Genomic DNA, 72,089 nt, shown 5'->3' on the forward strand with positions numbered 1-72,089 from the left:
AGACTTTGTGCTGATGTTTCCCCAGGCTTTGTGAAGGTCTAATCCTTCAACCTGACCATTTACACCAGTGACACATTCACACACAAACTGTATTTAGAAGCACTTTGTTGCTAGCAGCCTGTCACAAAAACAGATCATCTGTTTCCATTTCTTTGGTTACATCTTTGAAGAAATGGCAACAATGACACCGTCTGACCGGCGTGAAAGAACACCGGTTAGTAAACAGCATTCAGACTGTAAAACGACTGTGTTACAGCTGTTGTGTGTTTGTGACTTGCTAATAAGCCGTATCCAGAGCACTGAGCAGCAGACACATGATCGTGCTGCAGTGGTGCTTTTAAATGCAAACAAACAAGTATTGCAGTGTTTTGCTAAAGATACATGAACGCTAAAAAGCGAAAGGTTTTCGTGCTTTTCTGACTTTGCTGCTGGAACCGGAATCGATGCTGAGCCAAAACGATGCAGCCATGACCATAAAACAGAAGCGAGTGAAGCTGAAAGAAACTAAAATTCTCCATAAACCTGAGAGGCTGCAGGATCGGGCTCATAACACATCAGCACTCGCCTCTCTCGTCACGTTATCTGCAGTTTCATCCATTGTTCAGATAATAATCCTGCCCTCAGCAGTGTTAACAAGGCCCGTAATCCTCTAAAAGCCTTCTCTTTTGACTCTTGCTAAGTGACCTGTTATTTTTAGAGCAGTCACTGCCGGGGCATGCTGGTGTTTGCTTTAGGATAAGTAAATGTGCATCTCAGGCTGATCAACGAGGCTAATCAGTTAAGAAGAGAACGGAGAGACTGACAGCACTCCATGGAAACCGTACCTCGCTTTGTTCTCTGTTCCTCTACCAAGTGACAATTAAGTGGGGTGAGAGACCTTCAAACAGCAGGAGAGAGAGAAACACTAACAGAAAGAGAGCGATGAGTTATTTGACACACACACACACACACACACACACACACACACACACACACACACACACACACACACACACTCACACACACACACACTCTCACACACACACACACACACACACTCTCTCACACACACACACACACACACACACACACACACACACACACACACACACACACCTGACCTGTCTCCTCATCTCCCCCCACCTGTTTGATAAGTGGCTTCTTCCTCCTGCTACTGTAGCAAAGACATATTTTAGGCCCACATCCACAGTTAGAAACAGGTCCAGGTGGTGACCCGCTGAGCAAACGAAGAGTCAGGTTCACGCTGCTCTGACCTTTGACCCCTGCAGGCACATAGGTTTTACATGCTCTCCAGAGAGGTACAGGGTCTTTCTTCTTGAAACTTCTTCTGTTGGGTGTTTGTGGGGTGGGGGGGCGACTACTACTGAGGCCCAGTTAACAAAAAGTAGCCTGGGTGTACGGCTGCTGTTAGCCTCTCGGCTGTGGGGCTGTGTGATTGCACATATAAATATCTGTTTTCAAATGTTGGCTTACAGGAAATGCTGCTAGTCTGCAATAAGGTGTAAACGGCTACTTTTGGATTTTTCTGCCCAACAACTAGAGTTGAGTCTGAGAAACAGCTCTACCGTCTCAGTCAAGAGTCTGTATTTTATTTTTAGATGTAATCATATTTCCACCAATTGAGTCGTGCCCCTCTAATTGTGTAAAAATTCTATGCACTATTTCTCCTGCCAAAATCAACTTGTACTTCTTTTTCTTGCATGGGCTCGAATTATTTCATCTCACTGTAACATGTGGTTTGAATCAATCAAGCTTCTATAGCTCGTGGCAACATGTGACACGCTGACCTGTAACGTAGCGGTACACGAACATGTGAGATGTTGTTTCCCAGTGTTGGTTCAAATCTCTTCCACTATGTTTTTGGCACCTGTGAGGGAAATATACATTTATATATATGTGCATAGAGTGCATTAAAGAGGACAAATAAGTAAACAAACAGGGTTCTTATTGTCACATGTAGCTGATCTTCCAGGAATAGAAAATCTTTCCTCCCTGAGGCACAAAGCTAGACATGACGCGCTGGCATCTTTTGAAAAGACTGTAATGATATTATGCGAGGACAGGAAAAAGCAATTTACAGGCGTCAGTGATAACAGGAAACCTTCTGAGGATCACAAGTCTCCTCAATTTGCAGAAACTGGGTTGGATTAGTTCAGCCTGCTCTCAGGGGCAAACAGGGAGAAGTGAACTCCACCTCTCTGATCTTGAGGCCTGTCGGCTGACCGCCACACTCCCATAAACTAAGGCCAGACCTCTGCCACGCCTTTGATCGCTCTACACCTCGCAGAGCTGCTTCCCATATATCACTGCTTTGAAGGAGCGCTCAGTGATTTTATGATTTACTGCATTCCTCATGTGTTTGAGCAGTGTTTTCTTAGCAGCAGTTGGTAACTCTTCAAGCGCTCCTCATACACAAAAAAAAGGTACACCATTGAAATAACACCTCTAAATAAGAGCCAAATGTAAGTGCTGTTATTTGTAGTGACATGTATCACATGACTTGGTGGCACTGTCACTTGGTGTTCGCTCTCTCTGTGTAGAGTATCACTTCCTGTTCCTGCTCAAACACAGTGGTGTTTCTGAGTAGCTTATCTGCTTAGCAATTTAATTAAAAACTGTAAGATACATTCTTTTCTCATAGTATACTCTTCACGTGCTTTATCCGAAGCACACTCTCTGTGTACTCACTACCTAACTTATAGCCAAAGTATTCACTCACTGTGTCTCTACAGTTTTGGTAGCTTAGCTTAGCTCGTAGCACCATGGCTACTTCTCCTGTCCCTCCTGCACTTTCTTGCTCATTGTGTCAGATGTTTAGTTACTCCTCGGCCTCCTTTAGCAGTAATGATATCTGTAACAAATGTAGCATATTTGCAGCTCTGGAGGCCAGGATTACTGAATTGGAGACTCGGCTTCGCACCCTTCATTCACCCATAGCTAGCCAGGCCCCTGTAGCTGGTGCAGCCAAAGATAGCATAGGCCCCGCTAGCTGTTCCCCGGCAGACCCCAAGCAGCTGGGGAAAGAGGGCGGCTGGGTGACGGTGAGGAGGAAGCATAGTCCTAAACAGAAGCCCCAGGTACACCACCAACCCGTTCATGTGTCTAACCGTTTTTCCCCACTCGGCGACACACCCGCCGGGGGTCAAACTCTGGTAATTGGTGATTCTGTTCTCAGACATGTGAAGCTAGAGACACTGGCAACCATAGTCAATTGTCTTCCAGGGGCCAGAGCAGGCGACATTGAAGGAAATTTAAAACTGCTGGCTAAGGGTAAACGTAAATTCAGTAAGATCATAATTCACGTCGGCAGTAATGACACCCGGTTACGCCAGTCGGAGGTCACTAAAATCAATATTGAATCGGTGTGCAACTTTGCCAAAACAATGTCGGACTCTGTAGTTTTCTCTGGTCCCCTCCCCAATCAGACCAGGAGTGACATGTTTAGCCGCATGTTCTCCTTAAATTGCTGGCTGTCTGAGTGGTGTCCCAGAAACGATGTGGGCTTCATAGATAATTGGCAGGAGGGCCTGCAGGGGGCACAGGGGAACATAAAGTATGCCTCCCTGACGCACATGAAAGACTGTGACAGTGCGGCTCTGTGCAGGAGGGCTGCTGCAAGCTGAAGCAGGTCAGATGAATAAGTGGAGGAGAGATGGATGGATGGGTACCCCGACCTAATGCCCCCCCCCCCCCGACTCAGACACGTGTCAGAGAGCAAGCCTGGTTAGCTGACGTTTAGATGGAGCCTCGTGTTTCAGTAAAGCTATTCAGCATCTCAGGGCCCGAGACATTCAATAACTGTTTCAGATTGCTGCTAAAGGAACAATTTCAAATGATTTAATTGCTCATTTACCTGATATAATCTCAGTTGTTCTGATAAGCCCATCCATCTGGCCCAAGGAGAAAAACACCAAAAAGTGTTTGGTCAGGTCTGGTTCCAATCACTCTCAGAGCTCACTGCAGCTGCTTCCCGAAACTCTGGCTTATCGTGTGCTGCTTTTGTTTTTAAAGGCTGATTATTTCCTTTTTACTCACTGCCTCCTTTCACCAGCAGCTTAAATGTTTCAAGATGGACAATCAATTAAGACGGGAGCAGCACAGGAGTGTGTGTCTGTGCATGTGTGTGTGCGTGTGTTTGCGTGTTTCTGTGCATGTGTGTGTATACATAAAACACCACAGACAGTTTTATATGGATTTAGTTTAACAACAATAAGCACATGATTTAAAAAGACTGATACACATATAAGAAAGATGTAATATTAAAATGGACAGCAATGTCTGTCTGCTCTGGGTAGAGCTCTGGGTAGCTCCCCAACTGGGTCTAGACTGGGTCTAGAGAGTATTTTAAATTCAGGGAATTTAAAATAGAAAGTAGCTCGTCCACAGAAGGACTGGTAGCTCCCCTTACGATAAGGGTTCAGATCGCGCGAACAGGTGTGAAATGTGTGTGTTTAGTTAGTTTGTTTGTTTGCTTGTTTTAATCAATTTTAAATCATGCTTTTTATTTGTTTTTGTTTCTAATGTCTCTGTAAAGCACTTTGAATAACCTTGTTGTTGAATTGTGCTATACAAATAAATTTGCCTTGCCTTGCCTTGCCTTGAGGGAAGTCGATACTCTGGGTTTTTACATGGGGGTTACACATACTTCTTCAGTGAAGTTTATGAAAATCCCAGATATGTAAATGGAGTCAAGACAATATCCACAAAAACACCTTAAAACTATTTATTGTATGATTATCTCTTCTAAGAAAACAGGGCAGTTGCCCCCCTCATGCCCCCCTGTAGATCTGCCCCTGTGCTTTAGGCTGACCTTGTAAGAGAGTTACGTTAAATGCGCAGTGATGTTAAAATGTCCAACTTTACATAGTTAAAAAGCTTCAGTTTTGGTTTCTTTGTTTTTTTCCCCCCTTTTCATAAAAATCATCCACTTGGATAAAAGATGAAGAAGAGTAGCAATATGGTTCTTGCAGACCTCCCATCAGTCTGTGTTTCAGTGAAATTCTGCTGTGTTATTAATCTGTTACTTAGCACTAATGAGTGTTAATTTCACTGACCACTAGTGCTCATCATAGCTTTTGTCAAAGACTGTTTTCCCTGACAAAAACATGACTAAACTAAATAAAAAGTAATACATGACTATTGAAACTATGATGAAATGTACGGACACTTTCATCAATGATTGAAAATGGGAGGAAAATATTCTACAGGGAGATCCTATCCGGTCGTAAAGTGATGACGTGACGAATCCTACTTCCGGGCCTAAAGTAGTCTGCGTTTAATATGGCTTTTGTGTTGTTAACATGTTTAATGTTATGTATTTTCTTCTATTTAATCTCAAAAAGCTCCTAAAACAGTCAGTGATCACTGTTGACCTCCCTCGGCTTTTATTACCACTAATCATTTATTTAAGCTCAGTTTTTAAAACCTTAGGATGTAACTACAGCCCAGCCCATGCAGCAGTATATGAATGACTAACCTCGTATTGTGGATGGATTATCTCAGTTGTTCTCCTGGCTGAAGTTTGGTCCTTTTACAGCATCCTGCCATGCGATTACATTTGTTCCTGACCACCGAGAACACTCACGTTAACTTTTATCGAGTGGAAAAAAAGTTAGCTTGTTTATATTATGCTAACATAGCTGTGTCGCTAGCGGTCACGTAGCACATCATTATATACCAGCTAGCCCAACTTCAGTAACCCTACAAACGTCACTGCTGTTTAGTTTTCTGTTTAGTTTCTGTTTTCTGTTTAGTTTTAGTTTTTGAGAGCATCCTCACTGGATGCATCACCACCTGGTATGGCAACAGCACCGCCTACAACTGCAAAGCTCTCCAGCGAGTAGTGCGGTGCTCTGAACGGATAATTGGAGGTGAGCTTCCCTCCCTCCAAGACATCTACAGGAAGCGCTGCCTGAGGAAAGCGGGGAGGATCATCAAGGACTCCAGTCACCCCAGCCATAAACTGTTCAGACTGCTTCCATCAGGAAGGAGGTTCTGCAGCATCCGGTCCCGAACCAGCAGACTGAGAGACAGCTTCTTCCATCAGGCCATCAGACTGCTGAACACGTCATAGACACCTCAGCTTCACTACTGGAACTTTAACATTATGCACTCCATACTGTACAGTAACGCCACTGTTTTGCACATGTCTCACTCTGTATATTTTATTTTATATTAGAGATGGCACGATACCACTTTTTTATGTCCGATACCGATATCATAAATTTGGATATCTGCCGATACCGATATGAATCCGATATAGTGTTTTTTAATCAACAAAACTGTTTTTTAAATATCTTGCTGCATTTTGTATAAGTTCATACTCAAGTTTAAAACAACAACTACACTAAAGCTATTCTGTTATACCTGTATGCAAAAAAAAAAATTTCATAGTTCAGCAATACTGATCAATCTAATAAACTTAAACCTACACCATCCTCCCTATTCTGGTATTTTAAAGAGTACTTAGCGTAAATATTAAGCAACCTAACTAATAGGGTTCCAACTCCCAGCAACAACAAAAATAAATAAATAAAAAATAGGGAACCACCCCTCACGCTCCACCTCATGATGCTTAATCAACGTAATCAACCTTAATTTGATGCAGTGCGGAAAAAAAATGCACAGAAATCAATTATTTTTCAAGAAATATTAAATAGATTCAACATCTTTCTTCAACAAAATTGCAGACTGCACAGATGGTACCTTCCCAAAGGAAAAAGTACTATAGCTTGCTAGGGTATATATATTAGACTTAATAGTCACTATATACAGTAATTGACTTCTATTCATTTTGCATCAAATTAAAACTTTGGGTGTCAGATAATTATTTATTAAAAGCTCGACATTTTAAATGAGAATAAGAAAGAAAAGTATGTCTTTGTGCCCCCTTTTCCCTGTTAATGCCCTATCGGCCCCCCTGGCTAAACTTTGCTAGATCCGCCCCTGCACAGTTACGTCAGCTACGTAGAAAAAGATCCTCGAGTAGAAAGTAATATTAAATAAATTCTAACAACAGCTGATCAAGCTTAAACGTGCTGCTGTTGTTCAGCCGCTGGTTTCCTCTTTCTGGTGCAAAGTGGGTCAAAAGCAAACTAGAGACACGGACTCGCGACAGAAAAGCCGATCTGCTGATCATTAAGCAGTTTCATGATTGAAGTAGCAGCAGGAGAGGGAGAGAGGCAGTCGCTCCATATATCGCTTGTTAAGCTTAACGCAGGAATGCTTTACAAACATTCAGAGATGGACTTACACACTTGCTTTACTTCTCTCGGGATAACTTTGTCGGAGATGAAATGCCGGGTTGCTAGCGAAGCTCCACATGCTATCCAGACCACCGACAGGTCCCGCATGCCACAGCCGCTCTATCACGTGATGCATACTGCTCCGACGTGCTAACGTTCTGAGGTGAGTTACGGCGTGTCGCAAGTTTTGTGAGCTGCTTTCCTGATATTTAATGGATCGATTACATTTTTTATTTTTCTCCGATATCCGATCCAGTAATTTAGGTCAGTATCGGACCGATACCGATACGTAATATCGGATCGGTCCATCTCTATTTTATATATTTTATTTATTGTTTACTCTATTTAATTTGTAAAATATGTACACACACACACACACACACACACACACGTAGAAAAATATTTAGTATACACATCCAGAAATGCATATACTATTATATATTGTACATATATTTATTAGTTTCAGATGTAGCCATTCTTGTATTTTGCTTGTTTACATTATTGTATTTTGCACAACTCTGTTGCTTGTGAAGCTCGCACACAAGAATTTCACTCACATGTGCTGTACCAATGTACCTGCACATGTGATGTGACAATAAAAGTGATTTGATTTGATTTGATTTGTTTTCTGTCTTCATTTATGCTGGAAGTGATAACAGAGCTGTACGTTTGAATTTGTTTCCAAAACCCTGCAGTCAGGACATGCTATATTGTATTTAGCTAGAAGCTAGCGAGCTAACTCCCTGCTAACTTCTAACTCCGTTAAATGTCATAAATTCCGTTTTCATGGATGCCTGGATGTTAAACTCAATTGTTACACCTGGTAGAGCAGAACGCTGATCATTTTATTAAAGATGAAAGACTTTAGACAGTTTTTCAACTCTCAGTAATGCCACAGTGATCGTTTGATATATGGACCTGCAGCAGAGTTTAGGCCCAGACACGGCTAGTGACGTCAGACTGAACAACCGGATAGGAACTAATTAAGCTGTGTGGGACAAGTGATCCAATCAGACATAATCTCCTTGTGCAGTGAGGTTCGATTTGTCAGTCCCCGAGACACGGTGCAGCTTTTTTTGGGTGGGCTGTTTCTCATGAAATTGTGAGAAAATGTCAGTGCTTGGGAGGAAAAGAAGAGTAGACATAAAGTAAGATGCTTTCAACCTTTAAAGGTGAAAACATGATAAACCTTTACACTTTACATTTTAGCTGAATTGACTTCAGATTTAACCTACTGTGATCTTATTTAACAGACTAAAACATGAATTCCAGTGCTTAAACTATGACTAAAACTAAATCAAAATTTGCTTGAACACTGGCATTTATTTACTAATATGTGTATCTGTATGTTGCTAACCAGGCTAATTGCATTACATTTCAGCACTTTAACTATTTGAAGCAAAGTGTCAGCGGCCAAAATGCTCATGTTGAAGGGTCCAAATATCCACAGTGGTTACTTCCATCGCTGTTACCTACATGTATTAGAGACACGTATGTGAGGATGCTGTTTGTAGATTACAGCTCAGCATTCAATACCATCGTTCCCTCGAAGCTGGACAGGAAACTGCAGGATCTAGGACTGAGCAGCTCCCTCTGCAGCTGGATCCTTAGCTTCCTGTCTGACAGACGCCAAGTGGTCAGACTGGGCAGCATCACCTCATCCCCCATCACACTGAACACTGGTGCTCCACAGGGGTGTGTACTGAGCCCTCTCCTGTACTCACTCTACACCTAGGACTGCACGGCCACTAACAGCTCCAACATCATTGTGAAGTTTGCGGACGACACTACAGTGGTGGGTCTTATCACCAACGGTGATGAGACGGCTTACAGGGAGGAGGTCAGCGCCCTGACCCACTGGTGTCAAGACAACCATCTCACCCTCAACGTCGCAAAGACAAAGGAGTTGATAGTGGACTTCTGGAGGTGCAGAGAAGTACACACCCCCATCACCATCAGCGGCGCTGCTGTGGAGAGAGTGAGCAGCTTCCGCTTCCTTGGAGTACATCTGGCTGAGGATCTTACGTGGTCAGTACACACAAACAAAACAGTGAAGAAGGCGCAGCAGCGCCTCTTCTTCCTCAGGAGACTGAAAAGATTCGGCATGAGCCCCCGCATCCTCAGGACCTTCTATCACTGTGCCATTGAGAGCATCCTCACTGGATGCATCACCACCTGGTATGGCAACAGCACCGCCTACAACTGCAAAGCTCTCCAGCGAGTAGTGCGGTGCTCTGAACGGATAATTGGAGGTGAGCTTCCCTCCCTCCAGGACATCTACAGGAAGCGGTGCCTGAGGAAAGCGGGGAGGATCATCAAGGACTCCAGTCACCCCAGCCATAAACTGTTCAGACTGCTTCCATCAGGAAGGAGGTTCTGCAGCATCCGGTCCCGAACCAGCAGACTGAGAGACAGCTTCTTCCATCAGGCCATCAGACTGCTGAACACGTCATAGACACCTCAGCTTCACTACTGGAACTTTAACATTATGCACTCCACACTGTATATAAATGCCACTTGTTTTGCACATATTCAACTCTGTATATTTTATATATTTTATTATTATTATTTTATTTTTTTTTTTTTTACTATTTAATTTGTAAAAATGTGTACACACACACACACACACACACACGTAGGAAAATATTTAGTATACACATCCAGAAATGCATACACTATTATATATTGTACATATATTTATTAGTTTCAGGTTGGCCATTCTTGTATTTTGCTCGTTTGTGTTGTTGTGTTTGCACATCTCTGTTGCTTGTGGGGCTCGCACACAAGAATTTCACTCGCATGTGCTGTGCCAGTGTGCCTGCACATGTGATGTGACAATAAAAGTGATTTGATTTGATTTGATTTGTATTATAGTATTCCATATATTCCAATATGATATTGTTCATGTTTAAAAAAACCTTTTTATTTGATGCTGACTTCAGACTCGTACTGGTTTTGTTTGATATAAAATAAAGTGATATAGAAGGTTTCCAGAGGATGGAGGTCTAGGAACATTTTACTATACATGTACGTATGTAGCCTATCCTTTCCCTAACAGGAGCGCCAGTCTAACAAAACTTTCCACAAACATCGTCACATATACAGCGAATGTTAAGATCTATATGCTTTTCAAAAGGATTTATAATTTATGATTTTATTTATATTTATGATATATAAATATAATTCTTTTGATTTTTTTCCCCCCATCATCCCTGTCAATGTGATGTCACGTCTCCCTGTTTGTGTTGGTTTAACGCGTCATCTTCAAGTTACACAACTTAATGGACGCTAAAGTTGGTATCTGTGATGAAGTTTTCATCAAGTCACCATCTGAGATAATAGAATATAATTTGTCTTATTAAATAAAAAAAAACATCTTTTAATAAAATATCATCTCCCGACGATGTAACTGATTTTGTAAGCTCTCGTTTTCTCTCTACAAGAAGATTTCACACTGTTAGCTGAAGTTAGTTGATTTAATAGTTCAGTTTATTTCTATCACTGGTCTGTCATGGCTAATGCTAGCATGCTAACCAATTAAAATAAAGATGGATTTGTGAAAAAAGAGGTTAACAGGAGTCAGTGAGGTTTCTACATTATTATTCAAGTATTTTCCAGTATGTGATCCAGTCAGGTCATGATTCAGCTCATTCTCAAGTAGTGCCAAAGCCACAAGCATCACAAACAGTACAATACAACTTTATTTATACAGCACATTTAAAAACCAACGTTATACCAAAGTGCTTCGCAATAAAACAGCAGGTTAAAACATGAATAATATAAGACCATTAACAAAGTACTGAATATGCTAACAGGTCAATGGCACTAATTACACAAGAATGAAAGTATCAAATCAGACTTGCTAAGAACACACAGGTTTTAAGTAGAAGGAGATATACAGAAAGAGAAAATTAGAATTGAGTATAAAATACAGGTGTTAACTAACCGGGAAAGAAAGATTAAATAAGTGAGTTTTTAATCGTGATTTAAGTGATTGGATGGAGTCAGACGCGTGAATAGCAATGGGAAGGTTGTTCCACAGGTTAGGTGCAACCAGTGCAAACGCACTGGTCACCTCTGGTCTTAAGCCGAGATCTAGGCTGTACCAAGAGTAATTGGTCAGATGATCTGAGGGCTCTCCCAGGGGTGTATGGTCTAAGAAGTTCGGCGAGATAGCTAGGTGCTGTATTATTTATAATTTTGAAGGTAAGCAGCAGTATTTTAAATTAGATGCTGTATTTGATGGGAAGCCAGTGCAAATCAGCAAGGACAGGGTTGATAGAGGTAAACCTTCGGGTACCAGTCAAAAGGCGTGCCCCGGCATTTTGGACAAGCTGTAATCTATGGAGAAGAGCAGCGTGGAGACCAAAGTAAAGGGAATTACAGTAATGTAATCTGGAGGTCACAAAGGCATGAATAAGCTTTTCAAGATCCTTATGTGGTACGTAATGCTTAGCCTTCAAAGTAAGACGAAGTTGGTAGAAGCTATATTTGACTACAGAGGACACAAACAGGCACAAAGCTGACTTCTTAGCATTAAATGATGCAACATTTGTAAAAGCACAGTCAGACAACAGATCAGCACAACACGCTTTTTCATTAAGACCTCAGAAGTTTAACTCACAGGCAGATTTTTCCAGGTGATTAATCGATGTGGACTCATCACAACTGCTTGAGTGGGTCTGTGTGTGTCTAATATAACCACAGGTAGTGTGTCAAGACATAGATGCCAACCTTGTGTATCTGTGATGCCAGCAGTATCTGAATGACCTCACTGCCACATTTACACTGTTATTATGATTATTATGATAGCGTCCCTGTATTTCACTTCAGAGCTCATCAGGACAGGTACTGATCTAGAAAGTGTTGCAACCCAATGAGCAGGGCTGTTGTGATTGTAGCATATCCACTTTAACCTCTTAGTGATGTGTATGTAACAGTACCGTGTTAGGCAAAACAAACACATTTCATTCAGGTTTTATTTCGCAAGACTGAATCACATCTGGCACAAAGCTCCTTTTGTTAGACGCTGAAAAAAACAGACTATTGGAGATTCGAGTTTTTCACCTGACACCCACCGTAACTATCAAGTGACCACTGCCCCCCCAGACATTAATACAGCAGCTTTTCAAACTGTCACTGTGGCAGCTCGAAGGAATGATTATACTGCACTACAGGGAGTGTGCTCCAGCACTGGGTTTTTATTGGGCAGAGGCTTAGGAGGGCAGAGTGTGAAATGTGTGTATGAGTATTTGAAGTCTGTTACGGTGTCTGTCGGGTCTATTACTCAGGGAAGCTGTGCTTTGTGAGGTTACTGTTGGTGTGTGTGTGTGTTAAATTAACTTCTGTCTACTTCCATTTAGTCTCGGGGCCTAAATGTAATGGACAGCTTACAGTGTTGCTGCCGACCTCCACACTCAGCGTCCTCCGACTACTGATCTGAGCTCAGCAGGACTCTGCTTTTCAGCACAGCATGGACCCTGCTGAGGCTGAATCCTGACCATCCATGCACCCATCAATCCATCCATCTACCCATGCACCCATCAAGTCAAGTCAAGTCAACTTTATTTGTCAATTCTGCCACATGTACAGGACATACAGAGAATAGAAATTTCGTTATTCTCAAACTCCAGTGATTAAAAAATGCAAATAAAATAATTAAAAAGTAAAAATGTAAATAAATACAATACAATTTTACGTATAACAAAAAAAAAAGCTATGCAATATACAATATACAATATTCAACCCATCCATCCATCGGTCCATGCATCCATCCATCCATGCATCCATCAACCCATGCACCCATCCACGCATCCATGCATGCATCCATCCACCGGAAGCTAATTTCTGCTGCTTGTATCTTAACTAGTGTCTCATTCTCTTGGTCACTACCCCCAGCTCATGGCCATGATGAGGGGTAGGAATAAGGATCAACATGTAAACTGATTGCGTTGCATTCACATTTATGTAGATCTTTTAACCAGAATATACGTGCAGAGTGACCACATCACTGCAGACGTTGCAACAATCTCCCACTCTGTTCTACTCCTGAGAATTTTCATCACTGTATTATTATTTGCACTTCAGTATAATATTAAGTCCACCAAAGGGATTGATTGACTGATTAACTGAAGCCATTCTGCTGCAACGGCTGGTCATGAGGTGTTAATTCCTTTTCCATGGGTGACTCTTCAGATCTCAAATTTCCTTAACCTCTTCCTGGTAATTTGTGATATATCTTTAGTTAAGAGTAGGAATCTTCTTATATGCATTTTGCCTACTTCGATTACCAAAGTGTAAAAACTTTAAAGAGAGAGAGGAAAATGAAAGAAACGTAATAGGAAAAGTTATTGGAAAGGTAACATCATGCAGTTTTTTATAGTCTTCCTATTTATCTAACATAAAGCCAACAATAACCCTAAACAGGACCTCCTGTGACCTGGTGGATGTTAAGTGGTTAATTATGTTTAAGTCTATTTGTGGTATCCCTGATTTGGCTGATACGGCTCTTATCTCTGTCTGAGCTGTTTTGGTATCACCTGAAACAACAGTCGTCGACAGCTGTGCTCCTCCACGGCTTCCTGGCTGTGATCATGATGTGACTCGGTGGAACTCACGTAGATAAATATTGAGCTGGAATCCACACGTCTGTGAGCAAACCCACAAAGACAACACAACGACGGGCCATCTGACAGCGGCAGCAGCAGCGACGGGTGTTTAACACGAGCCTTTTGTAATGAGCCCCTGCAGTGTCATAACGTCCCACTCTGGAGACCACGTATGATCAGAGACGCTGCACAGGAGAGGCACTGCCCACCGCTGTAACATCATCAGACTTTTTATGAAGACATAATGTAGACATAACACATACAGTGACAAAAACAAAGCTGGGTGAGGTGACTGGGTTGGCGTCTGCATGTACATGCAGCTTAAACACATCAGCTTCTGACACAAGCGGGTTATGATCCTGAGTTCAGTTCAGTTTTATTTATATAGCATCAAGTCACAACAGCAGGCACCTCGAGACAGTAAGAACACAGTCAGAGTGCAGCAGGTGACCAAGAAGTGAAAAAGATCCACATAATATCTTAAAGCTCTTTAGTGGCTTCAGCTCACTGGGGTAGCTTTTTATCCTCTGGCTTCACATTTATCCTAGTTGGGAACTGTGAGGACTGATTCTGTTTTCAGTAGCTTTTGAAGAAGAAGTTGAGGGTCTAATCGCCAGTGTTTATAATGCCACCTGATTCCAGTAAAACTAGTGAAATAGACACTGGGCTATGATCTGATATAAGGATATTATGATATTTACTACTCTGGACTCCATGTAACAGTTTACTATCTAATAGAAAGTAGTCTATACGGGGGCACGTATTATGAACCCCAGAGTGAAAGGAATATTCCCTTCCGGTTGCATTCAAGGTTCTCCAAACATCCACAAGACCGAAATGATCAATAAACGATTTCAGAAACCTAGAAGCATTTGATGGCGCAATTCTCTGAGCTGACGACCTGTCCAGATAGGTATCTAAGACGAAATTAAAGTCTCCCCCAAGTATCAAGTTTGTAGTTGAAATATCCGGGATCAAGCTAAACCTTTTTCTAAAGAACTCCGGGTCATCCCTATTCGGGCCATAGACATTCAGCAATGTGATTGCTATAGACTGAATTTCTCCTACCACCATGATATATCTCCCCTCTTTATCTGCCAGAGTAGATTTATGTATGAATGGCACATTTTTATGAATACTTATTGCTGTACCCCTTGCCTTTGCGGAAAACCTTGAGTGATAAACCTGCCCTATCCACTTAGCTGTAGTCCTGCAATGTGCATCATTTTTAAGATGTGTCTCCTGTAAGAAAATTACATCTGATCTCAATGATTTTAGGTATGCCAACACTTTACCACGCTTTATCGGTTGTTATGGCTTTGTCATTCTCAGCTTTCAAGCTGGCTATCTCCCCTCTTAATACTGCTGTGACTTCTGAGATCTTATTTTCAATTTTGTCACAAATTTCAGCCTTAACACCGGCCAGTTCGGAGCGGAGTGCCGCACTAGCCCCCAACACTGTATTGTCTGTGCTCGTGACGCTTCCGCTGGCGTCTTTACTGTGGCCGGAGGCTTCCCTCGGGCCTTCCCCGTCCAGCGTGTCCAACTTTGGCTAAACCTTTTTGGGCATTTTCAGCTGGCCTGCAGACACCCAGCCACTTCATCAGATAGTAGTTTAAGTTACCTTCAGTTACAGCGTATAATTACGGTCTATTTGGAGTTTTAAGATCAAAATTAAGCGGAGCTACTGCTGCGTCTACCTCACTCACTCATCGCCAAACCGGAAGTCCACGTTAGAACCCGCTCAACCTGAACAGCCCCTCTGATGTACTCATTCCTAATCCTGTCCATCCTGGTAATTCCCACATCTTTAACTCTGCCACCTTGATTTTTTGCTTTTATAGAGGCATGCGGACATGTCGGCCTCTTGTCTGTTTGTCAGTGCCGCCGACTACAGACCATTTTAGCAGGTCTCATTGCCATCGTCACTCGTTCTGCTCTCTTTCGGTGACATGTGTCCCTCCCTGTCCTTCACATGTTCTGTCTCACTCGAGCAAACAGTCACATCGAAGACAAATTAATCTTGTTTCACTAAAATCTGACGGATACGTAAGAGATGCAGAGATTCTTGTGAGGGGACAGACATATGGAAGTTTGAGAAGCAAAATAACACGAAAACCGAAACACTTTTAGCCACATGCATCAAAATGACATCACACAAGCCTACGGCGTTCTTACGTGCTAAGTGACAGATAAGAGAACAGCCATGAAAGTTTACACTCTTCTTCAGATATGTAAATTGTGACTATTCAATAAGTAACAACTAAAAGAAACTCGGGTGAGTTGAAGCGAGCAGCCATATACATCCCTAAATGGTCCGAGGCTGACTGTTATTCCAGCTCCAGCCCAAGTATCCAGAAAAAAGTGGAATGCCGTTCACTAAGCTGCTGCCAATTTAAAACCACTTTTAGTATCAACACTGGTGGCAGAAGTTAATATGCTATGGTGTAGGTTAAATTAATAATAATAATAATGGATGTCATTTATATAGCGCATTTCGGGGCCCTCAAAGCGCTGTACAATTCCACTATTCATTCACTCTCACATTCATACACTGGTGTCAATTCCTCTGTAAACAACCCTCCTGAACACAGTGACAAATTAATAGCAGGCCGTTAGCGACCTGGTGCTAGGCCGCGTGTCCAGTGTGCCGGGCCCGTTGGACAACAGTAACAGTGTTAATGCTAATGTAACTGATACCACACTCAGTGCACACGTCCCTGCTGCACAGACTGGGTTTAGTTATTTGATGACTTTTAATGGGAAATAATTTACAACAAGATGCTTTTAGAAAGCTTCGCACACTTGGACATATAGCATCATGTCCCATCTCCCACACATTCATGCTTTCGTACACCTACAGCCACACCGAAAGACCCCACAACCTCGGCAGACATGCATCAGCTGCCCCCCGTGAAAGGGAGATTCCCAAAGTGCTGCTCTAAATTAAAACAGAAGAAATAAAGCAATGGCAAAGGAATGCTTCGCCATAACAGCGGGTGCTGACTCACTGTGGATGTTTCCCACAATCCAGTGAAGCATGAAGATAACAGAGGTGCTTTAAAATGACTGACAAACTAGAGCATGAAGGCACGGAGGTGAAACAGCCAAAACGCATTATGGATTGTCAAAAGATTTACAGTGTTTTCAAACTGTTAGCTATAGGTTTTTAGACTTTCATTTTAACCCCATCGGAGAAATGTATCTGTAGTGCCTGGTATTTAATGCTTCGGAGGCAGTGATGTCATGGCGTGGCATGAGAACAGTCTTAACTCAAACCTCTCTGTCTGCCAGGTCTCAGAGATAAGCTGAACACAGATCAGTGAGCCCTGCCTTCCCACACCCACGGCCAAAGTTCTTGATGCTCATTAAAGGAAGAAGCTGCTATTTTTTCAGCTGAGGCCTTACAGACAAGTTTTCTGTGAAACCTGCTTCTAGTATTAAACATGATGCCAGTGTGCAAAGAGATTGCTAGCATCCTAGTAAATACTATTATTAACTGTTAAACAATTATACCATGCCCAACTATCCTGGTTAACTAAAGTCTATCTGAATGTCTTAGGATGGATTTCCTGTTATATTGGATAAAGTTCAATTCATGGATCTTCTTTGTTGTTGTTGTATGGCCACCAGGCAACGATACTTTTAGCTGCAAAAACAAGATCCTGTAGAGGTTTATACCAAAAACAGCCCTTTCCCCCTAACTGCAGTACACTCTCCTAATGAGTTTATGGTCTCAGTCAAAAAATTCAGTTTTGTGATTTGTGGTCATTCTAAGAGTCAGAGAGTACGGTTATCAGGGTGTGGTCATTGGCTAACAGTTTCACTGGGAATTAAAACCCAGGCAACAGGATGCTGCTGCAGTTTAAAGGCCACTGGTAAAATTAAAAGCAACAGTTTTGTGAATGTTAGGCTTTAAAATTGGGAAAAGTTCCTGAAAAAAAGTTTACACCAGAGGATTCAATGTAACTGAATCAAACAGGTGAAGTTCAGTCCAAGCCACGACAGCTGAAGGAAAGGCCAAGAAGAATAAAAGCCTCAGAGTTTAGCTTCACGTTCCACCTCACACTATTTCAGGCGTCGAGTGCACGACACGCCACCGAACAGAAAATTAAATCTTATAAAAGACCAAAACACTGATCAAGAGACACGGTGACAGCAAGAACTTCAAACTCCTCTGCTGTTCGGTCTGCCAGTGACTTCAAGTACTAAGTCAGATCCATCCACAAGCTTCACAGAGATCGTTTCAAATTCTTGTGAAGGTTAAATACGTACGTATGGACTAACACGTCTGTAAACCAAGCTAGCCGTTTGATCGGTTCCCTTTACAGCCACATGGAGGTTTAAAAGCAGACTGTGCCTTCAAACTGTACGAGTGGATAAATATCTGCCCCAACCCCTCAGACAGTATTTCTTTCTATGGTATGAACAACCTTTTTCTTCCAGTGCTACTGTGCAGTTCCACCTTTGCTTTTCTCAATAATTAAAAGTGGTCAGCTTTGAAACACTGCTCCTTCTGAATTCAATGCTAAAAACATTCATTCAGCAGACTCTGTTTTTCCTTTCCATGAAATATCTGCTCTACGTTTCTCTCCATCCCGTTGGCCGCTGCCTTTTCTATGCTGTCAGAGCTGTGGGCGTCAAGGACGGCGGACGTATGAATGTCTGGCTTTGTATGCCGACATGCGTGGGCTGGGATCACCTCTGGGCTTGCCGTTTAGGTGGAGAAGGAAAAAACACTGAGCTTGTCTTAGTATAGTGTATAAAAACCTATTTTTAGCACCAAATTCCAGACAACCTTTTATTGTTTTCAAACTGAAATGGGCTCTGTGTGCTCATCTGTATGGGCTGCGAATAAAGCGAGAAGTTGTTGCAACTGCGAGGTACACGCTGCAGCTGTCTGGCTAAAAGCTCTGCTTCAAGGTAAATTTTGCAGGAGTGGAGGTGTGGGGTGCTGGAAAAAGGTCTGCGAGGGCTAATAACCAATTTGCTCCCAACTGTCAGCGTAATATATTCACGTGGTTGTATCTGCTGCAGCCAAACAGGCCTCCTTTAAGTAAGGGGCACTCCCACGCGCCTCGCCAGATAAAACACGTCAGCGGGGACAAAGAGCACCTTTTAGAAAACAAAAACTCCAAGTAGTGGAAATCTAGAGTGAAACAGAGGCAGTGTGCTGTTTGCTTTGGATGGAGTTTCACTGTTAAACTCCGCGTCTGCCGCTGGAGGCGACGGGTGGTGTAGGTGGAGGTGCACAAACACAAGCAGGCGAACACAGAAAGAGCTAAACGTGTGTTTTTCTCCTCTCTCTGCCACAAAAGAGCGCTTTCTTCACTTAAGCCTTTAGCTTTTTTTAAGCTCTCATTAAAGGTCCAGCTGCTGCTGCCAGTCCGCCGTTCTCGAGGCAATCGCTGAGCGGTCGGGTTGGACCGAGTGCAGTCAAGCACACGTTTGGCCCCATAAGACCCCAAACTCTCACAGCTGGACTTTCCCTTGTACGGGCTTGAGTGTGGGCTGCTTCGGTGTCTAGTTTGGGTTAATGTGTGACGCCTCTGTAAGGCGATCGTCTCTGTGGAGGTGCGAGGCATGAATCTTGAATATTGCATGACATTATCTTGTTTACCTTCTCCTTTTTTATTTTCTTTGACTTGTCTTTTTTCAGCTACCGTAGCCATAATAACCATCAATACCCTGACGTATTCTTTTAATTACACCATGCGGATCACCGTTGTTGCTTCTGGAAACAAAACACATGACCTCCGTGGGGTTTTTTTCTTTTTTCCTGGGAAAGACCTACCTGACTCTGATTTAGGATGTAAATATTTTTAGGAGTTGGATATAGCGGAGGACTGCAGATGGTCTGAGAATGGAATAATAGCAGGAACGCTCACGTCTCTTCTGACCTTAGGCTTAGGTGGTTTTCCCACGGGAGGGATGTTGCGCACCGCGGCAGGGATGCGTGCGATTCCTGCAAACACATGGTAGCCATTAGGCAGCAAGTGAGGCGCACATAAATCGAGGAATTGTTTTTATTTACAGCTGCGCTCGAGTACGTTGACCCTGTGCGGGTGATTAACGCTGGACTCGGTTCAGGTGTAGGATCAAGGTTAGCTTTTGGCGGATGGACACTGAATTGATGGACTCTTCCTCTCTCGCTTCCTGTCTGTCTGCCCTTTCCTCCCCGCCTGGCCTCCCCTGCTCACACTGTGGGAAAGGCACGTTTTACAGCGCAGCCACCGAGCACAACAAAATGAAACAGCACTTGTTAAGATATTTTACTGAACATAAAAGTGGTGTCGGTGGAGTTTAGCTAGGCGGCGGTTTTTGGCTTCACTAGATTATGGGGATCTTTGCAGAATGCAGAGGGACATGCATGTGTTTATATGTGGGACTGAGCGTGAATACGTGTGGATGCACAGTAGCGTCTGTGGTGCGTAAACCCCTGCGGTTCCTAAATCATTCTACCTCACATCCCCATAAACATCCTGCTGCAACTCCCTCGACGATTTGATTATGAGCGCGACCTCTTCAAACAAAGCCCACACAGGAGGCCGGCTTCATCTTGTAGGGCACACTTAAAGAGCCCCCCGTCGTTCGCGTGCTGCGCCATCATTGGTCGCTTAGGTAGCGTACAAAGGATCGTAAAGTAAAACTCCCGTAGACGCGTAAAAGTCGAGAACACAAAAGTTCCTTTGTAGAATATGCCTGATTATTGCTTCTGTAGCGCTATGTGGCACTTTGGAGCAAAGTGATAGCTTAAACCCTGCCTCAGTTTTCCATCTCCTGCTTTCTTTTAAGCTGGGACAATAAGAGAGTGCGACGCACTGCCATCGAGGGAGGAAATAAATAAAACCAATGAACACAGAGTTCAGCTAACTGAACTTCTCTGACTGAGCCAATGGGAAGCATCCTCACCCTCGTGAAGGATAATACTATCCCATCTTCACAAGGCCTGTGTTAATGCAGACTTCTTAGACTAACATCCGTGATGATAACGGCCGGGGTAATGACTATAATGACAGAGAAATTGTTTCCCCCTGCGCCCCACCCGGCATCACTGGAACACCAGCTAAAAACACAGCAGAATAGATATCACAGCCAGCTCGGGCTGTTTATTTCCACACAGACATCACGTTTAAAAAAAACAAACGGAGGCGTGCCCGTGTTTCTGTACAAGCGATCAGGTTTTACATGTTTTTAAAGTCCAAACATGAATCTGCACTGCAGTAGAGTCCGTTATAAAGCTGCTGTAGTCAGTATTTGTATGTTAAGAAAACTGCGTGTAATGTGGAAGGCGTGGGCTGCAGTGACAAACTCACAGTAAACTCATACATATGCAATAATCCTTTCTGTCATCGTTGTATTTTTACTCAGTTGTATATAGTATTTGTATTTGTATTCTATTTTTATCTTATTGTATATTTATTTTATTTTATTCTACTGTATATAGTATTTTATTTTATTCTATTCTGTACAGTTGTGTACTGTATTTATTCTTATTGTATTCTAATTTTTGCCTCATAACTTTTGCACTGTCCACTTCCTGCTGTGACAAAACAAATTTCCCACGTGTGGGACTAATAAAGGTTATCTTATCTTATCTTATCTTATCTTAAGCTGTCTCTGGAGATTAAACAGACTTATCAACAGTTTTTGGTATTCAGTGTTGTTGTTCTGGGCTGCAGCTTTGTTCACTCTCATCGGACTTTTCTCAGCCATCATTAAATAAAGTTGTGCTCATCAAATGCTATCTCAGTGCAGACCTTTATCCAGCCGGTCTGCTTATCTTCTATCTGAAGCAAGTAAGGAAATATACATCTGCTGCATCTGTTAGAAGATGACAGTGGTGGCTCGAGGTGCTTCATATTATAAGGTAAAGATGCAACCACATTAGAGAGAAACTGCCCCAATAATCAGACAAAAGCTTGCATGTCATTACTTATAAGGAGAGTAAAAATTGGCAGCCTGAGCCTAAGGCAGACCTTCCCAAAGTGTGTGTGTGTGTGGGGGGGGGGCGCAGAGCTATTGTGGTTATTTATTGCAGTTTACTTGTATTTACTTAATTGTTTACTAAATGTTTGAGGTGTGAAATAAACCGCAACGGAGCAAAATATGGGCGCGTGTGGTTGGAGGGTGTGTTTGTGGGGGGGCAACATTTTTCTTGTAAAACAAGGGGGGCCAGCAAAAAAAGTTTGGGAACCACTGGCCTAAGGGAAGGTTGAGGGTCACCCAATTCAGACTTAACTATGAGCTTTATCAGGAAAGTATCTCCCAAATCCAAACTGAATTCTTACTCTTTACTGGGAATGGATGTTGTAATACCATTCCCAACTTGTTCAGCCAAACTACTTACTTTGACTGCACCCTGCTGTCCCTGGAGGTCGCCACAAATCTAATGCCGCCACAGCGGATGAATCTGCCTGTTTGATCTGGCACTTCTACACCGGATGCCCTTCCTGAGAAAACCCTCCCATTTTTTTCCGGGCTTGGGACTGGCACAACGAGGGCACTAGCTTTGGCCTCCTAAGGCTGTGTTTGTGTCTCCTCCTCAACTCAAGCCAATTAAATCTTAATGATGAAAAAGACTAAAACTACGGAGCCCCGCAAGGGACATGGGAGAAAAAAATTACGATGAACTTTTGCGAGATCTCGCAAAAGTCCGTCTTAATGTTTTTTCCTCCCATGTCCCTTGCGGGGCTCCGTATAAAACTAACGCTGACACTACGAAAAACTAAAATTAAACATTTTCAAACAGCTAAACTGAAACGAGCAAACTCACGAGAAATGATTAAAGATTAAACTACAACTCTGGGAGCAGCTGACCGTACGAGTAAATCAACTTGTGTAGAAAAGAAACATTAATTTGGAGCAGTCTGAAACCTTAGCAGTGCTTTGTATAACAATCTACCCCATAAACATCCAACATGGCTGAAAATAAGGAAAAAAGCTTTGATGGAGCAGAGTTGACATGATCGCGCTGTGTCCGGGTACTTGAGTTTCAGGCAATAGTACAAAGACATGCTCTTAGTGGGGTTAGCTGCTGATTCAATGGAGTGGCGCCCACACCCTCCCTGGGATAAGCCCCGCCCCCCTGAGTTGGATGGATGGGTTCCATTAAATGCTCGATTAGCCATCATAGCGAAACATCAGGTGGATGACAGCGATTGATTGCACGTCTTTTGAAAATCAGAACTTTTTGGGGGGGGAAACAATGTTTGACTGAGATTTTTATTTCAAGCAGAATCCTTTCATGTATCTTTAAAATACCTTGAACGGGTTTTGTGTTGAGTCTTTTCTTTGAAAAGTAGCAAATGGCCAATAACTCCTGATTTTTGTGAATACTGGTAGGAGGGTTGGCAGGGTGTGCTTTATTTTATTGCTGTGTTAGCAGAAACTCAGCAGGATTAAAGAAATGAAACAACATTCATCATCCTTACGATGCTTTCATTCTTTGATCACGATCCTGAAATCCTGGGAGGATGTGAGCCATCGTTAACATGACAGCACTGAAATTTCAACATTATCGAACTTTTGTTGCAGTAAGTGAGGGACGGCCACAACAAGCAGGAATGGATATTCACATGAACTTTATTTGGACTGTGAACACACCGCTGCCTGTTTTCCTCTAAATTGAGCTTTTGACATTGTGGCTCTGGGTGACAGCGTTCCTAATGATGGAAGCCGGGAGCTCCCGCTCGATCCAAACAGGCTCATGTTCGTTTCTATCCTTCGTGTCTCTGCTCGAGGTGAACTTCAGAGATTGGAGACTTTTTGTTGGAGGTTAGATAAGTTTCAGAAACAGTGGCTCCTGCTGTTTGTGTAAAGTCTGGACAACATGAAGAACACTTTGTGTGTGAGTTTGCTTAGTACTACTGTATGTTTGCTGCACACACAAAGCAGTGTGACATATTAATCCAGTCTGTATTGTGAGTACAAACGGCCTGGGGGGGTATAAACCCTTCAAAGAAACAACCTCAGTCAGCGAGTCCAGAGTTTCATAGAAATGCACTCCAGAGCCGCCTCCCCCGAGGCTCCTTTTGGTGCAGCAGAGCATACCACACTAGAAGAGGCATTTAAAGGTTCCTCCAAAGTGCGAAATAACAACTGGGGGTCTCCCATAATAGTTAAGGCAAACAAAATCCTCTGACCTGCACAAATGTGAAATGCAGGCCAAGCCACCAAGAATGTCAACATGGCAGCTGCAAAGCATCAGAAACATGCACCGGTCAAAACCACACACACACAAAGTCTCGATAAAGACTTGAGGGAAGCGGTGGGAGTTGATAAAAACTGAAACGGGCACAATGGGAGCGACAGAAAAGCACCGAATGCACTTTTCTCTAAACACACACCAGCTTGTATACTAGCTGTTTATAGGAACAATGCCTTCATCCACACATATTGTGTGTTTCTACCACAGTGAGGCTTGTTGTTCGTTTTGTTGTGTATGGCCTAATCTTGCCTATTTATAATGGCAGTGATGCAGTGGTCCCCCCTCCCCACAGGAATGTTAATCTCCCCAAAGAGCTTTGGTCAAGAGTCCAACGGCCCATGCAGCGAACGCCGCACAGCTCCACAGTCTATCCAAGAACATCCCTGTGCAAACTTCTTCTGTAAGAAAGATGCAATTAATCTAAAACCACAGGAAAGGAAAAGATGCGTCGTCCAGTCACATTTTTCAAAGGCAGCCTCACAGTGCAACCACACAAACCAATGAAAGCGCCAGAGATTCCTGTGAAACGAAGCAAAATGTGAGGAAGGAAAGAAGAAGAGGCTCATCAGCAACTTTCAGCGTGTCAGCGCACAGAACGGCTGCCACAGCAGCAGATGGCGGAGAGCGTCCTGGCTCTAGGTCTATATGAACGATAGAAACAGTGTTAGGGTCAGAGAAAGGTCAAGCTTCGTGACCCCGGAGGGAAAAAAGTAGCATCAAGATGCTATCTCTATCAGTATGGCTCCACAATAACAGATATGGAAATATTCTCTTTGGATTGACATGTGTGGAGACGCTCGACGTTCTTACAGCCCCGTCCACTAGTTCCTGCTCAGTCAGCTCGGCTTGATTTGACTTGGTTTTTGGGTTTTCTGTTGCATGTTTAGAAAAAGGAAAAGTACGAGCTGTCATCGAGCAGAAACGGGAGCTGGAAGCATGTAAATATAATAATAACCACTGCAGCCAAACAGAGAGCCTGACGAGCCCAGCTGTAAGTAAGCTGTTAAGACTCGACTGTACGCTGTGTTCGTGTTTTCCTCCGAAACAATAAGCAGCCTTTCAACGCCTCTCTCTGTCTCTGCTAGCAAAGTTGACCCAGACAACAAAGTAAAGCTAGTTTTCGGCTACGAGCCCGACACAAAGTCAGAGGTCCCTTTACTACGGTTCGGAGCCGCGGACCTGTTTTATATACGCGCCGAATAGTTTTCTACACAAGATCGCTGCAAAAAGTGCAGCCTTACCTAATGTCCACCTACTGTTACTCATTTATATTAAGGTTTAAACATCTAGCTGGTGTTGGTGTGGAGAGTAACCTTCAGTAATAGTAATAAATCACACAGCAATAGGACATTCATGTGGTTGTAAAAAGCATGGTACTATATTAAGTAATCCAAAGTACTCAGAATAGTTACTCTCATTGAGTAATGTAAGGTCAGCTAGTGCACATTTTGAAGATAGAAATGACTGAAGCTTTCAGGTAAATTAAGACCAATTAAGCCAAGTGGCTTAATAGTGGATAGCATTCATACAGCGCTTTACAATTCACACACTGGGCAGCTACAGTCGTAGCCACAGCTGCCCTGACAGAAGCGAGGCTGCCATATCGCGCCATCGGCCCCTCTGGCCATCACCAGTAGGCGGTAGGTAAAGTGTCTTGCCCAAGGACACAATGACCAGGACGGAGAGCCCGGGGATCGAACCGGCGACCTTACAGATGCACTTCCCAACCCCCTGAGCCACGGCTTAAACCTGGTTTCTTTTTTAAAGGCTACCAGGAGCAATCGCTGTGGTAATAAAAAAGACTTTGATTCCTACAATACTCAACCGTGACCTGTTACTTCATTTCCAGTTGTGAATTTTATTTATTTTCTCATTTGATGTTTCTGAAAATCTTTTTCTCTAAAAGTTTAAAGCTTTTCAGTGCATACCACACACACACACACACACACACACACACACACACACACACACACACACACACACACACACACACACACCTTCACCTAGACTAAATCAAAGATTTTTGGCCAGTCTACTTAACAAAATGTTATTATTTGATCGCTAACTCCATACAAATCAAGTCTCAGCCAGCTGTAGCTGCAGCCTCTGTGTTAGGCCTAACCTCTGTTAGAACTGGACCTCTTCACCATGTGTGTGCTGTTGGGGCCTTTCTACGTCAGCACACGTACGGGTGATGGAGCCTGGCTTGTTTTTGGAGTCATCGTCTAGTAGTCATTAGAGAAACCGCAGTTTTTGGCACTTCTGAGCCGACTTAACATTTCAGCCCCAGAGATTTCTCCTTTGTTAGCATATTCTTGTTAGCATTTAGCTCAGAGCACTAAAAGAGCACATATTCTGTATATTCTTAGATGTATAAGATAAAATAACCAGCACATTAATTATGGCGATGAAAATAAATGCAGTAAGAGGTTTCTGTGTTACTGTCTCGTTTAGTTTTCTCTGTGAAGGGTAGAGTCCACTCCACAGCAAACACTCCACAGTGAGCTTAAGTGTTAAAAATGTGCAGTAGATAAGCTGGCAACACCTGTCTCCAGTTGACTCGTGGACTTGTTGCACTTTTAAATTCCAACTGGTACTAATTTCATCATCTTAGTACTTGCAATTCGGAAATTGCTACCAATTAATCTTGGGAAAGTTTGGCTTCAGAAAAGGAGGCAAGTTAAGGGTTTTGTCTGAAAATAACAGGGCGTCACCACGTCCGTGTCTGCTGTCCAGAAAAATCCCTTTCTTTAAGATTCACTGTAAACAAAGGGAGGGATGTATTTTGCACGTTCCAACATGATGAACGTCTTTTTCACAGCGCTCCCCGTCATTTAGTTCGAGTTCAGATTCTTCTTATATCTGGCTTGTGTCACACACCACGTGGTTTGTGAGGCCGCTCATTCATTCTCATTCTTATCACCTCGACTGCAGGCTGGCCTGCATCTCACACCAGCAACAGGTCATTTGAAAGGTACAGTAGCAATGTTACAGCCTGCAGCAGCAGTTAATGAGCCATGAGCCTGTGGAATAAAGTACAGTGGCTCTACCATTGCCACTACTTCCCAATCTGATAAATATGTTCCAGCGTTTCTTTGGAAGGAATTTAGTTTGGTATGGATCTGCGTAGGTCAGGGGTCACTGCGCTGGAAATCCAGTTCACAAAGCTAGAACTGGGCAATGGCCAATTTTACAAGCCCAGCAGATGCTTTGCTAACTGTCACTCTGACTTATGAGGATGCTGAGCTGCTTGGTAGAAAACATCAAAAAGGGCAAGCATGGCAGTCATGCATCAGCTTGTACCACACCTGGCTTCCTAACACTGTTGGGTGTATTTCAATGATATATCTGAGTCATGGCCTAGCAGAGTTTATCTTTAATTTGCCAACTATCCGTTTATCATCATGCATACAGCTGCAGGTACAGCTGCATGTTCCTGTTATGGTCTATGCTCCTCAGCATGCCTGGCTCTGCTCTCAGTGGGGAGTCGGCAACAGCGCAGCTGGGAGAGCTGATCTCATTTGTGGGTTGATGGGAGGGCTGCTGAGCTGGGCATTCTTCTGTGGCAGCAGTGGAGGAGATGCACAGCTTTCAGTGAGTGAAAGAAATAAACCAACAGACCAAGAGAACTCCAGGGAAAGAAAACAGCCTCCTACAACCAGTCTCACAAAAGTTGCTCATCAGGACACAGAAACTGTTCGAGGCTCTCTGAACATGAATAACCAAACGCGAAAAACAAACCCAGTGTCATGAACCGAAAGGTTTGCGAGGAAAGTGGAGCCAAAAACGCAGACAAACACGGGCGAGGAATGCTTTACAGCGATATTTATTTGGAACAGTGACCTAAAGTGATGAGGGAGGCCCAATAAGGCTAGTTGCAGGAATGGGGAAGAGGTCGGAGAGAATTTTCTGTAACAGAGGGAGAGGGAGCTATAGTCTGAAGAGAAAACTGGAGCTTGATAACTAGAAACTGGAGAATTGTTTGCCTTACTGTGCCAGTCCGGGTTAGTATCACTGAGGGGAGGGGAGAGAGGTCCGTGGAAAGTGTCTGGAGGGTCTCAAGCTCAAGCGTGGAGTTCGGAGGGCAGGCGGGTGAGCAGGCAGGGAGACAGAGACTGTCCAAGTAAGGTGAAGCCAGGGTTGGAACTCCACGGAATGAAGGGAAGACAGAAATTACTCCAAGAGATAAATCACACGAGGAAAACCACGAAGGGCAAACGTCATTTACCACCGAGAAGAGTAGAACAAACTGGCGAGGAGAAGCAGTCGAGTCAGCTTAAGTAGGTCTCCCGCTGATTGCTCGCAGAAGAGGCTCAGGTGAAGCACTGCAGTCTCCGCCCCAAAGGGATGGCTCAGCAGCCACAGAAGGAAAACCCCTCCGGGTACTCCCACGGACCATGACAGCCAGTGTGTCCTTTCCCCCCTCTTTCGTCTGAATCACAGAGTGTGGACAATTAGAGTTCAGCAAATGTTTCCAAATACATTTGAAAGCACGGTACAAATAAAAACGACTGTTTTTAAACCGACTTTGGACACCGTGTCACTCACAGGAGAGCTGCTGAGATCGCAGCCGTCTATATTTAACTGTTGGGCATGTTGGCCCACTTTGGATACGTATAATAGCAGGAAGAGAACTGAAGCAGGAAATGAAGAGCAGCGTAAATCATGGCATGAATAAAAGCTCTCTCTTGGCTCAGAGAGCACAAGAATATCCACAATGCTTCGACTACTTGCTGTCTGTGTGCGTTTGATTGGAGTCGCTCGATGTCATCTGCTTCTCAGACTGAAATCTGACATCAGCCTACGATATAAAATCCTTACTTTGAGTTAATCGATTTTCTATTCCAGGCTGGCTTAAAAGATGAGACTAAAGGTTTTACAGTTACAGCGTGTAAAACAAAGTAAAATAAGTAACTGGGACAATATCAGAAATAAATAAGCATGTTTCATGCCTCAGAGCCTTGACTTTAGCTCAGTGTGATTTATTTTAACGTGAGCACATATTAAAATAAATATACTTTAAAATGTGTCCAAACTGACACATTTTAAAGTATATTTTTGGGCGGTTTTAATAGTTCAGAGACAGGTTGTTGTTCTAACTCATCCATCTAGATAAGTTATGGCCATCTTTTCTATACAGTTTATCCACAGTTATATTTACACTGTGATTTTGGCGCAGGGCCTGAGAGCAGAGGAGTCTACTTCGTATTCTGACGATTTAGGTTATAACGTTTATTAAGTAAAGTTTAAAAATAACTTTACTCTGTGCGTGTGACTGTCTGTCTATGAAAAGCGTTTAATAAATCAACTTTACTACTTACTAAAAAGATAACAACACACTGAAAAGCGTCACGCACGTCGACATGAGTACACTTGGGAAGCAGAGTAGAAAGCGAAGTGCACTTCCAGTAAACTGAGTATCAAAGCGAAACAGACAAACGGGGGAGGGTAGGGGGCATGCAGGGAGGGAGGGAGCTGGCATGGGGCTCACTGAGCTCAGCAAACTTGCTTCTTGTTCCTTCGCTCTTCAGCGGAAGTCTGCCTCCAGCACGCTCGCAGTTTAGCGTCTGAAATGCACTTGACTGGACTCTGCGGGTCTTCATCATCCTGTGAAGTCATGGCTCTGCGTCTGCATTTACCGACTGTGCGTCACTGAACGGATCCAGCGGGCTTTTTCTTGGAGAGACTTTGGACCTAAATGACTTTCATTTGTCTTTGACTTACATTGGATTTAATGATGGAGCATTTATTTTACCTGCTTACCTTCTTACTAGCCCGTGTGTGTTCGGGTCTGGGATACGCGGAGTCTACAGTTCCAGCGGGTCAGAGAGCGGCGAGCAGGCACAGGTAAGGTCCACCGCGCGCAGAGATCACCAACCTGTGACTCGTTCAGTTTAAAACGTTTGTTTACCTAAAAATAGTTTCAAATTAAACTCTTTGGTTAAAAAAGTTTGCTTTGTTATTTTTTCTTCTCCAAAGAAAGGTTCGAGACCTGTGAATTTCCCCACTGGTCCGTTCATGGATGAACTCATGGATGCAACAATCTATTAGTCAACAACTGTTTAAAGTTTGCTTGTATCTGTTTAAACCATTCAAGCATCAGATGAATGGGCCGTTTATAAGCAGCTCACACGTGGTCTGAATTCTCATTTTCACATGAAATGTGTTATTGGTGATAAAGTCTCTTACGCAGCAGAATAAAGCGTGAGTAAGTGAGTGAGTGGGTGGGTGGAGTGTGATGATTCAGGGGCCCCGGAGCTGGACAGAGCTTATAGGAATTACAGACATTTACTGTTCCAGATCCCCAAGTGAACATTTTTCAGGAGGCCCTGAATCTCTCACAGGCTTCAAGTGTCAGAGGAGGATTTATCATTCTGCTTTGGAGCTTGTTAAGTTTCCAACAATGGCGGCAGCTAGTTAGTTTTAATATTACTCTTATTATTCTTTCTGGGTCACAAAATAAACGTTTAACATATTTTCAGGCGAGAATGTAGCTGTGTAAACCTCAAATATCTGCTCAGTTTATCAGGACACCGCATATTTTCAAAAGGGCTCCGACGTTTTCGGAGACGTCTGTTACCCGTCTGTTCTATCCTGTAAACATGCTTTGTAATTCCGTTAGTTTTTTTTTAACCTTTCATGTTGGCTTCATTTTTCAGAACTGCTGGTTCAGCTGGATTTGCACCATTCCCGTTTTGATCCTAAGACAGCTGCTTAGTAGTCACTGATGGCGTCCCAGCTCAGACCCGGCCAATGATATTGTTAGTGGGCGTATAATTTTTATTATCCTGTATCCACCCCGTAGGTTGTTATTAGCATGTAATTGATCGCCTCCTTCAGGGGCCCGTGTGTGGACGACCCCCTCAGACAATGCGAGTGACTTGTACGGCTGTAAATGGATGAATAAAGAACTGATCTGATGATGTAGGTAGTCGCACATGTGTGTGAATAAAAAGGTTCACTGCACTCACATGTGGTGTGGGTCTGCCTCGAGGCCTGCATGTGTTTGTAGTTAGTGTGTATGTGTCGGCAGGATAGGCCAAGCTTCTGGGAGCTGAGCTCCTGCGACAGAGGTTTCTATCAGGTTTCTGTGCTGCTGATGCTGTCTGTGACGAAAAGCAGCTGTTCACGTGTGCATTCAAGTTGAGCTGTAACCACAGACAGGAGGACACAAGATGGAGATGGAGAACGAGTTGATTGGTCGAGTGGAAGCAAGAGATAGGAAGCTAAAAGAAAAAAAATCAGACGGAGACAAGTAGGCATAAAACGTTCTCTGTCTCTGCAGGAGTAGAAAAAGTGGTATAAAAGGCTATCTGGAGTGAGACCAAGCAAGCGGGCATGGCAAAAGAGAGTGAAAGAGTGACAACAAGGCAGGGAGGGGAGACAAGACAAGAAAAAAGACAGACTGACAGGGGCAGAGGGGGGGCTTTGCTTCTTAAAAGGCTTCCTTTTGCTGCAACCAGCAGGCTATGAAGGAGTCACCATGGTTGGCCTGTGATGGACACACACATACGCACACACAAAGTGACGTATCAGGAAGAAGAATGTATTGGCCCATGACGGTGCAGTTTGCCCCTCTGACATCTGTTTGAACTCAAGTGATCTGTTTTGACAGATGTGTGAAGTATTCCAAAAGCGGCAAAGGCTTTGGTATGAACTGGAGACATCCAGCAGAGGTTTGATTGCGGGATCAGGAGGACCCAGAGCTTTCTGACACATCTCCTGCCAAAATCTCCAAGCTGCAGATATTGACTGAGGAAGAGCGGAGGAGATGTTGGAGATGGATGCAGGTGGACTGCAGACCTGTTTTGGCTCGTTGGTAGTTTGATGGACGAGGCATTAGATCACCACTGGAGGGTAGCAAGGAGCAGAACATGCTTACTGTCACCGTCTGTTAGTTATCACACTTAGGTTCCCTTATACATGGGTCACAAAGGGAGACAAATGCACTGTACACTTATTCAGACACTGGAGTAATCTGGAGCAAAATGAAATGAATGTGTAACTTTGTTGTACCTCCCTGTGCAGCAAATGGCTTTGGAATAAGTCGGTCGCCTCTCTCCGTACTCAAAAGTCTAAACTTTTTATTTTGGTGTCCTCAAACATGACACTGAGAACAAAAGTCTTGAATGCGGAGCCCTGATGGTTTTTGGTACTTACTCCTGTGGCTGAACTGAAACGTCAGTCGTAAACACCGAGATTTGCTGTCAGTCCTTCATAACTGAATGACAAAGGCTTCTTTGTTCTGGGCCTAAGGTTTAAGGATCCACTGAAAAATGAATCAAATGTGAAATTTCCAAAAGCTTCTTGACCAAAAGTTACCGGCAGAACCACAAGACTCTGTTTCACTTTCTAACCTTCTCATTGTGGTTTTCTGTTTAGAACTCTCTTCTTCTGTTTAAGGAATTATTAAGGAAACAAGAGCAGATTCGGATTGTTCAGCAATGTGGGAGCTGCTGTCCACAACTTAGCTTGTCTTAATTGCGTCTGAGCAAGCATCCGTTCATTAAGCATCGCAGAAGTTTAAAGGCAGCGTTCGGTGGTTCTAGTCCTCTTTATTTAACATCAATGCATGCAAAACCTAACTGACCACATCTGCATAAATCTACAGGGAACTAATCCTTAGATTCAACTAAGCATTAGCCCAAAATATCATGTTCACAACTGTTGTTCACCCACATGTGATCCAACACTTTGTGCTCTTCGTTTATAAATTATAAACACCTCATAAAGTGCTCCCTCAGCCGATCTTAATGCACGGTGAGACTAAACAATGAGGGGGTTGAATTTCTCACACACTCAAGTGCTTAAGTTTGGCTGTGTGGATGGTAATGCCTGCCAGCTGATACAGGCTGAATGATCTCAGCATTCGTGGTAGCTTTTTTTTCTTTTAGGACCACCGTGGAGTTCAAATTTGTGGTTTTGAGTGAAATGTCTCAACAACTTTTGGATGAGTTGCGATGAAATTCCAAGCAGAAATTGATGTCGCTCTCAGGGTAAAAAGTAAACAGTGTTGTTAAAGAGATGTTTGCATATGAATGTGCAGAATCAGGGGGCATGGGTGCAGGAAGCTTTCACGTTTCTGTCGTAGTCCAAGAATTGTCGACCTGTAACATTTGAGTGAGTTTGTCTGTATGCGGGCAAACGGTCTGTGTGGCTGAAATCCAATCTCAAAATCACCAACTGTAGGCCTACTCAGATATTATTGCTTTGTATCACTTTATCAAAGCTGATAAGCATCCATAGTGTGAATGGACAATGATCTGTACACAGACTAAGAACCGGGCTGATGTGTTGGTTATCTTTATTTAAACCTGGTGGCTGACACCCACAACACAAGACAACACTGACTGTTGTCAGATACTGAACCCCAAATTGCTCTGAAGTGTTGTGAATGTGCATAAATCTCGGTGGTTACGTGAACGTAACATGTTGTTTGAATGCTCAAGTAGATTTTTAGGCCGTTTACCAATATGAAGCACTTTGGGGCAACCGTTGACAGTTTAAATTGAAGACTGTGTTAAATATCATCTCATGTAAGCAGCAGCTAAGAAGCTCCAATGAGCTTTCTAGTTTTAGCATGTTACTATGGTAACATCTGCTAATTTGCACTAAGCATGGCTATTACTTTAACTGTTGTTGCAACAGAATTGAAGAACATAATTATTTGATTTGTCTGACTGGCACAGAAGTGATTAGCATGTCCTCTATTTGTCTTTTTGGCACGTGTTTGATCAGCTCCAGCTCATCTCTGTCAGTGTAATATTTCCCTAACAATCACCCATCTATATGACACATCTACCCACAAAATTACTCAGAAGTGAGGGGCGTAAACTTCATTGTAAATTTAATAGGACTGCACAGTTAGAACATGTTTAACGCTGCACTATGCAGCCGGTGGATCAGGCTGTTTGTCTCCTATTGAACCAAAACTTGGAACGTGCTCAAATTCACTTTATCCGTATTTTCTGCTTCCTGTTAATTAGGTCAGTATAAAAAACATCTCCTTAAATATGCTAATGCCATGTGGGAACAGGGATGCTCTCCAGGCACAGCCTTTGTAACCTAATTACCATAGTTTCAGTGCGCATCACATATGAGGAAGCCGTCCTTTGTTTACATAAACCTACAGAAAGTTATAAAGACTGGGATTTCTTCCCATCACATCCCCCCACACAGCTCAACAGCTGAGACTATGAGCCTCGACTCGGGTCACGGATGCCATGACAGGACATTTGTACTACAAACAGCTTGGAGAGCTTTACCTTGCTATTCTGGGCAACTGTGATTTTAAGGCTTTGAGCACTTATGCTCTAAATGCGCACGCTTCCATAAATGGCTAAAATTCAAGTGGGTCACCAAAAATCCCCCGCAGACCTCCGAATGCTGATGTGTCTTAGCAATAATATTAAAGCAAATGGCAGAATCCTAGACATTCTCAGTATATCTTGGTGACCGTCAGGCTAAACAATCAGAGAGAAGTTTACATAGTCACGCACGTCCTGGTGTGCGTGCCAGTAAAACGTGTGCAGAGCCTGGAAATATGCGTGCGCCTGCCTTTTCTGTACGTTAGCCTCTCCAAATGGGATCGCTCAAGCATGAGTGAGTGCACTCGAGTCATCCGTGGCGATCCGTGTGCCTTTCACTGTGTGTACAAGGACTTCATAGGGATGCTCGACCTCCGGTTCACAGTTCAAATGCTAGCCTACCCCTTTCAACCCACTCATTCAGGTTGCTGTCGAGGCCTCTCCTTGAAGATAAGTGAAAGATTCCTCAACAATAGACGCCGCCAAAGGATTTCTTTGTTTAAGCATTAAACCTCAGCCCACTCCTTTCTTTCTTTCACTCCCTCTTCCGCCCACTCATTCGATGCGAATATTCTACTTTACCCGCACGTTCTCTGTGCAGGTCCCATGCAGTGATGCTGCTGAATATAATGAACCTGGAATGCGTGGGTAGAGATGTCAGATCACAACTTCCTGCTTGGCTGTGAAGTTTCTGTCTGCTGTTTTACAGGGAGCTGAAATTTATTGGGCATTAAAGCAAGGTTCAGGCAGGTGTAAGACTTTCACTCACGCTGAGTTATAGCTCTGTATATAAAGACAAGACGCATACGTTCAAAGATTCCCTGCTCTGTGTCTGCCAGAGAGCTAATGAAGGCATAGTTTGCATGTTTGTGACTGTGGGAGACTGACGACGTGGATGTGAGGATGTGAAGCCAGCATTCAAGGCCAGTCGTTTGGTTACTTTCTTGCATTGCAAAGGCGCGGCTTTCCCGTTTCGTTGACTTAAAGCTGCTATAATCATTAACCTTCTGGTAACAATGACTCACATTACTGTTTACAAGAGAACACTTGTTCATAGCTACAAACTCTAAGCAATTTCCTGGTTCATCCTTAGAAATCAGCAACATCTTAAGGCGGCAAGGCAGCAGGTATGTCTTATCATGTTAAAGTAACTTTATACTCACCTTCACTTTACTCACCTTTACTCTACTTTTTAGCCCCTTTCAGTATTTTGTTTTGGTTTTGTGGTCTGTAGCTTTAGTGTTTTAAGTGAAATTGAATTCAGCTTTCCACAAAAGTCAAAGTTAATTTGTGATTTAACAGCTGGTAGCTTTGAACCCAGGCCCGACTTTACTGTGCCACCACATGAGTTATGAGCTAATCCCCGATAAATGGGTGTTTAAAAAAAGTTGCTAGAGAAAATCTTGGACATTTTTTTAAGTTTTTGAAATGAAGTAAAAAACCTGTCCTGCCTTTCTCATGCAGATGCTGATTTTCTGCAGTACGACCGGCAGGTCGACAGGTGATGGAAATTACTGTAGATGCTGTGAGTTTCTCAATCCCAGAACATTTCCAGTGTGCCATCGCTAATCTCTTTATTACAACTGTCAATAAAAACTAATCGGCTCATCACATGACCTCCTGCCTCGAAAAAGAAAAAGCCAGACAATACTGTTTGTGCAATGAACACCTCCAAAGAGCTGCATTTGTACGTCCTCTTATCTGACAGAAGTCTCTGTTACTGCTGATGGTTCAAAGCTGTGAGAACAAAGTTACACTTGTAAATGTGACAGTGTCTGAGGGAAGGAGCGGCTCAGGAAATACTGATACAAATGTGTGGATTTAAAGGGTTTTTAGCGCTATGATAAAAAAAAGGTTACACAATGCAATTTAATAAATGGATGTGGATTTTTGAAATGCCTTCTCTGTGTGTCCATTTGGATTACTTCCACATGACCCCAGCCTCAGTCACACCTTCTTCTGTAATTACCTGAACCAGTTTGTCCACTTCCACTTGAACTCTTTCCACTTGCACTGGCACAAGGAAAGCGTCTACAGACTCAGCCTACATAGTGAGTTTCAACTACAGTTCAGCAGGTTTAACAATGTTTGGTTGCACAGCACAATAGATGTTTGAATATGGATTGAATATCATTGTACTTTAGCTTTACATTTCTGGCTCTATCTACTACTGTCAGACAAGCATCCTGAAAATACACAATGTAGCCATAAACATCCTGAAGCATGTGCAGGAACTGCTCTGCACATGTGCAGTATTATACTGTGGAGCTGATATAGTAAAGGAAACGTTGCTGAATGGCCCCTGATGGGAGGCAATAGTACAGACCCATACATGGAGACCTGTGCATTTCAAACACGAGCGCTTTAATTCTCAGTTGCCTGTAATAACTCAGATTTTTAGCTTTTTAGCTTTACAAACTTCTCCAAAGTCCAAATGTCTTAATGCCATTTACTCTTAGACATGTTTAGAGTTTCAGTCGGTGAGTTATCTAACAGGATGTGAGTATTCGGAAACAATCCAAGTTTTTTTAATGCTTTATTAGTTTAGCAAAGAAAGCAAAGAAAGGAAAGCTTTCTCATCATTAAAATGCATTAACAGCAGTAAAGCGTAAATCATGTTTATTGTAAGCAAACTGTAGAAAAAGGATTCAATACTGGCAACAGCTGTGCACTTTAATTTGGGAGTACAGCAGCGTACTGGGATTCATGTGAATACAATCCAACTGGTACAATTTTGGCAAGTGACACACTTTTTTTGTAGCTCTGCCTCTGTATGCCATCACGCTGGATCAATCGGTCAGCTTCAGTAAGTGTAGACTAGGGCTGTGCGATATGACCATATCCCGATATCAGACATCTGTCTTCCCGATAACGATATAAATCACAAAAATGTAACATTTTCTGTAAATTCTGTGAATCTCGGGCAGCTCGACTTGAAGTGTTTCCAGCTGGGCGTCGTGTAGCTGGAGTCGAGTGTTTTAACCGATGCATGCAACGACACATTTTTAGACACAAGTTGTAACGGCGCCGTTTCCTTTCAAGGTCTGAGTCTAAGGTTTATTTTTTAGCACCTGACGGCTCTTTTTTGTTTCTCATCCATAAACTCTCTGCATACTCTTTCACATGATTCAGTTTATTTTGAAAAGTCTCAACAGGATCTTAAGCTTTATTGTGAAAGGTTTACTTTAAGAAATTAATGTAGCCACTACAGTGACCATCAAACGATGAAACAATATTAATATAAACAGTTTATTTTACGACACCACGAAACCAACGATAGCGTGATAGGACACGATAAATGTTTTTATATCGTTATATCGAACAGCCCTCGTGTAGACCTTCAGCTCTGATTCAAGGACATTAACAAAACTAATGCATGAGCTGTTTATGACAGCGGGACTGTGACCAGCATTTTAGGTTTATTTACTGTTTTTGATTCCTCATGATTTATTAGAGTAATTGGTAAGTTCTAGTGTATTATTAGTATGTCTTAGTTTCATCCATGCTCCCTTGTTCATGTGTTGCTTCCTGTTTCTATCTTCCTCTCCTTGTGTATCGTTCTGTCTATTGTGCGTTTCATGTCTGCGTGTTCCATGTCCCGTCGTCAAGCCTGTGTTGTCACAGTCTACGTCTTTCCATGTTTCCTGTTTTGTCTGAAAGTCTTGTGTTTCCATGTTCGGTGTGTTTAGTTTTGCTTCCCCTGTGGCGTCGTGTTCACTTGTATCAGCTGTGTTTCCAGGTGTTTCCACTTCCCTTGTTACCCTTCTGTGCATGTGTCCTCTGTGTTCCTCTGTTCATTGTTGGGTCGTCTGTTTACTTCACGTCGGGTCGCAGAGTCTTGCTTTCTACTCTTCGTGTTCGTGTTCTTGGCAGGTTTAGTTTACTTCATGTTCAAAGTTTTGCATGCTGCTGTTCAGTTTACATGTTATGTCTCACGTCTTAGTCGTCATAGTAAGTTTAGCTGCTCCCAGTTTAGTTTCTAGTTTAGTTTTGCCCCAGTTCGCCTCGCCTTTGTTTGGTGGTTTTTTACTATCAGCCAAATAAACGGCTTTTTGTTAAACCTTCATTTTCTCTCTCCTGTGTCTGCTTCTGCGTCCACTCCGCAAACACCCCGACTGTGACAGTTTATCAACTACAGCCATTTTTACACAAAGCCAGTTTTTTTCAGTAGCTCAAAAGTAACTGGACGACTGACCGACAAGCTCTTTTATGTCCAGGCGAAACCTGCTACTGTATTTTTCTAATGGTAAATGAAGCAGATCCTGGAGGTCTGGAGCTGATTCTGAGTGTTGAACTTGGTATGTTTTGGTGGTACTGTCCACTCAAGCTCTCAGTACGAGGTTGAAGGAGATGTCAGTGCAAGTGAACATGCCCATCATTAAATCCAAAATAATCCCATGAGTGTAATAGCAAAAACTTAAGGAGCGATCAAATCGACAATCTTTAGTTGGTTACGAAAAACAAGTTCATAGTTGTGAACCGCTGGTTACACCCAGGAACAGGAAGCACAGGCTGGCCTTCACGGAAAAGAGCCAACACAGTTTGGACAAAACACAACTTTTTGGAAAGACGAAACAAACGAAATGTAGCAGATAGAAGGAAGAGAAAAATATCGTTGGAGGAAATGTTCTACACTTCACTCACTGACTTTCAACCAAATATTAAAACCATTCCTTCTATTTAAAATTCTGTTAGTTTGTCCAATTACTTTCGACCATCTGAAAATGGGGCACTATGTATAAAAACATCTGCCAATGCTGAACAGTTAATGGAGCAATTTTGTTAAACGGCCTGAAATAACGCTGACAGTTGGCTCTTCAATCACATCCTGCTTGTATGATTTAAAGTCCCCCATCGTGCTGGTCAGAGGCAAAACTACAAAAACGTGTCACTGTCCAAACACCGGCACTGTGAAATCCAAAGCAAGTATTTTAGTATCCATACGTCACGGTCTTGACGGTGTGTCCACGGAGGAACACGTGTTCCTGCCGTGTTATGTTCTGAGCAGTGATTTTAATGATGATGTTCACAATAGTAATGTGTGTTTGTGAAGAATGAGCAGGTGACACTCAGGTTTGCGTCTACCTTTGTGCGTGTGCTAGTGCTTGTTTAGGAATGCACAGCTGAGTGTGCGTGCAATTGTGTTTCACACTTATGGGCAAAGATGCCAAGTCTAGTTAGTGCACTTTCATCTGAGTGATTTCTCTGCAGCCGTTTGGATTATTGGGACTTTATTGGATTACGGCTGAGAAAGCCTAACTTCATGCTGATTAGCCAGAGAGGAGAAAACGGGTTTGCTGAAACGTTTCAGATGTGTCATCTATGCAGCACAGAGCCTGAAAACTTCAACAAATCCAGCAAAGTCTGCTTTTGGGACAGACATGCACTCAATGAGCTTTGCGCTTAGACTTCGTCATCATCTGACAAATATAAAGACGGCTGTCATCCCATGATGGAAAGACTGGAAAATGAGCCCACAGTGAGGGCGGTGTGTACACTAAGTGTTTGAAAGCTGCCAGATCGAGGCAGTTCTGGATGTATATGGATACGAATGCGTGTTTGCACATCTGTGTCTGCTCAGAAGTGAAAAAATGATCGATGGTTACGTTTATTTATATGAGACGTTCTGTTCTCTGTCAGAGAAAATCGGGCGGGGTGTTGCCAGCTCTAAGCTTTATCTGCTGTCAGTGAGCGGCAGCGCTGTCCCACTGAATCCCTGTGACGAAAACAAGTCAGCTAAAGTGCGAGAACAGGAGGATGAGCGGTGACGATTAACCACGGCTGTGTGACTTGAAACGCTCTCTTTTTACTCTTGCTTTGATGAACATGTTCGATTCCCATTTCTCAGTCATTTTAAGTAGAAGAGAGCAAGACCAGTGGTAACCCAGCAAACCACCACGAAGCATAATGCAGTGCAACCGACCACCAGACCGAGTTTTACAAAGACATTAAACACAATGTAACTGAGGAAAATGTAATATATTAAAAACAGCAATGCACAGCTAGTGGAACAAATCACACGAGTGTCTGTGCTGCATCTGTGGAAGCATATAGAGGCAGCTCCAGTGCTGTTTGGACGCATGGGCGCTGGGTGATTTCAGCCAAATATCATTCAGCGGTGCCGACTCCAGGCTGAAAGCTAATAATAATAATAATAATGGATTGGATTTATATAGCGCTTTTCAAGGCACCCAAAGCGCTTTACAATGCCACTATTCATTCACTCTCACATTCACACACTGGTGGAGGCAGCTACGGTTGTAGCCACAGCTGCCCTGGGGCAGACTGACAGAAGCGAGGCTGCCATATCGCGCCATCAGCCCCTCTGGCCAACACCAGTAGGCAAGTAGGGTAAAGTGTCTTGCCCAAGGACACAACGACCAGGACAGAGAGCCCAGGGATCGAACCGGCTAGAAACCACTTCACATCAGTGTGAGGCAACGTGATATGCTGTAAACGGACCAAATAAGCCACAAGTTTCTGCGCACGGCCTTTAACTGCCATCAATATTTCATGTGTTTTTCCCATAACCCCTCCACTCAAACTCCATGTCTTATTGGTGAAAAGAGAAACAACCATCACATGTATTATTAGCCTTTTACATGAAGGACCACGAACAGTGAAAACTCCTCTTTCAGTCTAAAGATGTTTAACTACACATTTAATCCTTGAGATGTGTCAATATGAGATAAAGAAGTAAAATCTCAACAGCACGTCTGAGTTTTTCTGCTTGCTGTGGTACCCTCTGTCTGAAACATGCTGTTAGATGTTAGATGCCTTACTGATCGATCTAACCCGCCACAGGATGAGACAAAGATCGGAGGTCAGAGCAGCTGTTGGGTTATTTCAGGTTGAATCAACATCTGCACAGTTATTTTCTATGGGATCAACTCGATTGACACGCAGATACAAAAGCTTCACAGACAGACACTAAAGATCTAAATAATTAACAAATACTTTTTGTGTTCACTGAAACAAAATGTATTATCCTCGTGAAATTTCTCACCCTTCAGCTGACATCAAGCATCGAGTCAGCAGGAAACTATGGTTATGATCCACAGAGCTCACTTTCATTAAGCCACTGCTCTACCAAAACAGTGCGCAGGAACACTATAAATAATAATTCAACATCATAGCACACATCAGAGGGAACGTTAGGACGCTCCCTTCAGCCAATCCGAAAAGATGTTAATGAGGGGGAATCACAGGCGGATTTAACAGATGTAACCACTGTTTTTGACCCACTCATACATGTCAGTGATAATCTGTCATCACATTAAGTAAACCGTGGCTGTAGAGTGAGTGGTTTACACATGCACCTAACAGAAGACAGAACAGACACAGGTCAGTTTGTGGCTGCGTGAGGAGGGAAGCTGTGAAAACAAAACTAACAACAGCCTAATCGGTCACGTAGAGCCATGAACGTCTATGAACATCTATTATTGTGGACAGAAAACATAAAGAAGTCCCATTTAAAAAAGAGAGTAACAAATCTTACAGGCTGTTTCCATTTTAAATGAAACTTTAATCCCTGTGTGCTTTAACTTTTCTACTCTCAACAGAAGTTGTTGAAAAGCCTTTTTGTAAGTGTACAGTGAAAAGTAACAGTAACTACTTTAAAGCTCGGGGCGCTGAGCGGGCGGCCACGTGCCGTACGGCTGAGAGCATCCATCCTTTACCGCATGTCTTCCCCTCGCTCTGCCCCCGCCCTCCTGTCCTTTCTTCACTGTTGGACTGACGTCATGAATTTAAACCAAAATGTTGTCTGAGGTGCTTCTTTAACCATCACCTGGACCTCTTTGCTTTCTGCAAGAGAAAATTATGCTCAACGGTTGTTTTTAACTGTTTTTATTGATTATAATTAAATGAAGTGGATGCTGCTCCACATCGAAAGGAGCCAGCTGAGGCCGTTCGGGCATCTGACAAGGATGCCCCCTGGGCGCCTCCTGGGTGAGGTGTTCCAGGCATGTCCCACCGGGAGGAGGCCCCGGGGCAGACCCAGGACACGCTGGAGAGATTATATCTCTCGGCTGGCCTGGGAACGCCTTGGTATTCCCCCGGATAAGCTGGAGGAGGTGGCTGGGGAGAGGGAGGTCTGGGCCTCTTTGCTTAGGCTGCTGCCCCCACGACCCGGCCCCGGACAAAGCGGATGAAGATGGATGGATGGATGAAGTGGATGTCTCAGATTCGCGACCTTGGCATATGTTACGGAGCTGATGGGCTCAGCGTTCGTATGTAACGCACAGGCTTTGGCACCGCGATCAGGTTGATGGGGTATTTGCAAATGTCCTGACCCAGCAAAGTTTCCCGAAGCAGATACAGTTTTTTCTCCAGAACTTTGGGAAAACCTTTTGGGAAAAAGCTCCAACAATAAGTAAAGTTTTTGAAAATTGACATGTTTAAGGTGTGGATGTGGTTGATTCCATCCATCTGTAGCATATGTTATGTTTCAGATCAACAAACATTAACAGCAGTCTGACAACTAATTAGTTCACTTTCCCATGAAGAGAGGTAATAGGTCATGGGGGTCAGAACATGATAAACTCTTCTTGTCAATGAAACAAGCTCTGGAATGAGGAGGGGGACAGTTTACGGGGTGAGAACGAAGGCTACAGGAGGAGGAAAAAAGGAAAGGAGACGAGTAGCAGATAATAAACAGAGATGGACAGAGAGGCGCTCGGGTGCCAAAACCTGTGTGAGACTGAACAAGACGGTAACACAGAGAGAAAAGTGACAGACGTGAAGACTGACAGACAGACGGATGAAAGGACGAGACAGAAGAGGGACTGAAGCTGCTGACTGACTTCCCAGGATGAAGGAGCTCCTTGTGTTCTCCAAATTTTATCCATAAAACACTTCATAGTTCTGCGTAGATGACTCTGGGAGTGACACTAATTGGCCGTAATGACCACTGGAGAAATAGCCGCAGATGGGGATTGTGGGTAATATGAAAATGATGATAGAAAGTGACTGAAGGACGTCTGTGTCTCAAATCTATCTGCAGCCGTTATCAAGAGAGACATCAGAGGGTCAAGGGCGATAAGGCAGACGAGGACAAACGGAGTAGCCTGCAGACTGTGGGAGTGTGTGGGAGCGTCGTGCTATGAAAGCATGTTTATGGGGACGTTTTTTTGCTGTTTTAACAAATGTCCACTTCATGGGAATTATTTTAGGATTAATATTTGAGTTGGCGTGAAAAGTATGGATTAAGTTAAAACCTGAACCTAGCATTAGAAAGCTGCTATAATGAGCATTATTTTATCAACATTGGATTTAATTTAGTGTGAAAAGTTCTTTTCAGTTAAGCAGCCAGTGTTATTTGAGCCACAGCGGGCAGCTGTTTCCACTGAAGTCACTGGCAAACAAAGTTAGCCACCAGCTCTTAGGAGCTGCAGTATTATTTTACTATTTTACTTATTTATTTACTTTTAACCTTTTATATTGTGTATATTGTCTATTTTGTTACTTAACTGTCTGTTTATTTTAATCTCTGTGTACAGCGCTTTGTGACGGCCTGTCTATGAAGAGCGCTTAATAAATAAACTTTACTTACTTACAGTCCCCTCAGGGCTCAGTGAAGGAGGGGAAGTACATGACGCGAGTGAATACTTCACCGGGAAACATAACTCTAGATGCATGCTGCTGTTGATCTGTGATTTTGCTCTTTGCAGCCACTTTATGCTTGGTGTTGTGGTTTTCCATGTGTGTACTGTAGGATCAATGAACATCGTGCTTCCTTGAACAGGTGGGAATCGGTGGTTCAGAGGGTTGATCAGAGGGCTACCCTGTCAGCAGTGACACGTGTGTGCACCATATATAGTACACCTTGTTAGTATTAGGTCAGATTGGTCTAAGGAGCTTGGAAAGAAAAGCGTCTGGACTTCTTTAAGTTGCTTGAAGATGTTTCACCTTCAGTTTGAACTTCTAAGGAGCTTTCCAAGCTCCTTATACTACGATGATGACTGAGAACCTTCACAGACATTAGGTCAGATTCCCTTTAGCGTTCAGAACTACTTTCATTCTCGATGCTATAGATTCAATCAAGTGCTGTAAAGATTCATTGAAGATTCATGTCTATATTGACATGACAGCATCACACAGTTGCTGAGATCCATGATGTGAATGTCTTCTTGCACCAAAGGTGACCCAGAAGGATTGGGATCCGGTGACTGTGGGATTTGAGTGCAGTGAACTCATGAAACCAGTTTGAGATGATTGTACCTCTGTTACATGGTCCATTTTCCTGCTGGAAGCAGCCATTAGGAGATGGGTAGGTGTGGTCATAATTGGATGGTTGTTTAAATGAGGCTTAGTTCGTAGTAAGTGGCCCAAAGTGGCATCAAACGCAGTTTTATCACCAGCAGCCTGACGCATTAATAGAAGGAAGGATGGATCCATGCTTTCATGGTTTTTACACCAAATTTGGACTCTGTTTGAATGTTGCAGCAGAAATGCAGACTCATCAGACCAGGCAATGGTTTTCAAATCTTCTTTTTAATGAGCCTGTGCCAGCTGTAGTCTGAGGATCCTGTTCTTAGCTGATAGCAGTGTTCCTTTCTATCAGCTTGAAGTAGTCTGGACACTCTCTCTGACATTAACATTTGATCACAGAAAAATCAGAAAAAGTGTTCATGTGCGATAATCCCAATCAAACCTGTCTGGTTTAGCAGTTTAGCAGTTTAGCAGGTCATGTTGACCATGTCTACGCACCTAAGTGCACTGAGTTGCTGTAGGCTCAAATACAGTGAAACAACCAGAGAGAACACCATGTGGACAGTGAGGTTACTATCATAAACTAACTTCAGCTTTTTGTGTGATTCTTGTGTGAAGTCCACTAAGTAACCCAGTATTAGCACAACCAGCTTGTAGCTTTGGAACATCAAAGTTAACAAAGACAGGAAATATAGTTATGTTTGGAAAAACTGGAAACTGATGTTGCTGATATTTGTTTGCTTAGACGAAGCGACCTGCATCCCCGGGTTAACATTATGTGCTTAACTAGGCTAAACGTTTTCTTACTCTTATATTTTGTTATATATTCTTCCTGTTAAAAGGGAGTTTTTCCTTCCCACTGTTGCCGAAGTGCTTGCTCATAGGGGGTCATATCCCACATAGCAGTCAGGTCTGGCCCGGATCTGGTGTCAAGCTGACACTGCTGGCTGGCTTCTGGCATAGTAAGTGGTATGTCATCCAGATACGAGCCAGGTGTAGATGGCACTGTCTATGTGATGGCATGCCATATCTGGGCCGATTATGGTTTGGGTTATGTGGCCCAGGCTCATAGAAAACAGGTCTGGCCCAGCATCAAGCTGGCACTTCTGAGTGACTGGTGTCATGGCAGAGTGTGTGTCAACCAGATGTGGGCCAGGTCTGGCAATGATGACACTGTTTATTTTCCTATTTTAGGTAGAAGACCCAAATGTCATGTTGCAATACTATACTGCTATGGTAGCTAATGTTTCAAACGCAGGTTTGACAGGTTTGTGAGTGTACACTTTATCCAAAACCCAGTGAGGTTTCACTCATGTTTGCCGCTGGGTGGCTGTAGCTCAGCAGGTAGAGCAGGTCACCTACTGATCGGAAGGTTAGTGGTTCGATCCCTGACTCCTCCAGGATGTCAAGAGTGTGAATGTGCATGAATGTAGTTAGGAAGCACTTAGCTTAGAGCGAGTGTGTGAATGCTGTATGGAGCACTTTGAGTAATCTGTGAGAGTAGAGAAGTGTTATATAAGAATCGGTCCATTCACTGTCTGAGCAGAGTTTCGTCATGTTACTTTTGCACTATTATATTCCGGCACATGTAGTTATTACATGGGTCGATTAAGGTACACATTAGGCTGACATCTGTTCTGGGCCATCACAGGGCCAGCAGCGTGTCTGCTGCTGGCCCATGTGTGGGCCACCTTTGGCAAACCAAATCTGGGCCACCAAAGGGCCGTCATTCTTTGAGGTATGTGGGCCAGATCTGAAATGAATATTTCTTTTATTTTTATATTGTTATCTGTAAGGAAAAACGCAAACAGGCGCTTTCATACTTAAAGCACATTTACAGTGTATCTACCTTCATTGGTTTATGAAGGTATTGCTTCATTTTTTAAAACTGATGTAATGAACTGAAAACTGTTTGCAGAGAAAATCTAATTTACTTTTGCAGTTACTTTCCCTGGTTCACGACTTCTCAGATTTGTGGAAAGAGATCATGCATCTGACAGGCTTTTATAAATGTTATGCTGGGCATTTGTGAATAAATGTAACTCTGTGTTTACTGCAAAGAGATGCAGTATAAATACTGCAGTGAACTTGGTGTGTTGCAGTCATTGTTAAATTCATGTACTTATCATACATGATCTGACTTTTGCACCAATTTTCCTGGAGTGCAGCACAGAACAATAACTGCAAGTCTAAGGTCTGAGATATTAATCTACAAAAACTCCAAACAGTGGAGACTCACATTCAACGTGTGACCAGAGTTTTGATTGTCATTCCTTCCCTGTTTTCTGTGCCAGGGAACGTAGAGCAGAACTGGAGTGAGGGCGAGGTGCTATGTTTGTGTTAACGCCTGACTCGAAACTCTGAGCTAACCGATAGCCATCACACACTCATTCATCTGCCATTTCCTTTTCCCTGCTTCAATAGGAACTGGTGCGCTTATGTGGTGACGCGCACGGTTAGCTGCGTGATGGAGGATGGCGTGGAGACGTACATCAAGCCGGACTACCAGCGCTGTGCCTGGGGACAGTGTCCTCGAGTAGCGTGAGTATCTATGCCTCGTCTCCGTGTTTCCGGATTCTACCCCGAGTTTAGCCTTGCCGTCTTCAAAGCCGCAGGAGTCCTGCACCCTGTATCCATCATTTTGTTCTATTTCCTGTCTGTAGACTTCACTCAGCTCTCTCAATCTTTTGTCTCCCGGGCTTCAACCACGAGGTCAGGAGGGCGCCTGGTTGAAGCTGGGCTTCCACATGATTGCAGCTCCGTACTGGTCTCTGGGTAATCTCAGTGATAAAGTCTCTTTGGTGCAGACGGGTGAATATCTACTATTACAAGTAACGGAGCACATTTACTAGAGATAGGACTCGCTAAATGGGTTTTCCAGTCGTGGATGTAATACTTGGAGAAAACATTAATCGAGCATTGCTGATGTTTTCCCTCCTTTGAAGTTTTCACTGTGTTGTCTAACCCTGGCCTTGCCGCTTGATCCCGATGCCTGCCAGGGGCCTCAGTCTAAACCTGGGCTATGCTAAGAATGAAGCCAACAGGAGTTCCAGGCACCGCAGTCTCGTCTCCTACCCTGCAAAAACAATCTTCTCTTGCTCTCTGTTTCTTCCTTTTATGATTCTCTCACTTTCACTTGCTAACTCTGCCCAGCTCTTGCTCCCATTTCTTCGAGCCCTGTTTTGTTTTTCTTCTACGAGGACCTTTTTTCTCACGCTCACAGAAAAGGGAGCTGGAAGACGAAATCTTTTTTCTGTGTTACCTACAGTAAAGTCACGAAAGGAAAAAAACTTTTGCAGCCGCGGCTTGTTAACATGCCTGTGATGGTAAATCTTTATGGAGTGCTTTGGCCAATTTCTGGTCTATTTATTGCGTTAGGACTGCAAATAAGACCTCTTCAGAAGCAGAGCTGAGTGGCACATTAATGATACGACTCCAGCAAAGCTTTCCAAATAAAACATGCTTTTCTTTTTTTGCAAAGGAATGCTCTAAGAACGAGATTTTGTACTGGCTCAGTGCAGTTCCTTTGGAAAATGGGAATTTAAAGTCCCTGTAATCTCATTCATCATCAGTAGATGATTTGCTGTGATTTTCCTCACATATAATGACCTTTGCACATGAATATCAGTGTACAGCACAATGATGATGTCTCATGCAGGGTTTAGGGGCCGCTGCAGGTCTTTGACTTGGTTACATTGCAAATATTAAATCTTGCAGTGTCATCACCGGGAACAAGTTGGCTGCAGTTTTTGAAGGCAGAAACGTTTGGTGCTGTATTAGTGATCTGTGAGGCTGTACTCAGGCATGGCTGCACCTTGAAACCAAACACAGATGATAGCATGCTGACAGGCTAATACATGTATGCCTATAGATTTTTTTCTAAAATCTATCCTGACTTTTCTACACTCCATACAATGATACCAAAAAAAGAGTAATATAAAGCTAAATCTGGCCATAGAAAATGAAACAATTTTTGAGCCACCCCATATGGAAAAGATAAATATAAATCTTATAAAGTTTGTATCTGTCTTGTGTGAAACTTGTATGAAAAGAGAGTGAAAACAGATATAAGATCCTTAAAAATTATAAAAATGAAACTTGTATGTTTTGGATACTTCCTAAAAGAATATATGAAAGTACTGAGAAAGTGGCCACGTTCATGACTAAATCATATCAGCCTTATATGAGTCACTATATGAAGTAGGCCACATCTGATGCAAGTCTTTTATAAGTTTATTCTATTTCTCTTCCATATGGGACACTATAAAGACGACCAACACAAACTAAAAACAATCGAGATGAAAGGGTCACGGGGTCGGACGAGTGAAAACACCAATCTGGATGTCGTTTCACAAACTCCTTTTTCATCCTCAGCTATCGGACGTACAGGAGACCGAGATATAAAGTAGCTTACAAGATGGTGACAGAAATGGAGTGGAGGTGTTGCCATGGTTACTCCGGGGAGGACTGCCACAGTGGACCACAGGGGACACCTGAGACTGGTGTCGCGGACACAGGTGGTGGGCAGCGGGGAGGAGAAGGTGAAATTACAAACAAATCATAAAATATTCTTTATCTTCTGAGTTTTGATACCTCAAGAATGAAAGAAGACGTGTGGCCTCTGATAAAGTAAAGGACGACTGCTTCAAATGGTCATAACATTAAAAAAAGAAGCTCAGGCTGCCGTATTATGTGCGTCACACGTACTGAACCTCAGTGAGCTGTGTGTTTCTGCAAAATGGTCCAAATCTGGAAACATGAAAACAGTCAGTATAAGTAGCTGACTGAAAAACATGTCGAGACATTTAGCAAATAGATTTACAGCATTAAGCAGCACATTTCACACCTTCCTTTCCTTTTGTCCAGGAGACACAGAGAAGATCAGACAGCTGGAGAACACCATTCATGGCCTGACCAAAGACCTCAGCAACATGCAGACCACCATCAATGGCATAAACCAGAGGCTGTACGTCACTGTTGTTTTTAACACACGTGCGCGCTTTATTTCATGGACTGAGTTGAGTGTTAGTGAAACGCTGTTTAGTGGAAATAAAGAAACTAAAGTGTTGTTAGGGTCACGCATGGACGGCACACTTTCAATTCCTGTTTATTGCACTGGAGATATACCTCAAAACTGTTTCTATCTCGTAGGCACGGGCTGACTGGGGCCATTGTCCCTGCAGATTCAGCTCAACCACACATGAAGGAAACCATCAACAGCATCCAGACAAAGCTGGATCATCTCTATAACAGAACACAGGTAACTGCGGCTGTCCAGAAGTCTGCTGTTTGTGCACGCAAGCATGGATGATGCTCATTTCTGTGACTGTTGTGGTCGTTTAGGCACATGATCAGACGCTGCTCACGATCAACAACCACCTGGTGAATGGAGGAGGTAATGAACTGGATGGAGCAGACCGAGGAGGAGGTGGAGGTGACCAGCTGAACATCCTAAAGGAAGAGATACTGACAGAGCTGGAGAGGAGGGTGTCTCTGTCCTGCTCTTCCTGTCAGGTAAAGTCCAATATGTCCTCATTCATTATGTCATAATTATATCAATATGGCAACAATCACCATTATTTCCCCACCACCAATAAGACATGAAGGCGTACTTGTGGTTCGTTTACTAGCAGTTCGATGTTCATGCCTTTGCCCCTGTGGGAAGCGATTTCTTCTGCCCAAAGCAGTAAAAGATAATGGCCCCATGCTGCAGCATAAACCGCTGCACAAACAAACAGTAAAAAAGGATTACTGAAGAAAAAGATGAGAAAAGTGCAGCGACAATAAGGAAACAGTTTACCAGCTGCATTACGTTTTTTTGTTGGGATTCAACATAAATCAGATAAAGTGAGTTTTCATTTGCCTCGTGTGCTGTCATGGCTCCCTGTGGGCGTCGACACATAAAGGGCCCCACACTTGCGCCCACCATAGCACAAAGCCACTCCTTTGTTTGTCCCAGGTGCTCCTGCATTGTCAGATCTTCACTCTGAGCACATATGACCTAAAATGCTGCATACAAAGCGTCGTAGCAGGGCGATTGTCTTAGTACACTGGGCAGCTTCTACAATGACACCTACACCTGTTGCGTAAACTAGAGGACGTTATATCGTCTTGCGTCTGTCGCCGTATGTACACTCTGCTCTTATTGGCACTCAGCGAATGTATTTACCTCAAAAATGAGAAAAGTTTAGCCTGAGCGCTTTACATCATCAGCAGGTTTTTTGCCCATGGTCTCCATGTCACTGTTAGTCACTTCCTGTGTGGAAGCTTCGGACACTTTTGGCTAGCTGTCAGCCCAACCACCCCGTGCTGACTGATACTTGATTTATATAGCACCTGTTTCAAAACAAGGCTATAAAGCCTTTCGCACAATAGAAAAATAGGTGGAATGACGAAGGTTTGTAAATATACTTTTTTATTCAGTATGACACGAAAAGAGTAAATGAGCCCATAAACCAAGCAGGAAAGTGTTTACAGAGGCACAAAGTCATTGACCCACAGGCCTACGTCAGTCTTTTTATAGCCACAGCTGTCGCCACCTGTTGGTCTTCAGATAGAATGCAGGTTTAAGGCACTAACGCATTAGCTTAGCCTCACTTTCTACTGTCTGTGTTTTTGCCAGCTGTGATCTCAGTCAGTAGGACAGGGGTGGGCAACTCCAGGCCTCAAGTGCCGGTGTCCTGCAGGCTTTGGATCTCACCCTGGGTTAACACACCTGAATCAAATGATTAGTTCATTACCAGACCTCTGGAGAACTTCAAGAAATGCTGAGGAGTCATTTAGCCCTTTAAATCAGCTGTGATGGGTCATGGACACATCTAAAACCTCCAGGACATCGGCCCTCGAGGCCTGGAGTTGCCTACCCCTGCAGTAGGATATGATTACACATCCACCTGCAGCTTAGCTGGATGTGCAAATCTGCTGATGGTGAGTTTGTTAGCAGATGACATCATTTAAGAAAAAAGCTAGTTACAGGATCCAGTCTGGGATTGGATGAAGTAAACAAACATGGTTGCTCAAGACAAAAATATTTATCTTTACTATAGCCTCAGATTGCACTGTATACATAATATATGTAAAAATTCTTTGCAATATTACACAACGAGTGATATTTACAGGGAAACAATATTGAATCAGAACGTCCTTCCTTTTAACGGAGCGCTGTAACCTTTGATAAGAAGATGAAAGAGGGGTTTGGTCGTGGAAACCCCACCTCCACCATCCCATACTTGATTTCCTGGCCTGTGTTAAGTAAACAGTGATCCATAAAACAATAAAAATAATAAAACATCAGCACAAACACTTTGTACCAGGGGCTTCGTGGGGTGACTCTCCAGGGCTACGCAGCTTTCCTGTTGGTGTGTAGATGGCTCAGTGCTTTTCTCCTATAGAGTGAAGTAATACAGATGGTATTAGTATAGAGATACAATCACTCCTGCTGAGAAGCAGAACAACAAAGCAAACCTACAGTTCAGGAAAATGTACCTTTGAAACCCTTAGAAATCACAAAAAAATCAAAGTTTCAAGGACGCTGAAAAAATATGAGCCTGACATCATGACGGTTATGTCTCGTATGTCTCGTTATCACCAGGTCGGCGTGGAGGACATGAGGCGCCAGCAGCAGCAGGACAGGGACCGGATCGCAGCCCTGGAAAAGAGGATCAGCTCCATAGACCAGCACTTGAGGCAAAGCTTGGAAATCTCTCGCAGCGAGACCGAGCGCTCACAGGCCTGCTGCAACACAGTCACCGAGCTGGGAAGGAGGCTGTCTGATGTCGAAGTCCGACTCACCTCCACTGCAAACAAGTGTGACGCTATTAAAGGGCGGCTGGATAAGGAGCTCGGGACGGGTGGAGGAAAGGGAAGAGTGACAGAGGACCGGTTGAACGGCAGGCTAAGAGAACTGGAAAAGAGGATGAATACCACAATGAGGAAGACGGAGCAGAGGTGTACTAACACCGGGAACAACATGAAAGAAACTGTGCAGAGAGACGTCACTCAGCTGCGAAACTCGGTCCTCGTTCAGCTCGATGACCACAGCTACAAGATCGGTAAAGTAGAGCTGGATGTGGCTGTTCTTGCAGACACGGTCAAGGACCACAGTCGACGTTTAAGCAAGCTGGAGAACATCACGACCTTCCTCGACAGACGGCTAACATCGACCACAGACATGTGCAGAGACACCTGCGGGCCGAACGCAAGAGACCGAACAAGTGATGAAACTGTGAAAACTTTAGAGTGGAGGGTTGTGGCCAACCAGGATGAGATCCAAAAGTTTAACACCAAGCTGAACAACCTGTCGGTGTCAGGAGACTCGCTGCTTGAGAGAGTGATTAACTTAACAACTGATGTGAAAAAGATAACAGCTGTGACCGGGAAGGATGGCGAGAACTTCAACAGGATCTTCACTGAAGTGGAAACTTTGGGCCGCGATTTTAAGGAGTGTTTGATATGCAGCACTGTAGAAAAGGACCTGCTCACATTTAAAAACTCCACCACGATCAGCCTCAACAGATGCCAGACGGCACTGACGGATCTGCGGAGAAAAGTCGACTCGGGAGAATCTGTCTGCTCTCAGGTTTGCTCCAACCTCCAGGAGGAGGTGGGACGACTCAGAGAGGACGTGGAGGAGTGCACGGTGCAGTGTAAAACCAACATAAATGATCTAAAGAAACGTCTGGAAGGTCACACTGTACATAGTGGAAAATTAGGAGGGGATCTGAAGTCTATCCAAGGAGAGCTGGCTGAGGTCATGGATACTTTTAGCTCCATTAATGACACTCTGAAGGGCCTGGGAAGGACTGTGCAGACACACGGGCACACGATAACAGATCTGACCCACATTAAGGACAATATCATCGTTGAGGTAAGAATGTGATGCAGATAATAGCCTAGTTATGCACACATCTGTTTGACATGTGAACCTTTTAAAGCCACTAAAGGCTTTTTCTGCGTTGCATTGTGGAGTGGCTATAAAGTAAGCAATGAACCAAAACAAGGAGGCTATATCAGTGTGACTGTTGGTAGCTTGGATCAGCAGGCATAGCAGCGGAAACTGCCTGGAAAAACAGAAAGAGCAGTGTTGGGCGGGCTGCGCAGTTCAGTTCAAATTACTGCAAGTCAAGAAAACACCAGCAAACAGAAAATGATGCAAAAGCACACAAAAGAAAACAGAAGTTCAATAAAAAACAAGAGAAATTCATAAAAATTTCCAAATGCATCGTGGTTACCTTTGGAACAGTTATGAAAATAGGATATTACAGATATTTGGGTTTTCTGACAGATGATGTGCTGACCGTAGGAGAATAAATTGTCTTTTCATAGTAGAACTTTCAACACTCTTTTCAAGGTGAACAACCTGCAAACGGTCGTGGCAGACCACGTCGCTGACTCAGACACTCGATTCAGCGATCTGGGCAGAGAGATCCAAATAATCAGGAGCAACCATGTGACTGAGATCGGGGAGTGCCGGAGGTCCAGTGACGGCCTAGATCGAAGGCTCTCCAACCTCGAAAAAGTGTCTGGGCGCTTCGACTCGGTTTCTGGAAAGCTGGAGGGCATCAAGGAGGGCTTGGACCGACACGTGTCTGGGCTGTGGACCTCTGTTAATGGACTCAATGTCACAGTTACTTCTCAAGGAAATGCTATTGAAAATATCCAGAACGTCCAGCTGCCTCACATCCACTCCAACATACACAGGCTGAACTCTTCAGTGGTCGACTTGGTCAGAGACTTCCACAGATTCAAAACACGGGACTTTAAGGGTGAGTCACAGAGGGCAGATGGCGTGGGATTTGAATGCTGGTCGAGAGATAGTTGCTCCCAACTGAAGGGAGGTACGTTTGGACTGAGGGAAAAATAGATGAAAGAAAGATTCCAGGCAGTTGTCATAAAATGATTTAAATGGTGCTCTCTGCCTAAAAGCTAAGTCCCACGAGTTCTCTTTAAGGATAGTGTTACTGGTACTGGAGTGTTTCCTGGCTGTCTCACCAAACATTGCACTCCTTCAGGTCCACCTGGTCCACCTGGGCTCCGAGGAGAGCAAGGGCCCCGGGGTCCGATGGGACCCGAAGGGAGGATAGGACCTCAGGGCAGAGATGGCGAACAGGGACCAATGGGACCCCCAGGTAAATACTGTAGGCCCAGTGTTGGAACCAGAGTAGTGATCATCTTAGGCCAAAAAGATGGAAGTTAAGCTTAATCAAGCTAGCTAAAGTTAGCTATGTTATTTAGGAATGTGCATTTGTACCGTTAGGATGTGACTCCTGGTAAAACCTTTCACCAAACAGAGGCTTCTTGAACAATCTGTTAACACCGCAGCAGCAAATCATTTTTATTTGGCTGATAATTGGCATTATTCTCAACTAGATGATCAAATTTAGGTAGTTTTCTCTGGGCTTATTTTTTATTTTTGTGTGTGTTTGTTTGTTTGTTTGTTTGTTTGTTTGTTTATATCTCTCTATGGACATACTGCAAATCGATTTCCCATTGGGGACAATAACGTTATCACCATTGAAATCTTAAATCATCACACCAACTAAAATGCAGTAGAATGTGATTTGCTCTAAATTTTCACTCAAAAAAACATAAACTATAGAACTATGAATTTCTAATGCGACCCAGCCATGGGACAAGGCACATGTGTGAGTCGTCTCCCACTGGGACACAAACTTCAGTACAGAAGAGTAAATTTAGGTCAGAGTAATGACGAATACCATAAATTGACTTCTGCTTCTTACTAGTTTGAATTTACTTTTTATATAAATAAACGTGTATTAACAGACGTATTTGGTGCATCTTTGATGTCTCTTCATTAACATGTTGCATATGTACAATATAAACATGAGGAATGGTATCGCTGGGTCTAACTCGCTGTTGTTGTCTTTCATCTTACTTTCCAGGTCTCAGAGGGGAACAGGGTATGTGGTGTTCTTATCAAACAGCAGATCAAAGTGCGACTAACTCTTTGATCTCGAATCCACGGTAACACCTGCTCTTTGTTTCTGCTCTATCATCAGGTCCTCCAGGCTCCGATGCCCACGTGCCACGCCTTTCCTTCTCTGCCGCCATGACCCGCCCGATGAGGAACACGGGAACCATAGTGTTCAATGAAGTCTTTGTCAATGAAAATAACGCCTACAATCCCAAAACAGGTGAGTTTCACTACAACGGACGTTTCAATAGTTTTAGGTTTTCTTTATTTCAACTTGGTGTCTGCAGTCAGTCATTATGACCTCGTCCTGTCCCTCAGGTTATTTCACAGCTCCTGTGCGTGGGAAGTACTTCTTCAGTGGCATCCTGACAGGCCACAAAAACATAAAGATCGAGGCAGTGCTGTCCAAGTCCAACACTGGTGTGGCCCGAGCAGACTCGGCCGGATATCAGCCTGAAGGCCTGGAGAAGCCCATGGCTGAGGCAAAGCACATCCCTGGAGCGTTAGCTGTCTTTAACATCATCCTACCCATGGAGGAAGGGGACACGGTCTGTATCGACCTTGTAACTGGGAAGCTGGCCTACTCCTCCGAACCTCTGACCATCTTCAGTGGGATGCTGCTCTACGAAACCATCTGATTGGATGTGTAAAAATCCTGAGCGTGAGAGCTTCTGATTTGTCCAAGAGACAGTGCCACTGAGAAATGCAGATTATTGGACTGGATCTATTCAGCAAGACAAAAGCTTATGTTTGACCTTCAGTGCCAGGAAGGATTTCAGAAGTCCTTTGTAACCACAGTCGTTTGTTCTGTGTTTCACAGCTTTAAGGAAAACTATTTTAGGCAAGAGCCATTGGTGTGTTTTTGTATCCTGAAGAAGCCACTGCACGGTTATCTAATAATGTCACATGTTTTCACTAATATTTTCATATATATCTACAACCAATCCCTCCCCCAAAATTAAATTAAAAAAAATTGGCACATCGTGTAAAATGGAAATAAAAACAGAACACAATGATTTGTGTCACAAATGTCATAAATCCACCTTTTTATTCACAATCGAATACACAAAACATGTTTGTGACTCTTATCACTATATCCCTCATCTTTAAAAAGCTGGGAGTTAAGGAGACCAGATGCTGGACTTTTGGGAGAGGGTTGTTGTCCCGTTGGTGTCTGTTAGAGGATCCAAGCTGCTCAACAGTCCTGGCTCTTCTCTGTTGCACTGTAATAGATGCATTATGCAGCTTAGCATTGTCTAAGGCCTTCCCTGAAAAGATGTCTGGGTGGGAACTCGTTCTGATCTCCCACCTGTATGTATTTCATAGGTACTGATGCGCCTCCACACCATCAGAGAGGCAGGACTTGAGAGCTGCTGACAAGCCGAATGGTGCCTCTTCCCTTTTCTTTAGAGGACACGGCGTCCGTGTTTTCCAAAAAGAATTTCAAATTTCAGTTCTTCCAACCACAGTTTTCCACTTTGCCTCAGTCTATTTTAAATGAGCTTTGGCCCAGAGAAGTTTCTGGATCATGTTCGTGTATAGAGCTTTATCCTGCCTTTGTGGATGTCACGGCGGACTGTAGTCACAGACAATGGACCTTACAATTAGATGCAAAATGTTCCTCCAGCTGTTTCTTTTTAGTAACGTTAACTTTTCCAAACTTTTTTGAGATTTGCTGATGCAAACCAAGTCAAGAGCTAATGTTTTTTTCTCAAAATAATTTCAGCTTAAACTTGTAAAAATATGGATCCATAACATTTCAAAATCATTGCATTCTGTTGTTATTTTCATTTTACATGCCATTCCAACATTTTTGGAACTGGTTCAGGTAGTTTTTTTTCTACTTTTAGCTCCGTATTATGTCACTGAGAATGGATATCCCTTATATGGGCACCTTAGTTGTGTAGCCAATAGGAAGAAAGTTGGCTCAAAGTGGGGCGGGGGAGCTGAAATTGCTTCTTTCAGACAGAGGATGAACTACGGGGCTACGCCAAGGACCAGTGTAAGATAAAAAAAAGGGTTATTTTTAACCAGGGATCCTTCAAAACTACAAAGCTAAGCAGAGTTCAAGAATGAAAACATGGAGCTGGAAGGGAGCACCACCGGTGCCATTTAAAGAAAGGTTATCTTATAAAAAGATGATTAATGTGAGGGCTTTTTGTCCCTTATCCACCCGCAGCATACCAAACGATCAGAGGTTATTACACACACTTCCTGAATTATTCCTTGGAGTTTCATTCTTACCACAAGTAAATTCCCAGAAATACAACGCAGAGTGCCAATTGTATTGGAAAAAATGCAGAGTGATGAAGTCCAAACCACTATCACTATTCTTTAGGAGGAAATGCGCAAATGAAGTCACTGATAGTTTGGTGGAGAAACCACAGGATTTTATAAATCATACAAAACAATAAGAGCATTGTAGGACATTAGCTGTGCCCAGAAACACAAGAGGACGTGGAGGACTGCCAAGGGCAAGAACAGTTCTTCTAAAGGACGTTTGTGAGAGTTCAGATGGTGAAAGTTATGTCGCTGTTACTATCAGTCGATCTTATGCTGGAGTTTTTATGCAAAGCAAACAATAACAAATACAGAAGCTACACTTATCCTTATATCAAGTATACAAAAGTATACAAAGCCTATTTCTTTGATTGAACACACACATCCTGCCTTTGGTTGTCTGTTTTTCAACTGTGTATTTTGAAAGGTGTTGTACATATTTTTAAATGGCTTGCACACTTGTTTGCAGATTCATAATGCATTTTGTACATTATGGCTTAAGAGTGTATTTTCTCTTTTTTCGTATCATACACGTTTTCCTTTGCAAGGAGGACATGTTTGTCATCAACTCTAGTGTGGAAATATAAGTGTATGTGTCGAAGCATTGTGTAACCTTAACAGACTGTACATATTTTTATGATCTTTAAGAACTGCCACTTCACCTTGCATGGTACTGTATACGTTTTGTATGTTTTGCCACGTGTGCTACAAATACAGATACCCAGTGTTATACGGCTCATGTTATACGGCTCACGTCAACAGTATCGCTCTCATCTGGATTTGATTTCTTTTATTAAATGAGCTGGTATGCATCAGGTTTTACACACTGCCCCGCCTGCTTTGGACTTCACTTATTTGATCTGGCACTTCTTTGGCCTTCACAAATACACACAGCTGGGCTGACTTTTGTTTCTGGCTCCTACTTCAAACCTCTATCATCTCCTCCCTCGACTTCAACAGGCTAATTTTAGCTTAAGACAAGACAAGGAGTCTGTTAAACTGTTTTTCTTTCATATGCTGCACTGCAGTGACCCCTAGTGTTCAGGATATTTACTCCAGCAGCTGTTAGGAAAAGCTTAACAGTCAAGATGCTCATTACTTATCAAAGAAAAGATATGTGCTCTTATTTGTGTTATGTTATAGCCTCATTCCAAAATGAAATTCTACACAAGTGAAAAACATTTTTGCTGGAAGTATATAAAATATATAATTACATATTACATGCCCATAATTACTCACAGACTTTGCTCGACATCGTGTTGAAGCACCTTTAGCAGCAATCACAGCCTAAAGTCTTTGAATATGATGCTACAAGCTAGCACTCTTGTTTTTGAGCAGTTTCTCTCATCCTTCTTTGGAGAACCACTCAAGCCCCACCAGGCTGCGTAGTCATTTTTGGCTCTCTGTTCAATCAGGTCCAAGTCTGGCCTCTGGCTGGACATTCACAGAGTGAAGCCACTCCTTTGTTATCTGGGATGTGCACTTGGGGTCATTGTCCTGTTTGAAGATAAACCTTCGCCCAAGTATAAGGTCCAGAGAGCTCTGGAGCAGCTTATCATCAAGGACTCTCTGCACATTGCTGTATTCATTTTTGATTCCTTTCCCCTTGATCCTGACTAGTCTTCCCGCTGCTGAAAAACATCCCCACAGCATGATGCTGCCACCACCGTGCTTCACTGTGAGGATGGTGGTGGCCGGTTTCCTCCAGACATGATGGAGGACATGAGTCAGGCCAAAGAGGTCAATTTTCGTTTCATCAGATCAGAGAACTTCAGACGTGCAATCATTCGCCTCTTACTGAGGAGTGGCTTTCATCTAGCCACACAGGCCTGATTGGTGGAGAAACTTCTGGTGGTGCAGAAATGGTTGTCCTTCTGGAAGGTTCTCCTCTCTCCACGGAGCAACGCTGGAGTTCTGTCAGGTTCTCTAAAACCTCTGACTAAGGCCCTTCTACCCTGATTGCTCAGATTGGCTTGATAGCCAGCTCTAGTCCTGCTGGTTCCAAACGTCTTCTATTTACAGATGTTGGAGGACACTGAGCTCAGTCAGACCTTCAAAACTGCAGACCTTTTTCTGTAACCTTCCCCAGATCAGTGCCTCCATACAATCTTGTCTCGGAGGTTTGGGATTGTCCAATTCCTTGGACTTCATGGCTTGGTTAGTGCTCTGACATGCACTGTCAACTTTGTGACCTGATTTATACAGGTGTGTGCTTTTCCAACAGAAAACATCTGACAGGATGAACATGATGCCAACCTTGAGTGTCATGGCAAAGGCTGTGAATACTCATGTACATGATCTGTTATTTTTAGTCAGTTTGCAAGAATTTCAAGCAAACGATTTTAACTTTGTCATTAACTTTTGACAATTTTGAAAAAATAAAATAATCCATTTGGGGAAATGGAAGCAAAGTGGTGACGCTTTCATTTACGACAATTTCAGTATTGCCGAGCTTATCGAGAGACCCTGAAAGCAGCATCAGACGCTGCCGAGGGCACGAGGTCCTGCCCGGGATTTTCGCGCGTTCCGTTGCCATGGAGCCGACTTTGTTTCCTTCTAACGGCCCGCACAGAAAAGTGAAAAGCCTGGGAGGAAAAGCAGGTACAGACGGGACCCTCTCGCTGACCAAGCCTGGGTTTGTGGACCACAGCAGCAAGTGTCTGTCAAACAAGGGGAGCCCGTGTAACCCGTGCGTGTCTGCGTGCAGGTGCGTGATGAGCTTGAGGGTTTATGCGTCTGTACTGACAGATTTTTAACAATACTCGTGACTTTATTTTTCATGTACTGTGGTGATGTTTGTCTTAAAGAGACCAGAAAAAGCACTGGGCCACTTTGTATGAAAGTCGCCATTCACATGGGTAACATGAACAACTAGCTTATTTAAACTGCAGTTTTTCAGAGGAAAAGAAAGCACCTAAAAATTGTAATTTAATTAAAACATGTTAGAACCAAATATTTGCGTGCATGTTAGAAAGCTCCTATTTCATACCAGCATTCAGTGAGTCCACAATGAGCAGCAGAGTGGCAGAGGGCCGCCTGCAGACCCTGCAGATCTACCGCCTGCTTCAGCTGGTCCATGAAGGGGATACGGCACAGATAGAGAAGATGGTGCAGCTCGGGGCGGAAGACCTCATCAGTCTCACAGAGCCGAAGGACGGCGTGGGGGTGCTCCACGTGGCAGTTTCAGCCAACAACCTAGGTAATGTATGCCTGTGGGTTGGCTGTGGCTGACTCATTCCTTTGCAACAATCAGACACATTTGGTTGGACGAGTGCTATGTTTGTTCAGCTCAAATACTGTGGGTATTTACAGTACAGGTTATTTCATTGGAGATATCGGAATTTCAGGAGCGGGACCACGCCTCCAAACACGCTCCTTCCGGTTGTCATCTGTATAGGTTCCGCCAGTTCTGCAAACTGTTCATTGTCGTTTACGTGCCCCACCGTCCCTCCCTCCTTGTTCTCAATTCTTTAACTTCTTCATTTCTATTTAGTCCACGGGGATCTGCCAGGCCCGGGAGCCGTCCCCTTCGAGGCCTTCCCCAAACTGCAGCTCAATTCATGTCAAAGCATCACTTTTACCTACTAAAACGCTGTCAAACCTAAAATGAGGACGTGGGCCCAGCGAGTGAATTTAGTCTTTGTGTCTTTGTTTGCATGCCGCATTACTTGCCAAAGAAAATATGTCCACAGAGATTTGTGGCAGCATGTAGAGTTCTCGAAAACGGCAGCGCAATGGAAAATGGATGTTATTAAGTTTGCTAAACATCTTAATCACTGCCTGCAGTAACACTGCAGTAAAAAAGATTTGCAATTTTCAGCCATTTGATATGGCAGAGGAAAACAAAGTGTGGTTTGAGCGGCACCCTCAACAGATATCAATCTGATATCATATCTCACAGTACAATAATATTGAATGGGTTGCATTGTTGTATTTTGTCATGTTTCTCAGGTCTTTGTCTGAATTTCTACGAACATTATTGCTAAGGATTGTCTTATTGCATTGGAGTCACACTGGGTTAAATATGTACACTTGGGTTTTAAGGGGTATTTATTATTTTCTTCTTTTTTTGGGTTGTATGGAAGCCCCAAACACAATTTCATTGTTCTTAACAATGACAATAAATAAATAAATACAAATACAAATACAAATACTGGGGAAAGAGGACATGGGGTATAAACATGTATTTCCAGTTACTTTTAAACATAATCTGCATCAAGCCCAGTTGGTCTGAGAATTTACCACAAGCCCAAATATGATCTGTCTCCGGATTGTTTCTGCTTTCTCTTTTTCTCCTCGCAGAGCTCGTCACCTTCCTCCTCTCCAAGGGAGCAGATCCTAACGTGCAGGACAAAAGGGGCCGCGCTCCGATTATGTTAGCTGCTGAGCTGGGCAACCATCCCATTGTGTCTCTTTTGGCCCACAGCGAAGCCAACCTGAGGCTCCTGGATGTAGAGGGCAAAAGTGAGTTCAAAACTAAAGGCATTACTATTTATAATCTCTGTGTAGGTTTAGCAACACTGCACTGACAGAACAGTTACGGGATTTCAAACACACTAAAGCTTCGTGGCATGAGTTTCTATGGCCGATGGTACAGGTGTAGGCGGCCCACTTTTGTTCATGTAGTGTGTATATGGTGGTAAACAGCAGGGTTTTCTTCAGATGTCTAGTTCAGAATTGCAGCTGTCACACAATTCAAATAAGTTTTCACAATAAGAACCCAGAGGCATTTCAAGGGCTCAGCCCAATGGCGATGCTCACTTTTAGAGGGACATTGATGCCTATCTTTGTCTCCCTTAGCTTTAACCACACAGTGGGTGATTTTCAACGACTTGGCAACTCGAGAGAAATTCAGTCACATCTGGCGACGTAAAGTGACTATGGGTGAAAAAACTATGGCAATGAGAAAGAAGTCTGAGTCTTTCTCAACTTCAGCTGGCACTGAGAGCACAGGATGCTGGTGGCTGACAGCTAACAGGGAAGTAAATACATTAGAAGTTACTTAGGTGATGGGAGTCTGTCCGTTAACAGCCGACTGTTACCTACAAAGTAAGGTTTGGGAAGCTAATCGCTTCCTGTGCGGATGCAGGTTTATCCCACGATCGTTTTAAACAAAGAGACTCTAAAGCTGCAGCTTTTTGCTTTCTGATTAAATAAAGTTTTGAAACAAAAATATTTTGTAGCATTTAACAGCTGCAGAATGATCAAGGCTGATATTATCACAGGAACACGTGAGAGTTGAATTTCAGAGCTTTTTTGTTTGCGATATGTCATATTTGTTTAAAAGTTCCTGCACAAATGAAGCTCATTCATTGTGTGCCAAGTGTATCAGATGGTTTGCTTTAAATGTATGTATTCTCATTTGAGTCTCAGTTTCCCAAATGGGGGCGTTTCCATCTCAAGTTAGGTCAGCTGGATCGCTTGCGGCGTCTTTCCGCTCATGAACATGCAGAGTTTGTCTCTTTAGATATTGATGAGGAGGTGGTATCCCAGACAACTCCAATCAGAGCGCACAAAGGTCTTCTGAAGGAGCTCGTTGAAGTAATCGTGATAATGACCCCATTACAGTGTGTCTGTGGTAGCGATTACTCTAACTGGCTCTCCTTTGAGAGGTAGATCAAGGCTGAGTGATTGAATGCTTCCTGACGTGTGCATAATTTACATACTGTATGATGTATGTACACATGTGTGAAGAGCCATATGAGGTTTTGTTTGTGTGTCATGCCACATGGACACGTCTAATTACAGATCAAGTCCTAATGATCGTCTCCTGTGAAACACGCTGAGCAACTTGATACGACCCAGCTCTCCCTGGGGTTTTGTTCAGCCTGGCCTCAGTGCTCACAGCAGGCTGAGCTTCAGTAGTCACACACACCTGTTTGTGTTATCCGTCGTGTCAGGAATATGGAGTAATGTGGGAATAATCAGAGTGGGGAAAGTAAAACACAGCATCCTGCCCTCCCTCCTTTTACAGCAGTTTGATCCACCAGCAGTTAGCAGCTGTGCTCGGTGCTGGAAGCGTGGAAGCTCTCTGTCAGAGCAAAGTTTCCCGAAAGTTTCCTCGCTTTTAATTTTGCAGTAGAAATGAAGATGGCTTGATTTGACTTGGCAGAGTTAGCTCGCTGATAGCTGCGAAGGACTGCAAACACTGGATTAGACGGAGGGTCCACATTAATATTTGAAACAGCATTTAGGTCTTAAGTGCTTAGCTATCAAAGTAGTCTGATTACACTGATGTACAGCTTTATTGTTGACGCTTACTTGCTTCTTCTGTCTCATGAGCTTTTCCTAAACTTTTGCACCCACGCTGTGACTCAGATGTGCTGTTCTACTGCATCTACCCCACCAAACGCCACTGCCGCTGCCTGCAGGTGTTGCTTAAGTGCGGAGCCGATGCCAACAGCGTGTCAGTGCAGGGGATGCATGTCTTTCAGCTGATGTGTGAAAAGGCCCAGGAGTGCACCCCCCTGTGCCTCATTATGCTGAATGCCGGGGCAGACCCCAATGCGGCACACCAGGTAAACAACAGGGACTGTGAGACCTGCGTTTTGAAGACAGTCTGTTGGAGCTGAAGCCTTTCCTCTCCTCTCTTCCCCTCTGCTCAGAAAACTGGAGTCACAGCGTTGATGGAGGCAGGCAAAGCAGGGTCCCTGCCGCTTGTTAGAGCTATAATCAGGATGGGCGGAGACCCCAACGCCTCTGACAGGAAGCGGCTCACAGCCGTCCACTATGCTGCCATGGGGGGCTTTTTTGAGGTGTAGTAGCTGCTCATATATAATAGCTGACATCTTTTGAAATGGCAATAACATGCAAAGTTAAGCTGTATCTATTAGGTCTTATTCTACTTTGTACTGGAAGCTGAATTAAAATGACAGCGACCCACTGTTAGTGTAAGCAGCACCTCGGATTTAGGCTCGTCTAACGTGTTGCTCTGGGCTGTGTTCAGGTGCTTCAGGTGCTGTCTGCATACTCAGCAGACATGAGTGCGATGAGCCTTAAGGACTGCACAGCCTTACACTACGCTGCTGCCTCGGGCAATGCAAACTGCTGCAAGTTCCTGGCACAGAGAGGTACTGTACTCTTTAAAGTCTTCTTCTGTGATGAGGCCTGTCACTCCTGCTGATGCCTTAATAGGAGCCCGACTGTGCAGACATTTAAAGCTCATATCAACATTACGTTCAGTAATTTCAGTCTGATGTCACTTGTAGGCTAACGCTGAAACGCAGGAGGAGAGCACAGCAGCTATTACTCAAAATGTACATGAGGAGAAAGCTGGTCACAGAGCATTGCAATCGGCTCCGAGTCTTAAATGTGTGTGTTGGTGTTTGACAAACAGGGAAACAAACTGAATACTTAAGTAAAAAGGGCTCATCGTAATACTTACTGTTGAACGAGGTAAATAAAAACCACCATGACGTGTGCTCTGCTCGAGCGTCTCGGTCATTCCTCAGACCTCTGATGCCTGGAATCTGCTGGACTCGCTGTTCTAGCCACTGGGACCACTTTGGACTTGACCTTTCACATCTCCAGCTGTTCTTTCCGCCCATCGGACTTCTTCCCAATATTACAGTAAGCTAGGATTGTCGCGTCTGCAGCCTTGTGCTCTTTATCGGCCACAGCTCTGTGTGGTTGGTCGTCAGCAGCTGTCTGTCTGCGCCGCCATGACTCTGTGGAGTCCTTTAGGCCGAGCTCTTCTAACCTCTGGTAGGATTTATTGATGTCAGCCACCTCCTCTGTCTAGCCCATGCAGGGGCTTTGTCCTCCTGTTTCTCCTCCTCCTGTTAGCTCCTCAGCTACCTAAGGCACTGTTGTAGCAGCTCATCTTGTGGGTGGGGGTGGGGGCCATGTATTCATGGTTGCTTCTGGCTTGTCGCTCTGATCCCCTCCCTCTCTCTCGTAGAGCCCAAAGGTGCTGGACTGCGTTCCCAGGGTCCCACCTAAGCATCTATGACACTTATGTGGCCGTGATGATGGCCGTACGTCTGTACATCTTATTGCTGTCTTCTCAGCACCTGCCTCACCTTCTGTAGGCGTCGCCTCTGTGAGTGCGTGTTCATGAGGCTGTCACATTATTGTTGATCACGGTGTTTTTGAGGTATTGCTACGTAAGTATTGTATACCCAAACTGTGTAATGATTCATATGCATGGCCTGTGAGAGGAATGCTGACGGTTACACTGAATATTTTCAAGTTTAAAAGGGGAACAGGACTCTATTTGGAATATGGGAGTTTCAGTTCGTTCCAAAAACTGCTCTACGGTACCTTTTTACGGTACGATGATTTCAATATGTTACCCTCCGTTTGTAGTAGTGTTCGTATACATGGAAACGTAAAGGAGCACGCTCCACGTTACTGCCAAAATGTTGAAATGTCATTTCATTTACACGCGTGTGGAAGAGTCGAGCACATTTCTGATTCTGTTCTGGTTTCTTTGATACACGAGCACGTCTCGTTTGATCACACACGGGGGTTTCCCAGCTGCTATAAATATGGATCAAACTGTCGTTTTATGATCAAACGCACAGTCGTTTCAGAGATTAACATAATAACACAGTCCCCCTGCTTTTTTCATGTTCACACGTGGAAGTATTGTCCATAATTACCAGCTTGTGCACGCCTGCTGCTCACCACACCTGTCATTGTGTGTTGGTTTTAGCGCGTTGTCAGCTTCCTGTGTGATCAGAGGTCTTTTTGGACTGTTTGCTGCCCAGCTGGGGACAAATCTGTCCCATCACTCATGTTTCTTAAGCTGATTTGGAGACATTTCTGTCCTTCAACGCGCATATTAAACCCTCTCTTGTATTGGAAATATCCCACGTTCATGCATTTGTGACTTCTAGGCTGGACTTGTGTAATTCGCTGTTATCAGGATGTCAGACAGTACATTTGTCCCATGTTGACGTCTCCTCACTGCTTGGACTGGGTTCTGGGTAAACTCCAGAACTGAATTTCGAATTCTTCTCCTCAGTATTTTTATAACAGATTGGAGGATCAGTGTTCTCCCCTCTGTGTCTGCATATCTCTGGTATGATACTATAGCTGCAACCACAGTCCTGAGGACATTCTGCCGTGTGTTTATATAACCTCTGCTCTGTGGTCAGGTTGTAACCCTAAACTGAAGAACCGGGAAGGTTTGCTGCCGCATCAGATTGCCAAAGATTGCGGTCACAACACAGTAGCCAAGGAGCTCCGGAAGGCGGAGAGGAAGCAGGGAAAAGGCAGCGATCCCAGCGGCACCGGGCAGATGTCAGAGCTCTGGGCACTGACTCTCCACGACTGGTCTCAAGAGTATGAAGCCGAACTGTGGAAAGCCTTTGGCGACAAATCAGACACAGTTACTGCAGAGAGGTTTATTTCTGTATTAGAGGAGCTACAAGCTCCAGTTGAACCAGACCGGATCCAAGCAGTCATCTCAGCCCATGGAGGAGACGTCAACATCAGTGACTTCATCAGAGGAGTCAAGTACATCAAGAAACCGTTCCGCCTCTCCTTGTATATGCCTAAGAAGAAAAAGGGGGGAAAGGGAAAAAAAGGGGGCAAGAAGAAGAAGAAGGGTCCGTTTGTTCTCCCCATGCCCGTTTGCACCCTCCCACCGGAGCTGAAGCCCCGACGAGCAGACGGAGGCCCACCCAGCTTCATGATCAGCTCCTACTTTAACTGCTCGGACGTCCTCCGATTCGACCCGGCTCACCCGCCAGTGCATCCGGTGATGAACGACTCAGGATGGTACATACACAAGCCACCGCCGGTCTACGTCAACGTGAACTCCTGCGTGAGAACCAATGATCTGGAGTCTCTGGACCAGGCCTTCAGTGAAGGGGTGCCGGTGGACGTTCAGGATGAGTTTTACAAGACGCCGCTGATGGTCGCGTGCTCCACTGGCAGCTATGAGACGGCTCAGTACCTCCTCAGCAAGGGGTGAGAAAGTTCATGTTCTGATTTCAGTGCCGTTTGTTTTTTCTGTGGCTTTACAATAAAAGCCAAATTAATATTTTCAATATTTTTTACCCGTTTCTTTAGCTTTGTATCACAAAGCACGCACACAGAAGCAAACTGACTTTTTCTGGTGTTTGAGAGATGACTGCTGATCCGAGCCAAGGAATGGGCCTAAATACTAATACACGCCTTAAACCCTGACATCACTGTCTGTGACAGGGCTGATGTGAACGTGTGTGACCAGTTCTTCTGGACCCCCCTCCACCATGCGGCGTACGCCGGGCAGCGGGAACTCATTGAACTTCTGGTGAATGCTGGAGCTAACGTCGATGCCCCGGCCCTGGGCGGAGCCACGCCCCTCATGAGGGCCATTGAGACGTCTCGAGTGTCCTGTGTGGATTTCCTCATCGAGGCGGGTGCCAGTGTGCTTGCAGAGAACAAGAGAGGTGTGACGTAGTTCAAAGCCTTTGTACCTTTTTCTTATAATGCCACAATGGAAACACGTGATTTTGTATAATTACTCTTTAACTCTAACTCTCCATCAGCATTTACTCTACAGGTCTCCTTTGTGGCGATGTATAACGTACCAGCATTCATATCCTGTCTTTATAGGCCCATTGACTACAACCCTACATCGTAGCACTTTCACATCTATGGCCACTTTAGAATCACCATGTCTCGTTTAACTGCCGATTTTACTTCTGTACAGAGCAAAGCTGCCTTGATGTTGCCAGAGATTTTGCAAACCCTGTGATAATCGACTTGGTCAAACAAAAGATGGATTCTCTGCCTAAACCAAAGGACAAAGCAAAAGGAAAGGAGGCCGAAGCTAAAAAGCCTAAAGCCAAGGTACACAAATAATCTACGACTTAAAGGAGACCTTTGAAACACATTAAAATCGTTTGCCTTCAGACTTTCCCTGTTATCTTTGTTTCTCTAAACTGTATCTAATGTTCACTCTGTACTATAGGAATATAGCAAGTCTTGGTTCTGATATAGTGCTTTTCTCCTCTGTTTGAGCGTTCACAGCATTTTCACCACACAAGTGCGTTTTCCTGGGCCTCAGTGCTCTTTCACACTCCCACGCTGATGTATGCAGCAGGGGCAGCTCTGGGATCAGCGTCTGGGCCACAGAGACAGCCCGCTCTGTCTCCTGATCCCCATCATGACCTCTAAATCATGTAAAAGGACACACGCTGGTGTTGCTCTCTTCTCCCTCGTAGCAGCAGGGAAACCCGAGCCTGCAAAGGGAGCCGATTACTTAAAGCTGGGCACTCGTACGCAAATGACACCACATGTGTTTGGTTACAGCTACACCGAGCTGGTGTTTAGCTTTGTATTCCCTGTAACCAGGTCACAGTCGGTTCAGATGTATTGATGTTGTCATTAAGACCCTGAAAGCAGCAGGTGTTTGTGACGCGTTCATAAATAATCAGGAGTATTTATAATTCAATGAAAATATCTGTCACACAGCGAGCCGACGAATCACGGAGCGTTTTTCTCTGAGCTCGGTCGGAGGCGGTATGAGCTGCTTTCACTGTTTTCTACAATAAAGGGCAATAATCCTCATCAGGCCCACTGGAATTCACAAACTCTCTGTAAATCATGCACCTTCAGCACTGTGAGTGATTCAGAAGAAGCCCTGTGGTCGTCCTACCCTCTAACCACAGCCGTGGGAACATGTGGGGGCTTCTGTGGGAAGTACACCACTCTCAGTACCCGACTGCATGTTGCTCTTGTTTGTCTTTAAAAATTAGTTACATGTGAACAAAAAAATTAATGTTTGTCAATGAAAGAATAATTACACTAAGAAATATAGGACGCACACACACACACACACACACACACACACACACACACACACACAGAGCAGCTAGGGGATGGGAAAGGCAGTTTGATGCCAGCAGAGCCAATGATTACCTGATAACAAGCTCACACAAACAGCACAGAGCTCTGCAGCGTCTGTGGTGAACGCCAGAACATCCTGATGAGAACATCAACACCCGTGTGATCGGTGATTAAGTTAATAATGGGCCTTTGTGCAGAACGATTGGTGTAGCAGCAAATTCTTCCCATGACCGCGCCTCACATGTAGACGGGGTTTTACAAAAACAGCGTTTTGGCAGCCGTCAATATCCAGCTTAGCCACAGTCCTGGCCAATCAGATGATAGCCTTTTTTGACATGCAGTTGGCAAAGCTCAAGTTTCACATCCTGCAGCCTGCAGACAGTTTTCCTGCGTATGCTTTGACAATGCCAGTGATAAACATTCATTATTGCGATGACACACTGACACAGCGGTGGCGGCAGATAGGCTGAACACCTGACGATGATGGCCGACAAAAAGAAACACTCGAATCGATGCAAATTGCTTAAAGCAGGCCTAGATGATCTCCAGCTGCAGCTTCACAGGACCTTCAGTTCAGTCTAACTTGGTACCATCCAGAGGCAGGATCACATCAGCAGCAGGTAGCAGTGATGCAAACATCTGGCAGGAAGTCATATCTCGTAAAGTTCACAGTTCTGTGGATAATTATTTGCCCCTTTCCTGATTTCTTATTTGTCACAATAACATGTTTTCAGATCATCAAACAAATGTTAATATTAGACGACGATAACCTGAGTAAATATTCATTCAACTAAATGATCCTACGTGGAGCTGTGTGGAAAAGTCATTGCCTCCTAAAGCTACTAAGTGTCAACCGTGACAACAACTGCAGTCAGTGATAACGAGCAGTGGATCCTTCACTGTGGATCCTTCACTGTGGATCCTTCACTGTGGAGCAACAGTCGTCTTTGTTTTAATTCAGCCACAGTGGAGGGTTCTTGAACATGAATTACCAACATGCTGGTGTGTGTCAGATCGTTGTCCTGCTGCAGAAGCCAAGCGCACTTAAGCTGCAGCGCACGAACTGATGGCCAGATATGCTTCTTCAGGATTTTCTGGTGGAGCTGAATTCAGCAGGTTTGACAGTCGTTTGATGTTCTTTTCATGGAAAGCCGTGCTAGTTTTATGCCGGCATAACAGGACTCAGACGAGAGCTTTACCTCGTCGGTCCACAGCGTATTATCCCAACAGCTTCATCACAGTGTTTTTTGGTAGATATGAGCCTTTCTGTTCTCTTTGGTCAGCAGTGGTTTTCTCCTCGAACTCTCATTTTTGCCCCGTCTCCTTCTTACTGTTGAATCATGAACTCTGACCTTAACACACACAAGTGAGGCCTGCGGTTCTTTGTTGCTCGGGGTTCTTTTGTGACCTCCTGGATGAGTCGTTGATGTGTTTTTGGAGTCATTCTGGTACGCCGCCCACTCCTGGGAAGGTTCTCCATTTGTGTACAGTGGTTCTCATCGTGGTTCGCTGGAGTCCCAAAGCCTTACAAGTGGCTTTGTAACCTTCTCAAGACGGATGTCAGGGACTTTGTTTCTCATCTGAAACATCCGAGCCATGTAAGTGTGACATATATGCAAAACTAAGAAATCAGGAACAGGGCAAATACTTTTTGTAGCACATTTATATACACAATAAGTTTTGTTACTGATGCTCCTCAGATTCCTTCACCAGGTTTTCTCAGTCCAAAGTAAACATTAGCTGTCCGGTGCTTTAACAGAGTACTTCTGTTTCCTCGGTGCAACAGCTAAATCTTTGGATTACTCTTTATCCTGCCTCTGCACCGTTACTGAAAACCATTGAGCTTTAATCCTCAAACATAACGTTTATTGTTAGCGACCTAATCTTGTGCATTTGGACATCTCTAGCTGCCTTTAACCAGCCTGAATCTGACACTTTGTATTGAACACAGCGAGGCTGCAGAAGCTTTGAAAGTCTTGGTATTCACTACAGGTTGCTGCTGCAAAAGTCGCTGTGCAAGCAGAGACGTCGTCTGCAGCAGCAGAGAAGACTCCACCCCAGAAGGATTCAAATAGCGTCGTCCTGCAGAACACCAGCATCACGACTGGGAAAACCAAACTCGTGGACATCACCTTTGTGCCAAAGACGGTGAGCCTCTCCACCGTTTACAAGAAGACGGCTTAATGTGTCTTCTGCTGCCGGCTAGTTGCAGCAGTCACAACGTGCACAAACCAACCCTGCATTAAGCCCGTTAGTGCACACATGTTCCTGAAGAAGTGACTGTGTAATTCCACTTCTCACTCTGACTGTTTTTGTCTCAGGTTTGGGGGAAGCCGCCCACCACCAGCCAGCTGATGTCAAAGACAAAGGTGGACTTTGACAACCTCGTGATGCCTTTCAGCCGCGACCTCCAGGGCACGATGCTGGAGCTAACAAACAGCGCAGAGTAACAGGCAGCGAGGTTAGACAGAGGCTGACATCTTGGACTGAAACTGGCCACTTATCATAATT

The 72,089-nt window shown here is 43.8% G+C and overlaps 2 protein-coding genes across 2 annotated transcripts in view; both read left to right on the top strand.

Annotated features, from left to right (window-relative positions):
* The first annotated feature begins 29,579 nt into the window (after positions 1-29,579).
* Positions 29,580-56,530, top strand: emilin1a (elastin microfibril interfacer 1a). The gene is made up of 12 exons (XM_085431247.1): positions 29,580-29,909; positions 47,006-47,122; positions 48,956-49,122; positions 49,448-49,547; positions 49,733-49,841; positions 49,925-50,095; positions 52,173-53,447; positions 53,931-54,345; positions 54,592-54,708; positions 55,483-55,500; positions 55,600-55,734; positions 55,833-56,530. Exons 1-12 carry the CDS (start codon positions 29,797-29,799, stop codon positions 56,150-56,152), a joined length of 3,057 nt encoding a protein of 1,018 aa, XP_085287373.1. The 5' UTR covers positions 29,580-29,796; the 3' UTR covers positions 56,153-56,530.
* Positions 56,531-60,315: 3,785 nt separating this feature from the next.
* The window catches only part of ankef1a (ankyrin repeat and EF-hand domain containing 1a), a 12,839-nt gene continuing 1,065 nt past the window's right edge, over positions 60,316-72,089 (top strand). The window contains exons 1-11 of the mRNA XM_085431248.1: positions 60,316-60,501; positions 60,787-60,993; positions 62,097-62,258; positions 64,113-64,312; positions 64,400-64,549; positions 64,741-64,864; positions 66,896-67,712; positions 67,950-68,176; positions 68,440-68,579; positions 71,571-71,726; positions 71,900-72,089. The exon at positions 71,900-72,089 is cut by the window's right edge and continues 1,065 nt beyond it. Coding sequence (XP_085287374.1) covers positions 60,804-60,993; positions 62,097-62,258; positions 64,113-64,312; positions 64,400-64,549; positions 64,741-64,864; positions 66,896-67,712; positions 67,950-68,176; positions 68,440-68,579; positions 71,571-71,726; positions 71,900-72,028 — 2,295 coding nt within the window. The 5' untranslated portion in view covers positions 60,316-60,501; positions 60,787-60,803 and the 3' untranslated portion in view covers positions 72,029-72,089. The remainder of the gene's footprint in view (positions 60,502-60,786; positions 60,994-62,096; positions 62,259-64,112; positions 64,313-64,399; positions 64,550-64,740; positions 64,865-66,895; positions 67,713-67,949; positions 68,177-68,439; positions 68,580-71,570; positions 71,727-71,899) is intronic.

Source organism: Copadichromis virginalis, linkage group LG15, assembly GCF_057382275.1.
Source record: "Copadichromis virginalis isolate Kocher_CV1m ecotype Utaka linkage group LG15, C_Virginalis_male_GT1.1, whole genome shotgun sequence".
Lineage (NCBI taxonomy): Eukaryota > Metazoa > Chordata > Actinopteri > Cichliformes > Cichlidae > Copadichromis > Copadichromis virginalis.

What these genes read in the sequence shown, in the direction of transcription:
- emilin1a (XM_085431247.1), top strand. Translation starts at nt 29,797, where the DNA reads ATGATGGAGCATTTATTTTACCTGCTTACCTTCTTACTAGCCCGTGTG. An exon ending in AATGGCATAAACCAGAGGCT is followed by an intron (nt 49,548 to 49,732) that starts GTACGTCACTGT and finishes TCTATCTCGTAG; the next exon opens with GCACGGGCTGACTGGGGCCA. An exon ending in ATCTCTATAACAGAACACAG is followed by an intron (nt 49,842 to 49,924) that starts GTAACTGCGGCT and finishes GTGGTCGTTTAG; the next exon opens with GCACATGATCAGACGCTGCT.